This window comes from Chionomys nivalis, chromosome 3, assembly GCF_950005125.1.
Source record: "Chionomys nivalis chromosome 3, mChiNiv1.1, whole genome shotgun sequence".
Taxonomy (NCBI): Eukaryota; Metazoa; Chordata; class Mammalia; order Rodentia; family Cricetidae; genus Chionomys; species Chionomys nivalis.
In genome coordinates this window covers 6275279-6347367 of record NC_080088.1, presented here as the reverse complement: position 1 = coordinate 6347367, position 72089 = coordinate 6275279, and the positions used below count along the sequence as shown (strand labels likewise).

Genomic DNA, 72089 nt, shown 5'->3' with positions numbered 1-72089 from the left:
AGGAAAGAGAGACCAATCGAATTTTACTAACGAAGATGTTGTGGAGGGTAGAACAGATTGAGGCATCAACATATTGACCCAAGGAGGACAGACAGACAAGACAAACATCATCCTCCATTTGAATCTCTCTCTCTCTCACTTCAGTAAAATTTTTGGGCATAATAGCCTGTAAAATCAGATCTTTTAAACCAGACACTTGCTGTTTTCCAAAGTCTAAAACAGATTCCGAGGCTGCGAGAGGGCTCAGTGGTTAAAGTGCGTGCCATACAAGCTTGAGGCTCAGAGTTCTGAGTCTCAGAAACCACATGAATGCTGGGTGGACATGGAAATATGCCTGTAATTCTAGCCTCCAAAGTCAGAGACCAATAATCCCCAGAGCAGGCTGGTTAGCAACACTAGTCACATCTGTGAGCTCTGGGATTGGTTGAGAGACCCTGACTCAATAGGTAAGGTGGAAGAGCTACCAATGATTCCCAGCACTAACTACAGGCCTCCACATGCACCCCCCCACACACATGCTCATACACCCCACACACACAACACACACCCAAAAATGGAAAAATATAAGAATACTAAGACTCTTGTTAAAAACTTCCAAAGTTATCCTTTAACAATGCACCTTCCATGGCAAGTGGGTGACGACGTTTTCTAAGCACGTGATGACATGCCTTGGCTCCTTCGCCAAATGATGGTGACATCATGAACAGAACACCAGAGCATGAGAAGAGGTGGACATAGTGACATGGCCATCAGAGTCTCCAGCTGTTGCTGCAACATCTCACAATCTTAGTGTTTGAAAACAACCTGGAAGGGTTGACTCACAGTCCTGAGGTCAGAGACCAAAATCAGTTTCCCGTGGGTAAAATTCAGGTGGTGGTAAGTGCGGGGAGAAGGAGTTTGTGGGGGCGACGGCATCCCCAGGCTTGTGGCTTCTTCCTTTACGGCGCCTCGCTCCAACTTCTGCCGCCTTGATATTGTCCTCAGTTGTTCCTTGTGCTTCGTGGTTTTATTGGCTTCACCTGGGTTGGCCCAGAAATTCTCTCCCTCCCCACCTCCTTCACGCATCTACAAAGTTCTGCTTCTAAGACCACCTGTCCATGGGCTCTGGGGATTCAAGTGTAGACGTCTCAGAACATTACTCTGCCAGCTGTAGGGTCAGGGATCTGTCTTGGGTCCCTACGATGATGTACCTGATGGTGTCCCATGCTGTGTGTCCTTGTGGTCCACAGGAGCGCTGTGTCTGATGAGGGTGCGAGCACAGAGAGCCTTCCGTGCCACTGTGGGCAGATGGAATTCACATACCTGAGTCAGCTGTCAGTGTCCCCTCCCCCTGCCGTCACCCCCGTCGTTGAGCCTCTCCCCTGGAGAACTGTGTGCCATTATTACTAAATAAATAAAAAAGAAATCAATGTTCAGAAGTAATGCAGCGAGAACATGAAAAGCAAACTCAAAGGTTATTATTTTTTACAGAAACAGTGACTACAACTCCAAAGACTCAGCTTTCCTGAAGTAAGAAAGGAGAGACAGGTGATACGTGTGCTTGTCTTTGCTTGTTTTACCATCCTAGGCCCCTGAACCCAGCCAAAGCTCAGCCTGGAAACGATCTAGACGCTGTTCTCGAAGCACCAGTGGTTCTCTGCAGAGCAGCTGGGCCAGCGTCCCTGGACATAAAGCTGGAGGATAGCAAATATTGTTTTAAGCTCCTTCAAATTACTCTAATGTCTAGTCAGCATGAGAGCATGGGATCTTGCCAGTTGTATTCAGCCTCCCAAAGAATGAGCATCAGATTGGTGGCCCTGTCTCTAGGGCATCGGCTGTCAGGACTGCCCCAGAGAAGGTGCTCCAGTCAGCTCCTTCCCTAGCTATCTTCACCTAACGCCTTGAGGATACACTGATGCTTGGGTAATAGCTGGAGCAGATTTGGGCTTACAGCCATGATGGTCTGAGTTTCCTTAAGATCTGCAGTGAATAAGCTTCAGGTTCAGTTAATAAGTCTAGAGTCTCGTCTCCCAGGGACAGGCTGCCTGGCAGCCACCTCCCAGGTACTAGTGGTCCTCAGAACAGCCTGAGATGCCCCCTGAGAAGACCCTATGCAGGGAGACTCTTCACCTTCCCCAATCTAGTTCTCTTGGCCCTGTTTTCTGCATGGACCATTTCCACCCCGACCCGGGGGTGGCTCGCTTTGTGCTGACCCTAGATCCCATCTCTCAAGGCTGTTGACCTTGCCTTACCAAATGTCTCTTCAGGGTCATCTTCCTCAGTTTGGGTTCCATGACCAGCAGCAGGTAGTCCCTGCGCAGAGAGAGAGCCATGGCTTTCCTGAGCTTGGGCTCTGTGATCCTGTTCCCATATTTTGTTCTACCCTTCACGTTCTTCCTCCAGTGTAAGTTTTGCTTATGACCCTCATTTTTCTCAACTGCCTTGTCCAAGATTTTCGTGGGATCCAAATCTGGTCTTCATAAATGTGTGGTGAGATTTAAACAAATACTCGTAGTGGTATTACAATAATGTCCACCAGATACAGCTCCAAGGGACTGAGTGAAAACTCTAAGGGAATGAGAGTGTGGTTTCCAGCATAAGTCTTTTAAGTGCATAAGTGTCTTGGTGAGTGAGAAGAGAACCTCAACTGTTTATTTTACTTCTCTCTCAAGTCAGCTTGAAGACTTCTTGTCTATAAACCATGAAGATGCAAATTACTGTGGCCATTTTGTGGGCTTTTCTATTATAAAAACCACTTGTTTTCTTGGTGGTTCAACTTTGGGCTTGCTTTGAAACTTTAGGTGAAAAACTTGACGAATTCCCAGCATTCCTTTTCCTACCAGCTGGATTTTGTCAAGCTTGGGAATGATGATCCATCAGGACACTTGTGAAAACAGCAACGAATTGGTCTTGAACGCATGCTGTTGTCTGCTGTGGTGTGCTCTGTTGCCAGCAGCGAGAGACGCCAGGATAGAGATGGGGATGACATCCATGTTGCTGTGATAAACACCGTAGGCAAAAGCAACTCACGGATGTTTATTTTGATTTGAGTCCATAGCAGCAATGAACTCAAGGCAGAAGGCTGGAGGAGTAGGAAGCCGAGAGATCACATCTCAGCCACACACAGGAAGCAGACAGAGAAAGGAAGGAGGAAGTGAGATGAACCTCTCAATGCCCACTCCTTGGGATGTACTTCCTCCAGAGAAGCTCCACTCCCAAAGGTTAGGTTCTGTAACCCTAAACTGTACCTCTAACTGGGAACCAAGTGTCCAACTATCCAGACCTATAGGGGACACTTCTCATTCAAACCAAGTGGATCTTAGTTATGACAATGTTCTTTATATTCTCAATGCTGAAAGAGCACTGGCATCATCTGAGAATCTCAGGCCTTACCCAGATCAACCGAACGTGTGTGAGCAGATGAACCCAGATGAATATAACTCCCTTGTGACTCAGGAGCTCCATGAGGAGAGTCTTCAGCCTTTTCCTCCCTCTCTCCCTCTCTCCATGTCATGGTTGGTTTAATGGTCAATTTGGCACAGTCTGGAATCACCTGGACAACACTCTCAAGGAGGATTGTCTGGGTCAGGTTGGCCTATGGGCATGTTTGTGGGGGACTGTCTTGACTGTGTTCGTGGATGTGGGAAGACTCATCGTCAGTGGCATGAGGACTCACAGTGGTACCGCTCCCTGACTTTGGGATGGAATGTATCAGAGTGAGCTGAGAAGTATGTGTGATTGTATTAGTTCATTTTTATTTGCTCTTGAGTGTGGATGGGATGTGACAAACTGCTTCAAGTTCCTGCCACTTCACTGCCCAGCAGTAGGACTATCACCTAGAACTGCAAGGTAAGATAGAACCTCTCTCCCCTGAGTTGCTTGCTTTGCCACAACCAGAATGGAAAACAAAACACTCTATCTCATTATTGTCCAACAATGTCCCTTGTTCTTGAAATCTCAATCTAGAATTTCATCTCAAAGCTCATTACTAATGGTGCTCAGGGTTGGTGACAGAAGAAAGGCCTGAACACTGGTGTCCCCTTGGAATTTGTCAAAACACAACATCCTAAGCACTACCTGCTCCCCAAAGTATTCCAATGCATGCTATAGCTCGAAAACTATGGCTCTTGGCTAATGTACAAATTAGCTGTCCTGTTTACTATCTCTCAAATGCCAGCCTTCCTTATCCACCCCTCCATCTCCACATCTATGGTGCCTGTAGTGAACCCTCTTCCCTGATGTGCCCCCATCTCATGTGTCTGTGATGTAGAAGACTTGGCTGAGGCTTTTCAACCTACTGATCTCAGATCTCAGCCCCTTGTCAGTTATGCCATCTCTTTTCGGCATAGTTGGACATTACCAAAACCCTGCGTTGCCCGAGATCTATTCATAAGAGCATTGACTAAATACTTTGATTGCATACTCCTTTAACTATTTAAATGACTTGACATTTGGTTATTTCACAAATAATAGCTCCTCTTTCAGAAGGGAGACAAGACTTTCGCCTATTAGGTGGTTCAGAAAAGACAACAAAGCAGTTGTTTCCCATCTTACTAATCTTCTGGTTTGGGGTCTTTCTATATATGTGTTGCCTTTATTGGTTAATGAATAAAGATGCTGCTTTGACCTGTGGTAGGGCAGAATAGAGCTAGGCAGGAAAACTAAGCTGAATCCTATGGATTCCTTCCAGACCAATGTAGTTTGATAGACCAAGAGCCCCCAAAAGTTGCTGTGAACACCCCCAAAATTACTTTGCCCAACAAAAAGCAGGAAGCAGTTTGGAGAGGTCTAAAACCAAATTCCCAAATATTGTTTATAAATGTCTGTTTACATTTAAAGGGGAAGTGCTATAGAGATGGATACTTTGCATTGGTATGGATCTTGGTTTATTGATACAAATTTAAGGTTAACTTTGTTGTATATATTTCTGCTCTTGATTAAGGTATTGTGTTTGTGCGCTCATTTAAAATGTAATGTATAATTAAGAAATATAGGTTAATAGATAATCATCTATAGTAATCAGCTTGTAGTCATATTAGTTAGGTTTTTCTAGAAGTACAGAGGTATATTTCAGATGGATAGTTATTCTTAAGACTTTTCAAAGACAATGAAGGATGATGGGTATTGAAGAGGCTCCTTGTGGAGTTTGTTAGCCATTTGGGCAAGAAACTGCTCTTGCCTGAACTGTTTGACTGGACTTGCAGGACCCACAGAAAAATGACTGCTAAACTTGCCTAAAGGTGAGATGGTCCTTTGGGGTTCCTGCTTCATGAAAGAGTCTGCCAGACATTCTGCAGGAAACAAAGGAAAGCAACTGATGGGCTTTGCCATTACAAGGCAGAACAGATCTTCAAATTTCCTGCTTCATGGAAAAGCCTGCTGGATACAATGTGATGGAGGAAGGTCATTGGCTAATAAAGAAACTGCCTTGGCCCATTTGATTGGCCAGCCTTTAGGTGGGTGGAGTAAACAGAATAGAATGCTGGGAGGAAGAGGAAGTGAGCTCAGATGCAGGGCAGCTCCTCTGAGAGACAGACGCCATGCTCCCCTCTCCCGGCCAGACACGATGAAGCTCCGACCCAGGATGGACGTAGGCTAGAATCTTCCTGGTAAGCGCATCTCAAGGTGCTACACACATGAATAGAAATGGGCCAAGCAGTGTTTAAATGAATACAATCTGTGTGTTGTTATTTCTGGTGTAAAGCTAGCCGTGCAGGAGCCGGGCAGGACGAAAAGCAGGCCCGCAGCTCCTACTACAACAATGGGCCTGTAGGCAGAAGATGGATGCCCCAATGTTACAGAAGAACTTTGGGTGACTGTCCAGACAGTGAGATGTCTCTGTCAATTCTAGAGTATTGGAAGTTGCTTACAATGCACTTCCTGTTAACATAGTTAATATTATATCTTTCTGGGGTCTTTGATGGAGTTGAAGAATAGATAGTTATAGTTTTCCTTAGTTATGATAAAAAATAAAATAGAAATAAATATTGTAACTATAATTCTTTCTTTATAACTATATTGTTATATGTAGTTTTACTATGTTAAAGTTAAAACCTTCCTTTTTATTTAAACAGAAAAGGGGAAATGGTGTGGGAAGCCCTTCTGAATATGTGTTACCTTTATTGGTTAATGAACAATGCTGCTTTCAGCCAACAGCTTAACAAAATATAGCCAGGCTGGAAGAGATAGAGAGAGTAGGCAAAGTCAGAGAGAAACCATGTAGCCACCCACAGGAGACAGATGCACCAGAACCTTGTCAGTAAGCCACAGCCCCGTGTTGATACACAGATTAATAAAAATGGGTTTGTTTAGGATATAAGAGCTAGTTAGAAATGTGCTTAAGCTATTGGCCAAACAGTGTTTCAAATAATATAGTTTCTGAATGACTATTTGGGTCTAAGCAGCCAGGAACAAATGAGTTGCCTCTTGCTACAATCTTCTTAATTAACAGTATTACAGACAAATTGGACGAAGCTTTGGCAATTTGTCAGGGTGTCGCTTACTCACTAGCAATGAAACAGGGAACAGTTCACACCTGAATGAAGGTGTGAACCAGAGTTGGAGGACGTAAGGGACTTTGTTTCTCCTATTCCAGACCTTCAGGGGGACTCTTTGGGAGTCAGGCGAGGATGTGGTACTGTGTTATGGCTCCCTGGGTAGTTCTCAGGGGCGGTATTCCGGAAGGTTCATGACAGGCCTGAGTCATACACTAGTCAGGAGCTGTTGTTTTCTGAGCAGGCTTTGTGCCCTAAAGGCAGGTTGTTCTCAACTCCAGCTCTATCCTTGCCACTTGTTGCTCTCAGCTTCAGCATCTAGCAGTGGGTATGTACCATTGGCTCTGGGATTTATGGTTGCTGTCTCTTGTTAAATGCTTTGAGATTTGTTTATTTTTATTTTATGAGCATGAGTATTCTGCCTGCATGTGTATCTGTGTGCCATATGTGTGCGGTGCCTGTGGAGGTCAGAAGAGGGCATCGGATACCTTTGGGACTGGAGTTACAGATGGTGGTGAGCCACCATGTGGGTGCTTAGGCATAGGAGCCTCTGGAAGAGCAGACAGTACTCTTAACCCTTGAGCCATCTCTCCAGCCCCTTCTCATCTCTTTAAATATTACCTTCCCCATACTGTTTCTATCAACTGTTTGAAATTCTGCTCTGACGGTGTATTAGATCAGGGTTTCTGAAATTCCTTCTACACACATCTCCTCTTGGGCCCCTCCAAGGGGCAGACACTGTTCCTTGGATTTCTTTCCCTAGGGTGTTATCCTGGATTTGTTTGGGCTTGGAGGAGATGCGTCCTCTTCATCATCCTCTGCCCCGTCTGTCCCTGGTGCCTGCCTGGACCACCGAAACATGGCCACAAAGCTCACCATCTCCATCATATTCTCTGAATTAATGTTTTCTAAGTTTCTGATCTAAGGATTCCTTGGGGTTGCTTTCTTTTTTTCTTTTCCAAATTTATTTACTTCTTGTTTATGCTGCACATGCATGTTTACATAAGTGTATGGAGGTGCTCAAGGGTCCAGAGAGGCGTCAGATCCCCTGAAGCTGGAGTTACCGGCTGCTGAGAGCTTCCCCGCATGGGTTCCAGGAACTCAACTCACATTCCCGGGAAGAGTAGGCAGTTCTTGCAACTGTTGAGCCACCTCTCCCGGGGCCCCAGGGATTTTTTTTTCTTTTCATGATAGTTCAGCTGCACTTAAAGGGTTTTTGTTGTTGTTTGTTTTTTGATTAAATAACATTGCAATCATTTTTAGTGCTATTTGAGAGTGGTGTCATCATATCACAGGGGACACCAATAGGCTACTTCATTGTCTGAACAGAGAGGTCCGCAGAATTAAGATTCGATTCATTTTCTTTTAAATGAATGGATCCATGATTTTTCTGTTGTTCTCACGTTATGCCCCTGTTCAGTTTGAAGAACCAACTGACGGCATGTTCTGGGACTAGTCTAGGATAATAATACAGATCTATGCTTGGGGTCTCTTTAGAAAGTTACTGCACAGAACGATTCAAATGTCTGAGTCTCTTCCTGAGACCCAGGGGACCCTGTGCTCAGTCACTGCTACTGTCGAGGGAGCACAGGGTCTGAGTCCCAGAGTGCCTGGCCTTTCACCCGGCCGTGTGGTTGTGCCCGGCCTGTCACTCGGCTGTGCCTGTCCTGAGTAAACTTCTCTCCCTGATCGTAAAGTGAATCCTTTGACATTGTAAAGCAAATGCTTTTCAAATGTGTTAACACCAGTCATCAATGAAAGCCCCCAAGTTTTGCGACAGCTGAAAGGGTGGCTGGACTGTGGTGTGCTGCACCCAGGAACTGGTAAAGACTTTCTGTATTCTGGATCTGGGGAATTCTGGAAAAATCAAAAGTGTCCACCCAGGAGGATTTCACTTGTCCACTGTGTATTACTGCATACTAATGATGGGGTTGAGAAAATAAAGCTAGGCAGATGCTAAATTTAAAGAGGCTGAACAGTTGGGCAGTTTCTGTGGGACTAAATTCAACTTACCGTACACCTAGCAGCTGTGCTCCTAAACGCTTCCTGAACCGAGTAACAGGCTTTTGTCCACACAGAATCCCACAGAAAGAGGCTTTATTCGTAATTTCTAAATCTTAGAAGCAACCCAGTGGGCAAATGAATCCACAGCAGTCCTTCCAGACACTGGAGCGTCGTTCACAGGTGGAGGAATGTGCCATCGTGACAGGAAATGACACAGAGGCTTCCTCCCTAAGGGGTAGCAGCCAGTACGTAAAGGCGACAACTGTACCACTTGACCCGTGTGACTCTCCGGAAAAGACTGAAGTGTGGAAGGGGGAGAATGACCAGAGGAGTGACGGAGAAAGGATAAGGATGTGTGGAAGGCTATTAAGACATGCCGCCATGCTACAGATCATTGTAATGCTGGCTACAGGCACAAGGGCAGGAAGGAACCCCTGTGTACGCTGGACAGTGATGCTCTGTCAGTGTAAAGGTCACTGATTGGAGAAAACGAGCACTACCCTTTGGGATGTCAATGGGCTAAGAGTTTGCACACATCTGGGGGTAGAAAGCATATAGTCATTCTCTGTACTGTCTACCTAATTTTTCTGTGAATCTAAGGCTGGTATGTAAAAGTCTATTAACTTAAACACAATTCAAAGATTACTAAGTTTAAAATTTTGCAGCATGTAATGAGGTTGCATTGCCACCATTTCTTTGGAGTAGCTGTCATCCGCTGGTTGGGAAAATATTGCAGAGCCTCAAGAAAGGGCCGTCCCACTCATGTCTCTGACTGTCATGGGAGATCCTAGGGAAACAGAGACAACAACACTGCCATCTGGGGTCCTGAGAGTAGAGAATGAAGTAAAGACCTAGGACACTGTCACCCCTGAGGAGAGAAGAGAGGGAGACAAAAATTCAAGCGTCTAGACATCACTGGCCGGTGGTGGGCCGGTGGGAAGGCTGTGTTGGACAAACACCTGGACCTCGGGAACCTCTAAAAATACCGGAGAAGCCAGGCGTGGAGGTGCACACCTATACTGTTAGCATGTGGGAAGTTGAGGCAGCAGAATGATGACTTTGAGCCATCCTGGGCTACATGGTATTTGTCTTGAAGAAGAAGGGAGAGAAGGGAGAGAAAGAAGGACAGAGGGAGGAAGGGGAGGGAAGGAGGAAGGGTGAGAAAGCGGGAACACATGTACATGATCGCAGGAGTGCTTGCATGTGATAATGTGTGTGCTCACACACACACAGCAGGAGGAAGAGGAGGAGCACGGAGTGAGAAAGGCAGGGGAAGCAAGGGAAGGAGAAAGGGTGAGAGAGTGGGAACACATGTACATGATTGCAAGAGCACTCGCATGTGTTGTGTTGTGTGTGTGCGCGCGTGCATGTGTGCTCACACACAGAGAGAGCAGGAGGAAGAGGAGGAGCACAGAGTGAGGAAGGCAGGGGAAGCAAGGGAAAGAGTTATGAATGTAATTGAGAGAGCCTTCTTCTGGCACCTTCTGATTCTCTGAAGAGCAGGCTTTACTTACAGACACACACTAGCACATGCTTGTGCAGATGCACAAATATAGAGAGATCGGCTGGTGTACAGTGATGCGCTTGTAGCCAGAACACACGGGACAATTGTGTGTGAGAGTGTGTGTGAGTGTGTGTAAGTTGGTGTTATTTCTGTCTGTTCTAGATGCACACAGATGATCAGGGCAGCTTGCCATGATAGAAGTAGGAACAGTGGCTACTAATGAACATTCTTTCTCTCTCCCTTTCTCTCTTCTCTCCTCCCCTCCTCCTCCTCCTTCTTCTTTCTCTCTCTCTCCCTCCCTCCCATCCTCTCTCCCCCCACCCCCAGCCTGGGGAGTTCAGTTCTCAAACTCAAGCCCCCTGGGAACAGAACAGCTTTCCAGCCCCATCAGCCCCCTCCTCCATCCCTCAGCTGCGCCTGGAGGAGTCCAACCACCATGTGAACTCCCAGTATGGTTTCTGGCAAATCCCCGTGAGTGTTCATCTGAGCCTGCCTGCAGGTGGCTTTCCCACCCACAAATTGCCACTGCCTAAGGCAGCTTGTAATTTACAGCTGCTGGTCCTCGCCACTCACTTCCCTCACATGCCACTGGAGGCCTTTGGGGGTGACAATGTGCTTGCCAGTGGCTGCCTGACAGGGTCAAAACAGGAGCAATCGAATGGCGCTGGACCCTAAGAATACTGATGTCCCTTTGTCCCCACCGGCTCTGCCTCTCTGGCCTGGAACCTGTTTCCTGCTGTTGCATAAGCTGCTGAGGAAGGGGGGTGGGAAGGCCATTTCAGTCATTTGGGACACTTCTGCCTCAAGGCTGCGTGGAGGGGGGCTAAGTGGAAACAGGCCATTTGCACATTGGCAATTAAATTCAACTAGATGTGGGGGAAAAAAAAAACCTCAACACAGGACTCAAACCAAACCAAAAAATGAACCAGAACAACACCTTTTAAGTTGAATGGGGACTTAAAAGGCGACTTTGTAAAACTTCTGGTACTAATAGATGGTGTTTAAGACATTAATTTAGAAGCTCTTTTGTTGAGTTAAAAAGGAAGAAGTCTTTCAATGCCTCCACTCATTCCAAATTTTCTGCCTTTGAACATAATGAAATTAATTTCCTTGAAAATTGTTTTACTGAACTGTTTTTGCAGCTGGGGGTGGAGAACAAAGAGGCCCAAATTCCACTCCCAGAACCTGCAATGCTGTGACCTCACATGGCCGGAACCTGCAATGCTGTGTGACCTCACTTGGCCATGGCCGGAACCTGCAATGATGTGACCTCACATGGCCAGAACCTGTAACGGTATGACCTCACATGAACAGAACCTGCAACGATGTGACCTCACATGGCCAGAACCTGTAATGGTATGACCTCACATGGCCAGAACCTGTAATGGTGTGACCTCACATGAACAGAACCTGTAATGGTGTGACCTCACTTGGCTGGAACCTGCAATGCTGTGTGACCTCACTTGGCCATGGCCGGAACCTGCAACGGTGTGACCTCACTTGACTGGAACCTGCAATGATGTGGCCTCACATGGCCACAGGTGCCTTGCAGCGCCTGTCCTGTGGCAGATCTTCTGCTGAGTCAGGATCCTAGATCACCCAGGAAGGGCCACAGGACTCAGGAGAGCCCTCGGAATGGAAGAGGAGGTAGAGGCTGGAACAACACACTTTGAAGACAGGAAGTCTCACAAGCCAGGATGTCCTCTAGATGCTATAGGTAAAAAAACTACTTTCTTCTGAAGTCTCTAGAGGGAATACGGACTGCCGGGCACCCCGACTTTAGACTTTCTCACCCCACAACTATAGCATGAAGCATGTATGATGGCATGAAGCATGTATGATGACATGAAGTATTGTGAGGTCATGAAGCACGTATGATGGCATGAAGCACATATGATGGCATGAAGCATGTATGATGTCATGAAACATGCATGATGGCATGAAGTATTGTGAGGTCATGAAGCACGTATGATGGCATGAAGCTTGTATGATGGCATGAAACATGTACGATGGCATGAAGCATGTGTGATGGCATGAAGCATGTGTGATGGCGTGAAGCATGTGTGATGGCGTGAAACATGTATGATGGCGTGAAGCATGTGTGATGGCGTGAAGCATGTATGATGGCGTGAAGCATGTATGATGGCGTGAAGCATGTATGATGTCAGAAACATGTATGATGGCATGAAGCATGTGTGATGGCATGAAGCATGTATGATGTCATGAAACACGTATGATGGCATGAAGGATGTGTGATGGCATGCAACATGTGTGATGGCATGAAACATGTATGATGGCATGAAGCATGTATGATGGCATGAAGCATGTATGATGCCTGAAGCAGTTAAGTTTCTGGGAATTTGTTCCGGCAGCCATAGGAAATGGACGCAAGCTGGAGTCCTTGTTCCTGATGGCAGAGCAATTATAGGACGATCTTACAGGCTTGGGTGGTGGGAGAGAAAGGGAAAGATAAATATCAGTGAAATTGGATCTCTACCTCACCCTGCAGGCCCTGCACCTCACCTTTCGGCCTAAACAGAGACAATGTATTGTTGGGACAATGAAGACAGCAAGGATGGTTCCATGTTCTCACACAGCAGAGGGAGATAGCATTAAAAAGAGCTCTGAACTTTAGACAGTACCAGGAAGGACACACTCAAATGTTTTAAATTGCAACAGTCTTCACAAAAAAACATAAATCTTCTTTTGGTAAAAAACAAGATTAAAAAATAACAGCATGGGAGACATATTCAGTAGACAAGGAATTAGTGTTCTGACACATGAGAAAAATGACAGGAGAAAAAAAGAATTAAGGGTCAGAGGAGAAAATACGAATGACCAATAACAAACAAGAGATGCTTAGGTTCAAGACAGAGTGAGAGGGAGGGAAGGAGGGAGAGAGAGAGATTCCCACTTCCTGTGCTGTGTTGGTGACATTAGGCAGTCATGCCCAGACACAGAGGGATCCTGGGGACAACTTAATTGTTCTGTGGGGTGAATTTGCTTATGACATCTTGGAGAGAAACTTGGGGGAGTATCGGAACTTTAAAACCTCCTTTATTTGCTAGGGACTGAGCCTTAGATCCACATGGGCAGTCTCCTGCCTCAGAAGGGCTTCTACGTGTGTGTGTGGGGGGGGGGCAAAGCGTAGTGCTGGAACACTGGGAGAAAGACAGTGATGGGAGCAGCTCTTGGTTTAAAAATAGTTTCTATGAGGGCAAAATATAAAAGACAATTCAAATGTAAATAAACCTGACATCAGCACTGGTTTGTTTGTTTGTTGGTTTGTTTGTTTGTTTGTTTGTTTGTTTGTTTTGAGACAAGGCCTTTCCACGAAGCCCAGCATGGTCTGAAACTCAGCATATAGCCCAGGCTGGCCTCCAATCCATGACTTTCCTGCTTCAGTTCTCCTGGTACTGGGATTGCAGAGGGTGATACCAGGCTGGGCTGAGCAACAACGCATCTTAGACATGCAGGTCAGCAAGGTGGCTCAGCGTTAAAGGCGCCTGCCACCAAGCTGGACCACCTGAACTCAGTCTCCAGGACCTGTGATGGAAGGAGACTCCTGTAAGTTATCTTCTGGTCTCTATACATGTGCACACACAGGCATGGGCACACACGCACATGCACACACACAATCACACACACATACATACATACACATACACACACATGCACACACACAGACATGTATACATGCACACAGACATATGTACACATGCACACACACAGTAAATGTGAAAAACTATAAGCCAAAATATAAAAACAAGATGGAAATTGATGAGCTATGTATATAGACAGTGTACTTTGGAATTTTAGAAACAAAACTATACAATGTTAAAAATTAACTGATACATAAAGTGTAATATATATATATATATATATATATATATTAGTGGAATACAAATGTATTGTCTGATATGCACACACATATACACACATTTTATTTTTTAAAGATTTGTTTTTATTTTATGTGCTTCAGTGTTTTGCTTGTATGTGTGTCTGTGGCAGTGTCAGATTCCTGAGAATTGTGAGTGGCTATGTCAGTGCTGGGAACTGAACCCCGGATCCTCTGGAAGAGTAGCTAGTGCTCTTAACTGCGGAGCCATCTCTCCAGCCCCCACACATTGTAATTCTACTTAGATCCTTATTATATTCTTACATGTTTGTCGTTCCCTTTAAAAACTTTATTACATTTATTTTTGGTGTACATGTTTAATACATGCATGTACATGCCATAGCACATGTGTAGAGGTCAAAAGACAAGGTCCAGGGGTCAGTTCTCTCCCTCCACTTTAGGAGTCAGGAGATTGAACCCAGGTTGCCATGATAGCCACCGGCCAGCGCCCCTACTCGGCTGAGCCATCTTGTAGATCCCGTGTATCACTTCCTAACAGTGAGAATTGCTTCCTCCCAGCACTTTTAGATCCGTGTGCCCAGGAACCATCTCTACCACCGACTGCGTAACAGCCCCTCGGCTTCTTGCTCATGTCTAACTATGACTTGGGCCTCACTGGCCGTCTTCCTCCAGATCTTCCCCCGTGAATGATTTGGCTGACACATATGTCTGTAAGGAAGTATATATTTAAGGGATGAAAGGATCCATGAATATTTCAGTTTCTGAGGGTGGTAGAGAGGAGTAGGCAGAGAGATGGTAGTTTCCGAGACAGCATGAATGGCCTCAGCTAGCCTTTCTCCCTCCTCCTTCCCCCACCCCGTCTTTCTTTCCCCTCTTTCCCTCCCTCTAGTTCATTGTCTCCCTCCCTCCCTCTCCTCTCTTTTCTTCCTAAACCCATTATAACAAAAACTTAACGTTCTCACTCTAAACTGTGGGAATGGGAAAACACAAGTTATTACTTTACTATAACTTGGAATTTCTGAAAGCAGAAAAACAAATCACATTTATTTTAAAAAGTCATCTAGAATTCAATATAAAAACAAAGCCATAAACTGTAAAACTCTACTAAAGGAGATAACCAAAGAGACAAAGAAGAGCTTGTTTAGGGGTGCTGGGTCCCGCAGAGCGTTACTTCAGACACAGCCTGGGGCCCAGCTGTGCCGCTATGGGTAGGAGACACGGCACCAAAGGCCAGCTCTGGCCTCCCTTGTGAATGGCTTCCAGGCTCTTGAACTGTCTCCTGGGGTAAGACACAGGACGTTTTAGCTTCCTGTAAGTGGCTTTTTTTTGTCCTGAAGCAAGTGGTTCCATTTTGGGGCCACTCAATACTATTGCAGACAATTCTTATATTTGAGGAGAAAGCCATTCCTATAGACTCCACGCTTGAGGTCTATGCAGTTTCCTCCTGGAGGAGCTGAGATTAAATCCACTGTTCCCACACAGGCCAGCCCTTCAAACACACAGGTGGCTCACCTACATCTGTAGGTTTCTAATATCTAAAACTTTTTACAGAAAAGCAGTCGTGTGAGCGTCGTGTGGGGAGTCTCTAAGAAGTATTGAAGTGGCTATGAAAATGAACTCTGAGAGCTGCCTTTGAGAATCTAAGGAAACCATGGGGCAGCACAGAAAGCCAGGCCCACATCCTGCCATGAGCATCTCTCCGGGCTTGGAGGGAAGGACGTCTTCCTGAGAAGGCGTTCATAATTGATGTGCAACACTTATCAGACAGGAACACAGTCGTGCAGAAGGGAACTGGATGCCTGGCTAAACCTGATCCCTCAGAAGACAGGAGCGAGCTGAATGTCCCCCTAGGAATGACATTGCATATTTTATAAGGGAATAACAATGTCATGCTGATCAATGGCGGAGTTAGATGGCGGGGAGACCTGATGTCGTGGCTAAGCCTGATTTAAAGACGGTACTGAGAGCCTGCATCCCCCGCTGGATTGATGTTTGTTGGTTGGTTTCTTTTTTCACCTTCCTCATCCTCTATCTTCTGTGTTTGTCTCTTATTCCCTGCCCTCTGGCCCTCTGCGGCAAATAAATCTCCTTTGTGTTGAGAACTTGGTCTTGGGGTACTGAGTTGATGCCCATCTCTTACAGAGACTTCCTAATATGGTTCCCGCTGTGTGTGAAGCCTTCCTTGCCCCTCTTCACCTACACCCATCCCTTTTCCCAGATAGAAATGCATCTCCTAAGCCTGGCATCTCCCAAGACAGAAGATGCATCTTCAGACAGCCCTTCCCACACAGCATCACTAGACTTGAAGGTTGCTACCCACAAATGGTGGAGAACAATTATATCACAACCTTCTCTCCACCATGCCCCTGACCCCCAAGGGCCGTGTGTTTGTCCAGTTTCTTTTTTTTTGCTTTAATGAATTAAATCAGTTCTGTCTTCAGGATTCCACAGCCCTCCCCTTGACATTTGGGGGGTGGGTTCTGGTGGAGAAAGATTGGAGGCAGAGTAAAACCCGAGGGCCCAGAGGGGTACCCACGTCTGTGAGGCATTTCCTATCGGTTATACAAAGCCCACCCCATGGATTACAGACAGGAGCCTCTGATGCAAGGAAGCATTTCTGCTGTTTGCTGAAGACTGGGAGAGCGTGATTTGAAAAGCCAGAAAAAGAATTTCTGAACTCAGCATTGGGAAAGCGTATTTCTAACTCTTGTCACTGGTCCTGTCTCCACAGAACAGAACACCCCAAGGAAGTCATGACAACGTGATGGGTTAACTCACGTCTTGATGCTGTCTGATGATTTAACCTTATAGCTGCAGAAACTAACTCCTGGCCACTATGTGCTCTTTGCCCTGGATGGCCCTATCTTGAATGTGTCTTGCTCTAACTAGGGGAAGGAGGATGGTAAGCGGGAAAACTCAGGAGGGGATTGATAAGGACATAACCTCACTCATCATTCTCAACTCTGTCCTTAACATTTCAGATATACAAGGACTCTTTCCAGAACTTCCCAGCCTAATGCCCGCTTGAGAAATTTGTTCTCCGGAACCCAAACCTCAATAATTATTAAAAATGCATTGGAAGAGTTTTCAATATTTTTGAAGCTGAAAATATGCCCATATATTTTAAACAATCCCAGAGAGTTTGAGAATGAGGAATGGCCAGGCTGGGGAAGAGGCAGCCCAGAGTGGAAGGCCCAGCAAGGGGAGAGTGTGCCAATGTCAAATTACTGGATGGGATTTCTGAGCAAGAATCAAATATTTTAGGCCTCCAGCGTTTGGGGAAATTGTTTTAGCAGGGAGTGCTGTGGCATAAGATGGTCATTTGTTTTCTCGAAACCCAAATTAAGAAATTCTGTGGCTTGATGTTTATTCTCCAATTAAGAATTTAGCATTTTTCTTAAAAACAATTTATATTGGTTGTGGGGGTCCATGAGGCAGCGACCTCTATGTTGAAGGTCTAGAGAATCAAGGACCCAAGGAAAGGCAGGTCATCGATCGGTGGTCCCCAGCCTCAGATGACCCCCACATCTACAAATCGTAAGCCGGAAGGAGACACTAAGGGGAAGAAAGCGGGGCTCGCTTAGACAGTTCCGCAGTAATTATAAGTTATGGGAACAGAGAAGAGACTATGATGAGATGATGAGAACCATCGGGGCGAGCTGGAGCTGATTTTTGTTGTACAATAGAGAATTTGTTTTGAATTTGCTTCCAACAGATGCATAGCATGGTGAGTGAGGGACTGGATGTTATTCCAGGTTCGAATTTAAGCTTGGAAATGAAATTTGGGAAAGTATGCCTCATTTCACAGAAACTGAACAAGTTCCCTAGTGTTCTTATGCCCGGCATCTCACAGACTTTTGATGATCCTGTTTTGAGTTGTTATGTGTACCGAAAACTGTCTTGTTCATTTATAGATACTGTTTATATTCTTTCCCATCAATCAGTCATGTCTTGTAGAGTCTGGCTTCTACTGTTCATCTTTAAAAAACAAACAAAGCAAGTGTTTTCAAGAAAACCCATGCTTGTTATATGTCTATAGAATAAAGCATGCATAACTGTTGCTTTTCTTCCAAGTCTATCCAAATTAGACCAGCTATAAAGGTCACGTGAATAACCAATCATTTCCTTTACATCAAGAGTCCCTTGGCATCCCCAGTTTTCTACCATGTTCTTAAATCGTGATGTGTCTCCTTGTGATGCTGATGTGTTTCTCAGTGGCTCAAGACCATACTGTCTCAGAGCAAGACAGATTCATCCTTTGGCTAGCCAGGAATGGAGGCGTGTACTGCGTGTGCAGATGGGCGTGGCCTCTGCACTCATCGGTGGCTATTTCCCCTGACTCCCATAAGGATCTGTCTCCACCTGGGTTCTACCACTCAAAACTGCATAACTTAACTGTATTAATCAGGGTTCTCCAGAGTAACAGAGCACACAGAATGAATCTCTCTCTTTCTCTCTCCTATAGATATATGCATGAGAGAGCTATCTATATCTCTGAATCTCTCTCATATACATATATCCCATAAATGTGTGTATGTGTATATACACATACATACATATGATCCATATGATCTATTAGAATGACTTACAGGCTGTGGTCCAACTTATCCAACAATGGTTGTCTACCAACCAAAGGTCTGAGAACCTAGTAGCTGTTCAGTTCCAGAGACTGGATGCTTCATTTGGTCTTCAGTGTGCACTAGAATCCCAAAGACGTAGGCTTTAATGCCAGTGAAGGAGTGGACTAGCTAGGGAGGGCAACAGCAAGCAGGCAACGAGCAAAAGCTTTCTCCTTCCATGTCTTTATACAGCCTACCTGCAAAAGATGTGGCCCAGATTAAAGGTGGATCGTGCCACCTCAAAAGGTCCAGATGAGAGGCGTGTCTTCCCACCTCAAAGATTCAGAGTAGAAGTGGCTATCCCCACTTCAAATTAACCAAAACCCCTCACAGGTGTACCCCTCCTTGTTGGGTTTTAGTTAATCCCAGATGTAGTCGAATTGAAAGCCAAGGCCAGCCTTCACACTTACCCACTGACCTTCCTCTGCCCTAAGCCTTGGTGTGTTGTTTTATTTTTGTGTCTGGTCCTGGGGATGAGACACAATCTTGCCACACACTAGACAAAACTAACCAGTAAGAAAACCCCGGGCTATGTGCAGATGAAGCCCCCACTGCTCTAGAGCCTCAGAAAGGCATGTTCCAAAACTTTGGCAAGGCAGACAGTCAACTCCAGAGAGCTTCCAGCCCACTGCTCCTGGCCGTCGCTCTCTCCCTCAGACAGCCCCCACCACCAGTGGCGAATCTTGCTTGTCAACCTGACAGGACTTGGAACCATATAGAAGACACAACTCTAAGCATGTCTGTGAGAGTGTTTCCAGAGAGGAGTAACCGAGGGAGGAAGGCCTGGCCAGAGAGGCACAGTACGTTCCAACAGGTGGCCAGAAATGAAGACGAGAGCCAGAAACACTGCTGCCTACTCACCCGCTTCACTTCTTGAGCAAGCACACCTGTTACTTCCAGTGCCATCCTCCATTAGCATCAGACCCCAGCTTCCTAGCCTTCTGAAGCTCTTCTCCTCTGCAGTGTGCTGATGACCATTGCTAGATTAAGGAGTCCCTGTTGTGTAAACCAGTCTCTTCAATGCCTTTTCATAATACATGCATACTGTTTTGTTCTGTTCCACCAGAGGACCCTGTCTGATATGCCCCTGCCTACCCTGAGCTATTGATGGTCTCCCTGTCTCCCACCCCAGTGTCAGCAGTTGCCTGGATCCCCCAGACTGGGCCACAAAGAAGGTGACACCAAGAAGGATCATCGTGAGCTTGGTGCTGTCCTTCATGTCCCATGCATAATCTGGCTGACTGTGCTCTTCCAGCTGGGCTCACCCTCCTGTGCTCTCCTTTGTTCCTCCCTTCAGAAGGAAAGCATGGCCTCTACCCACCCTGCAATTCTTCTCTCCTCGGAAACTCTGTTCTCTTCCTACCCAGAGCCATCAGGATCTTCCTTGGCCTCCCACATTGTCTTTCTCAGAGTGGTACCCTATGTCTCCTCCCACTTTCTGTGCCCAAGTTAAAAACTCATCTTTATCAAGAGACAACGCTGCTGCCTGAAGAAGGGATAAGCGCACTGGGCTGCAGAAATGAGGGGAAACTCCAGGGGGGAGGCATGGTTGATAAAGACTCATGAGTTCTTACTGTAGAGGGCTTGGGGCTAGTTGCCAACGAAAGAGGGAGACAGAGGGTGAAGGGGAAGAAGAGGATGGTTTCAGAGAACTCTTGGAGTTCTGCAGGCTTCTAAAAACTAGATGGTCTGGTGGTGCCAGACATAGCCCTGATCAATGCCCCAAGGGGGGATTGTGGTGGCTCAGGCTGTAAAAGCATTTGTCACACAAGTGTGAGGACCTAAGTTTGGGTCCCTGGTGACCATGAACAAGACATTAGGTATGGCAGCACCAACCCATAATTTTAGTGCTAGGTAGGGGAACTTGGTAGCCAGCCAGACACATGGACCCCACTTGATGGAACCTTTACAAGGTGATTCTGCCACCTATCATCAAGAGACAGACTTACTCCCCTGCAGCTGAATCTGAACTTGCCTTGAGATTTGTCTACAACCCCACAGAAGACAGTCGATGAAACGGCTTGTGGCTTAGAGCTAGGATGGGTGTGGTAGCTTGAATGTAACTGGTCCCCATAGTCACATAAGAGAGTGGCATTATTGGAGGGTGTGGCTTTATTGGAGTGGGTATGGCCTTGTTGGAGTAGGTGTGTCACTGTGGGGGCAGGCTTTGAGGTTTCCTATGCTTAGAATACCACCCAGTGTCTCAGTCAACTTCCTGTTTCCGGCAAGTGTAGGATGCCCAGCTACTCCTCCAACACCATGCCTGCCTGCATGCCACCATGCTCCCTGTCATGATGATAATGGACTGGATCTCTGAAACTGTATGTGAGCCACCCAGATTAAATGTTTACTTTATAGGAGTTGCCATTGTCATAGTGTCTCTTCTCAGCAATAGAAAAGCCATGGGCAAGGCCATGGAATACCACTGGTTCTCGGGGAGTACTTATTTCTGGACTGTCTTATGAAAGTTCCTCTTGAAACTCAACCACCATACTGAGAGGAAGCCTATGTTTAAAAGACAGGCCTTGAGTAGCTGTTCTGTTGAGAGTTGAGGCAGCAATATTGAGTCAGTCTAATACAGGTTTGAAGATATCCCCTGAGAAGTCCAGACCCCACTGAAAATCAAGACCACTGAGGATCAGGGATAAACCACGGCTGCCGAGCCTGTCTTATTTTGAGCCACAGAATTCAGAGCTCAGTGAAATTGTTGCTGCTGGTCACTGTGTTTAGGAGATTTTTTTACTTATCTAAGGAGAACGGGAACATTGTGGCTTCAGAACATTTAGTACGGATCATCGGCAGAGTGGTTATTCGTTATTTTTAATTGCTTGGATCTTGGAGGGTAGGAAGCACTTTGAGGCTTTGCTGCCTTTATTTTTCCACAGCAGTCCTGTTTTAGCATCCTGGGATGCAAAGGGCTGTTTGTCCGCAAGAGACGTGAGGCATGTCCAGGGCCAGCATGTAGGAACAGCACCCCTTCCATTCTTTAAATCATTCTTTGGAACTCCGTTTACAAAGGCATTGCCTGCGACCTTCCTTGTGCCAGGCAGCCACTCTGGCCCCTCTTGAACAGCCGGTTGTTTTTTTTCTGCTGAACTTGATGGATGCTCACTGCAGCTCTGGTAGCAAGGGGAAGATTGACCCGCCAATGACTCTTTCTCCTCTTTCCTCCAATCAAGGGAAACCTCCTTCAGCATTGTTCACCTTTCCCTACCTACAGCCTGCCAACCATCTGGACAAAAAAGAAAAACACAGATCTAAACGTTCCCCAAACATCATTAAAATCATGCTCCCAAAGATTCCGAGCCAGGCAGATAAAAGACCCTTTGCTGGTGAAGTGTTTACGAAGTTATTTCTAGAGATTAATTGGCTTCAGAATGTGAGGAGGGATTGTGTACCCAATACTCTGTCAAAATCTATATTTAAAATCCCAGTTACACACAGTTCATGTTCATTATAGAAAACACAAGAAGCACAAAGGAGAAAATGAAAATGGCCTTTAACCTTCGTTTTTAGTGAATAGCATTGTTAAAATTTCGGACACATCCTTCTTTAATTTTCGTTGTATAAATGAAACAGTGAGAGTCTAGAGATCAGACCTTATCATTACCCCCTGCTGTTCATCATCCTGTTCTGCATATTTCCCATGTTATTAAATATTCACCTATTTTAATTTCATGTAATTGCATGCACTGTGCTCTTTTGTGTGGGTGTTTCATAATTTATGGAATCATAGCCTACAGTTTGAGCCAGAAGTTGTTTCCTCCCTGGGTCTTGCTGTCCATGTCACGGCGGTGAGCATCCATCCACGATGGTCTCTAAGGTGAATGTAGAGACACAGGGTTGTTGGGTGTGGCATGTGCCAGGCTCTTGATGCTTACTGCAAAACTGTGCCCTCCCCAGTCACATTCCTACCAGTGATCGCTCCTTTCACCAGACCCACAGCAACTAGAGAAGACCCCGGAGGTCTGAGGGTTAGGGGCTCTGGCATCTTCAGGTTACTAGAAGACAACTCCAAAGCACTGAAGATGATGCAGAATGCCTCACTGACCAACTGGGTGACTCAGAGAAGCAGCCCATTTGCCCGGTTGTTTCGCAGCTAATGCCTTCTGAGACGGTGTTGGCCTGGGCAACCCAGGGACCAGCTATGGCCACAGTATATGGCCACAGTATCCGATCAGCTCACGAGGCACTGCCTCAGTGTCCCTGACCTCACCTTGCCCCTCCCATTTTCAAGCATGCATTTGGGCAGTCTCCCAAACTGGTCCTGATGCAGCATGACTTGAAGGGCTGTAGGATTCTAGAACTCAGAGATGTTTTCTTTGTGTTTGCTTTAAACATCTGTCCTGAGTCTGGTTAAACCTGTTGAGAAGGGATCCTTGTTGGCTTAGCAAGGGTCTGTGATCCAAGTGCCCGTGTGGCAGCCTTCTAGAGGAGAGGCTTACATACCCTGCGTCTCCTCAAGTTCACAGTACAGAACATGCCCAAGTGGTAGGTGGTTGTATCAAAGTAGCCTTGGCTGTTCAAGTGTGTAGTCTGTGTCTCTTGTCCCTGGCTCTTTAGAAGTTCAGTGTCCTCTCCCAGGGTCTCTTTCCTCCCCTGAGTTCCCTCTCTCTCTCTCTCTCTCTCTCTCTCTCTCTCTCTCTCATTTTTCTCCAACATTACTATGTCTAAAGTACTGTGTCTTTACTTTTTCCTTTTAATCTTAGACATGTGATCCAAATCTCAGAATATAAATTCAGAAATGCTCCAATTTTAATTGTTAAAAACTTAATTGTGTTGACAGATCTTGCACTCTATTCGAGCTCTTCGTTTTCCAGATGGTAGAAACTAACATGTCTGTAAATTCTGGGTCAAGCCGATCTTCCCCCTGCCCTGTTCACTGCTTCAGAGGTGGGAGGGACTGACTCAGGGTCATTCACACACATTTTCAGATTTCCTATCTTGAAGCCATTGTGATTCCCATCACATCCCTGTCCACAGCATCCTCCTAGGCAACTGGTTAGAGAGGGATCCCAAGACAGTCCAGAGCAACAGTTGCATTGAAGTTCAGTTAGAGGACCACTGCGTTACTAACCAATGGGTTTCTAACAAGAATCTGGGCAAGGGGGCTACTTCCACCGAGCAAGGATGACTCAGTATCAGGACCACTGAAACTCCACACACACATAACACAGTGATGACCCCTGAGAGCTGAAGCCCAGAAGCTGTCTGCAGAGCTTTAAGGAAGCTCAGAACAATCAAGCATCTCTCTGCTGTTCAGCCTCTGCCTCCGATTTTCCCATCGGTTTCCTTCCCCAGAGTAACTTTGGAGCCAGAGCCCTCATGACTCTTGTAAGTTTCCCAAACATGTGAAGTTTGTTTGCTTGCTTGCTTAGTCTTACATGCCGACTACTTCCACCTGGAGAGAGAGTTTCAATTAAGAGAAAACGTTTACGCAATGTGTGAGGCCAGGGAGGTCGTGACGCCTGCCTGAACCAGCTACTTGGCTCCCTCCAGCACTCAGCACTGGCATGCAAGCACCTTGCAAGCTTATCAGTGTTTAAGAATCCTGTGAGTGTGGTTGGCTCACTGTATCTGCAGCTTATGCATCGAAAATATTTGGTAAAAATTGCATCCATGTTGAACATATATAAACTTTGTTACGATATTATTATAATTGTTATATTATTATATATGCTATTATATTATGTTAATGTATTATAAGCAGTTAATATGATTATCATTGTCAGGAGTATATACTTAAGTCATTGCAAATGCTGTGCTATTTCATAGAAGGTATCTCAGCATCCATGAACTCTCTGGTGTCCATGGGGACCTGGGAACTAATTCCTTCATATACTGAAGGAGAATCGGTTCTTCCTAAAGAGCAAGACCCCATTTACAGATTCCTCCTGTCCCTGGGGCATTTCTGACAATCCTATTTACACTCCACATCTTCCCTCAGCTACATTTGATTTAAAAAATTCGAATTTTGGAATGCCCCAAACTATGGCAAAGGAGTAACCAAGGAACAAAAAGGACCATCTGGAGCAAAGAACACTAATTTTAAGACATTGTATTCCTAGTTCCTGTTTGAGAGCTGACCCTGAATCTGCTCTGATATTGTCTAACTCCTTTTAGGAATCTGTCCGCAGTGAACCCCAGCGTGCCGATTTCTGTGTCAAGATGCCTGAGCAAAGCCAAAAGAGAAGGAAAGGATCTATGTAGGCTCCCAGTTCAAAGGTTCAATCCATGGTGGGAAAGGTGGGGTAGCTGGTCCCACATCATCCAGTTAGGGAGCAAAAAGACTTGGATGTTGTACTCAGCTTCCTTTCCCCTTTTGCCCCAAGCAAGGGAAAGGGGCTGTCCACATTTGGGGTGGCTCTTCCTACCTCCATCAACTGTCCAAGGAGATTCTAGATCCCACCAACTTCACAACCAGTGTCGACCAGGAGTGTAACATTGTACACAAGGCTAAATCCAAGCAACCAAGCTCACACTAAGGACATCTTATGTGTCTAACACTCAGAGAAATAGAGCATGGAAAGAAAGCAAAGACCCTTTAATGCTAGGAGCTTGTTCCCTAAGACTCCACAACCTTATTCTGGAGTCAAGCATGTACATCTCAAAAGCAAGAGGGTAAGAACGAGATCCCACCCCCACAAAAGTGCCTGGCAGTCAACAGGCTGGGAGAAGAGCAATCCTTAGTAGGATCAGCGAAATCTTTCTAGACAGCAAGACTCTTGAGCTGAACCTCACGTCCAGGTGGCCCTGGCCTGTGGTAGTATGAGCGTACCTTAGGAACTTCTGAGAGCTATGTGCACTAACTTAATACACTGAGCGTTAGTGTCAGGTGCACATAGTATTCTCTTAAAAATTCAACTATCACTTACCCAACTAATACAATAAAACTTAAGAATTTATGAATTGAAGACCCCCTTGTATATAAGCATTGATTATAAACTTCTCAAAACTAATTTTCTTCCTCATTCAACTAAAATCAAGGTCTCCAAGACTGGATCCTTTCGCAGGCTCTAAGCCACCTGAGGGGTCTCGCAATGACACAGAGACTCCATTATAGGGACAACAGGAGCCAAGATTAACTGCTTGTCTCCTTGCTGTGACAAGAGACCGGGGCAAACAGCACTCACGGCAGGGGGGCTTTGGCTCGTGGTTTGAAGGTACAGTTCCTCACGAGGGGAGTTGTGCCATGGGGACAGGAACTTGAGGTTGCTGGTCATATTGTGTCCATAGTCAAGCAAGCCTGTGTTGCGAACATTGTCTTCCTTTTCTTCCACCCTGGCCTATCTTCCTATCTCAGGTAAGGGGCATCTTCCTACCTCTGTTAACTTAACCTCAGCCCTCCTCACGGGCTCCAGGGCACATCTGTCAGGGGAGTCTAGAGTCTGTCACATTGACTACTAACTGCCAACAGTAAAATGGTGGGATGGTGTGGCTTCCGCACCGTGGCCCTCCTTAGGACGACTTCTAATGACAGCTACACTCTGTGCCTTGTCCAGTGTTCTCTGCCCTGGAAATCTAAGAATTCTGCTCTGTAGGGTTCAGCATGGGAGGTACCTGCCTTAGTTCAGAAGCGGGCAAGGAAGGGTCTCTGAATCCACCACCTCTGTCATGGGGTCTTGGCTCCCATGACCCTTGCATTCTGTGTCTGAGGCCCTCTTGTCCTTCCCAGCCCTGTGGGTGGAGTGCTTACTGACTTCCTGTACCACTCCCCGTGGTTCTCAGGCACCCAAACCCCTCTTGTGGTGACTTTCTCCACAACTGCTCCCTCTACCTTCGCTTTCTTCTGAGATCTCGCCACAGCCAAGATTCTGACCCACATAAGGATGCCCTTGATGTTCTGGATTCTGAGGGTCAGGAGGGATAATTCAGAAGAAGCACGCTGGCTTTATAGCATTTCCTCTTGGGTGACTGTAACTAAGGTAGCTAACCTCAGGAACGGACCTGTTGCAGACACCCCACACCCGACAGTAACCTCAGGAATGGACCTGTTGTGAACACCCCACAACCGACAGTAACCTCAGGAATGGACCTGTTGCGGATACCCCACAACTAACAGTATCCTCAGGAATGGACCTGTTGCAGACACTCCACACCCCACAACTGACAGTAATCTCAGGAATGGGCCTGTTGCGGACACCCCACAACTGACAGTAACCTCAGTTGTTCCCCGGTACGATGTTTAATTTGGACAGTCAACTTTATAGTTGAAATCAACTAAGATGTAAGGCTTTGGGGAAGTCTGGGAGGGGAATTTCCAGGAAATATAAACCAAGGGTGGAAGACAAGAACAGTTGATATCCTATAGCTTGAGATGTTAGGGTTCAAGACACCCTCAAGGTGGGAGTCGCACCTCCAGGGTGGTCATGGACATCTATGGATAAAGTCTGTCTAACCTAATGTCACCAGAAGTCTAAAACCCAGGCAGCATCTGTTTCCTGATTCTTCAGTCCTTAGTCTCCCTTATCAAATCTGAACTAATACTGATATCATAACCTAACTTCTAACCACTTGGATGAGATGGTGCTTGCCAGGACAGTTTAGTGGACAAGCTGGAGAATTCAGTCAGTCCTGCGGGCTCCACAATTACCTGACGAGCCTGCCTTTCAGGGTGTCTCCTATGGCTCATTGAGATGAAGACAAATTTGTGTCTGCATGATTGTCCCACTTCTTTGGCCGTGTGACTTTCACCCCAATAGGAAAGTGATGTTCTAACATTCTGCTGTGGGAGCCTGTGCAATCAACAGACAAGGCATAGCAATCTGAACCATGGCGCCTTCAGGAGCACGGCAGAGCCATGTTGTTGTTCCTCCACATGGCTCTCTAACTTGCAAGGCCTGCCTCTAGTGTCCTACATTCATCAGCCACAGACTCCACCTCCCATAGTTCCAGGCCTTCCCCGAAAGCACCGGCATAGAGAAAGCATGCACAACACGGGCTTGTGACATCTCAGATCCAAACTGTAAGAGACAGGAACAGGTAGCTGCAGGTCCATGAATGTAAATAGGAGAGAGAACTTCCTTTAGGGCTAACAGATCCTGTGAACACACTCTCAAAGTTGGGTCACTTAGTGTCCTGGGAATAGAAATCCCCAAGGTTGCCCAAACACTTAAATTCTTCGGTACTGTGTCATTGGATTGATGGAATGCCACTTGGCAAAGACGCATAAGCAGCCTATAAATCAACTATCTCTAAGAGCTTTGACAGTGATTCTGATAGTCACAGTGGCTTAGCCAGCAGCATCTCTGTGGCTCTGGGTCCTGTGTCCCATGATTGGTACCCACGGCTCTTACAAGAGCCCTGGAGGGAGATATGCATGCTCCATGTTGAGGTGTTATTTCTGTCCCCAGTACTTCTACCCTAGTACTCCAGTCCTCAGTGTTCCTATGGCTCTGGTGAAGAACACCTGATGTTCTCCCAGAAGACCAGTTTGGCTCCCAACTCCCATGTTGGGTCCCTCATAGCATAGTCTAGCCCCAAGGGATCTGACGCCCTCTTTTGGTCTCCGTGGGTTCTGCACTCAAATGCACACGAACACACACTATTAAAAGTTATTATTGTTTAAAAGCACTTCTCTACATAAACAGGTCATGGAAACTGCAAGAGAAGTCGAGAGTCCCTGATCCTATGATGCTGTCACTCTGTCCCTGCTGCATCACCCCCTGGGTGGCTTCAACCAGAGTTGTGGTCTTACAGTCCCGAAGGCTGAAGGTTCAAAAGCAAAGAATGGCAGGCTGGCTTCTTCTGAGGTATTTCTCCTTGCTCTGTAGGTGGCAGCTTCTTGCTATTCCCATGTAGTTTCCTATCTCTGTTTCCATCCCTGGTGTCGCCCTAAGCAGCTATCGTGGTTCATCTTGGCTGTCAACATGACTGAATTAATGACCAAATATACATCTGGGCAGGGTCTGGGGGCATATTTCCCAGAAAGATAAACTGAAGTGGGGAAATCTCCTTCAGAGTGGACAGCAACTTTTGGAAGTGGCCCAGATATAGGGGTCTGAGGAGAAATCAGGGTTTCTTCGGTCTTCCAAGGAGGACCCAAGACCAACAATTCTTCAGGAACCATTTAAGTCTTTAGCAGAAGATGGGGGCTGTTGAGGGTACCAGCCTCTCCTGTACAGACAGCCACTGTTGGACTACCCAGGCTGCACTGCTTGAAGCGATCAGATACATCTCCGTGTGTTGCATATGCATTCTATTGGTTCCGTTTCTGTAGAGGACCCGACTGATTCAGCAGCCGGTGTCCCTCTTACAAGGCCCTAATCTCACTATATTGGAGCCTGCCTATCTCGTTGACTGCAACCAGGTCTTCAAGGGCCTTGTCTCCACTGCAGTCACATTCTAATGGGTTGCGTGTTAAAGCTTTGACATACAAAGGTGGGTGGTGCGGGAGAATTGTCTGTATTCTGTCAATCATGTTTTAAATAAACGCTGATTGGCCTGGCAGGAAGTATAGGCGGGTCGACCAGACAGGAAGTAGAGGCAGGGAGATGAGAACAGGAGTATTCTGGGAAGAAGGAAGCTCTCTGCGCAGTCCTGCCCAGATCACTGAAGAAGGAGGTTGTGACCTGCCCCACTGAAAAAGGTACTGAGCCACGTGGCTAACACAGATATGAATAATGGGTTGTTATAAGTTATAAGAGTTAGCAAGAAGCCTGAGCTAATGGGCCAATCACTTTATCATTAATATAGACTCTCTGTGTAATTTCTTTGGGGCTTACCAACTGTGGGAACTGGGCAGGACAGAAACCCCAACAAGCAGGCCCTCATGTTACAGGTGGGGAAATGGGGTTACATCCTAACAGCAAGTTGGAAAATGGGAGGAGGGAATGGGGCATTGAACCTAGTGAGGCTCCCTCACAGAAGCAGAAAAGGCACATTTTTGCAATCCAGGCCATGTGTGTGTGTGTGTGTGTGTGTGTGTGTAAAAGAGACAGACACACACACACACACACACAGAGAGAGAGAGAGAGAGAGAGAGAGAGAGAGAGAGAGAGAGACATAGGGATTAAAAGGCGAGGGCATCTCAAATGAGTTATGAGAAGAGAAAACCTACCTCTCTCTCCTGCTCTATATCCCCCGTCATCCACCCCACACTCTTGAATACTCATGAACTGGTCTCCTTTACTCTAAGATCTGAAACAGGAGCTCAGTGTGAGCCCAAGTCCCCATCCCGCCCATACCAGGGCCAAGGCAGAGCCGATGGGGAGCCAGTCCAAACACAATATCATTCCACAGTGCATAGTTGAGGTGGAGAGTGTGGGATGGTGCTAAGGTTACTTGAATTCTTTTTGAGGCTGAGATCTCTGAGATCCTAGGCCCCCAGAGTCCTCTCTTCTGCATTCAATTTGTAGCAAAATAAATCATTTGCAGCAAGTGGGCAGGGTACTCATTGTGGCCATGTTCTACCGATGTGGCTTCAAAGACATCTTTTGTTAAGTGATATTTGAAGTCTTCATTTGCTATAAAAAGTGACTTTAAAAAAAAATTCACTCCCAGACACTCAAAGACTCCTCACATGGAAAAAAAAAAACCCAAATCCACAAAACTAATGAATAACAAGGAGTGGCCTTTGTGGCCTAGACTTCCAGTCTGGTCCACAGGGTTTATGCAGCACCTTTTGGGTACCTAGTTCTATGTGAGGTTGGGAGAGAGTCACTGTAGATAGCAGTTCTGTGATGACAACTGGGGACATCAAAGGGGATCAGGGCTTGACTAGTGGCTCAAGTTCCTTGGGCAGGGTAGTCTATTTTCCTAGTGGCTTCCTGAAGAACATTGGAGAAGCTCCCACCTGTGAACTACCAAGCTAACAATGTATCTCTACAATGCTCCCAATGGCAACTTGAGAGTAACATTGAGTCTGGTATGTGGTCCCCAGAGCCCAGCAGGTCCCTGTTCTTGGGATCAAAGAGTTCTCAATGAGCTATGGTCCACGGGCTAGCCAAGACAGAAGGCACATCAGAATTGTCTTAGCTGTGTCTTACCCTGTACAAATGCAGAAGCTGAGACTGACACACGGAAGGCAAAGCCCGAAGCCCCAGGAAGAGGCAGAGCAGGGCCCACCTCCAAGTCCTTCCTCTAAAGCATTTCCGACACACCACTGATTCCTGCTTCCTTCTGCTAGCTAATTCTTCCATTTCTGTAGTAAGGACTGTGTGTGTGTTGGTGTAACATTTGGGTGCACGTGTATACATGGGTACCTGCATGTGTGTGAGTATGTGAGTCAGACAGACATCCTGGAGTGTGGCTCCACAGGAACTCAATCTATCTTATTTTGGGGACAAAGTGTCTCACTGGGATCTGGGGCGCAACCTTTAGGCTAGGCTGACTGACCCGAGAACCCTAGAGATCCACCGATCTCGCGATGATGAAAAGCATACACTCCCAGGTTCTGCTTCTTCTATGAGATCTGGGCAAGCACTTGACCAGCTGAGCCACCTCTGCAGCCATGAATAAAGGGAGTGGCGTCAGATCCTTTTCTGCAGCATATCTACAGGGGAGGATGAACCTGAGCAGCCCTTGCTGGTGTGGAGAAGAGAGAGAGTGGACCGATGGCAGGTAGGAGGCAGCAGAGCTGAGACGAACCATCAACCTATTTGCACACTACATACTAAAGCCTCCCTCTGGCCTGGCTTGGTTGGGCCTAATGACCTTGATTTATCCAGAGGACTTTTGTCCAAAGGCTCCTCCAGATGCTCAGAAGCTGCACGCCCAAGCACTGTCCTCGGCTCTCTGAGAGCCACCAGTAATTGATGGCACACACTACCTCTGCCTTCTCATGTCCCACTCGTTCCAGCTCCTGGACAGACAGACTCTTATTTGTGGATGTGTTCATTCCAGGCTCGGCAGAATCCTTAGACTCCACTAATTCAGCGTGATCACATTCATTCGTGGTCACCTGGTCCTCATTAGGGTCACTGGAGGAGGCCAGGGTCTGGCTTTTCAATGAGTGGTCCTGAGCCACATGAGCCTGAAGGCTCTGGGCATCACTTTATTGTTTGTGTGAAGGGTTTAGGGGATGCTGCCAGGCTCAGCTCAGCATTTTCCACATGACTGATGGTATTCAAAGGCTTGCCATCCCAATAGGCAGATTTCTCCGCTGGCTTTCTTTCCTGTTGGTTCAGGTGGGATAACAAGGCTGTTTTTGCCAGGGATGTCAATGTGTGGCTGGGAAGTTGGCATTTTCCCAAGAGGAGGGAAAGAAACAGTTAGGTATCAGGTGCCCATGTGCCTAGGTGCCTGGGTACCTGGCATCCTTGATTAGAAAGGACTAATTTTTTTAGTATGTCTCTTTCTCAGTGAGACAGACATGGTGTGCCTCATAACTGCAGTGCACCAACTCAGGAGCCTTTCTGGTGTGGGGGGCATGGATGCTACCTGTTTCCAAGCTGTTCCTGAGCCCTGCTTCCTGCATCCTCCCAGGGGCCCATGGGGGAGGGGGCCAGGGTAGAGAGTGTTCTGGGACTCATCTTTCATTGCCACAGCTGTGGGAAAGGCTTCGTTTCTGCCAAAGCTTTTTGTCCTGTTTTCCCTTTTGCTTCATTGGGACCAAATATATTCAACCAGTCCTCAGCACGGGGACGTAAGTGAATGTCCAAATGTTGCCCCTTTCGTTGTCTGATGACCAGGACAAAACACCAGTTTTGCAAACCCATGAGGCTCTGACCATTTCCTTCCTCCGTTCTTCCAATTATAACGAACCCGCGTCCATCCTCGCAGATGTGCTGAGGCCCGCGTGCCTTTGGAGGATTCCTAGACTCGATTCCCCTCCTTCTGTACCAGTCATTACACAAAGCTGGGTTCTCTTAGGATGCTTTGTTCTACTGTACTTTGACATGAATTCCAGCCTCTGTATCTTACCAAAGAGCATTGTAATCATTATTTTGAAATGAACACATTGCTGAGCTCTTGAAATTGAGCAGAAAGACAAACATGGGTACTCAGGGGCCTTGATATCCACACTTGGCCATTTGCCAATCCTCGTAGGCCTGTGAGGCTGGTGCCAGGCTACACAGAAAGCTGGCCCTCTCCTCCCCAATCCTTGGGGACAGTGTCCACAGGAAGCCTGTGTCTTCATGCCCTTTGACTCGGATCTTGGCCAATGTTGGCAAAATGACCCGAGTCTCCCCAAGAGTGCCTTGACATTTCCTCATTTGGATCTCTGGGGTTCTGGCCCAGTTCCACTGCCTATCTCAGGGGACCAGGGAGGACGGTGAACCATGCCCTTGTTTTTCAACCACTGAAGCTAAAAGAAGTTTTAGCAGGGGGAGACTCTCAGGCCGGGCTAGATTCTGAGCAGACAGGTGGAATGGGGCTCAAGGAGGTAGGTGCTGGAAGGACAGGGCAGGAGAGATGAGAGGACGGCAAGCCATAGGGGTTGGTTACCTTGTGCTAAAGATGCGTCCAGTGCCATCCAGTGTTCTGGAGGACCTGGTATGTGCTCCCAGAAGCACCCTTGGAGAGGCAAAGGCATCAGGTCCCAGCAACCCTGAACTCTGGAGACCTCACTATGTCCAGTGAGGTGGCCTGACAGTGTCCATGAAGTGTCGATAGTAATCCTAAGACGTCCCTTCCAGGTTCTGGCACTGTAGGCCAGTGTTCCAGCAGAGCAGCCCCCCCCCCATCTGCATGGAGTATTTAAAGTCTCCCTTAGCCATATGAGGAGGAGGAGGAGCTTCCTATGCACCACTACCCCTCATTTTGTTCTTTATTAAAGCAATCCCTAGCTCACCTCTGTGACACTGCTTCAGGGTGGCCTTTTGGGCCTGCTTTCCATTGTCTCTAGAAAGAAGCCCAGGAAGTAAGGCAATGTCCCGATACTGAAGCTAAGGACAGATACCCTTATCCCTCAGATAAGGACAGAGGCTCCACTTACAGTGTGGCAGGCAAGAGAGAGAGGGGCATGTGAGGAGAGTGGGTTCAGGCGCAGGAGGGGACTTGGGTTGGGTGGCAGAAGCCACATATCCAGTTGTGCTCCAGAAGGAACTCCGCTCAGCCACAGGGACATCATCCTGGGGTTGGCATGGAAGCCATCTTCCTTGGGGACTCCAGGTGGGATGATGTAGGCCACGTGTGCTCTTCCTCAAAGTCCTCACCAGCCAGCGAATCATCAGCCAGCGATGCCCAGAGGCCTGACAGAGGGGAGCAGCCTGCTTCCTTTCCAGCTATGTCTCAACACTGGGCACAGTCCAGACTCAAAGCAGAGCCAGGACCCCCCCCCCCCCAGGAGGGACATAGCCAAGGCTGAGAAGAGTTAGTTAGTCACTGGATTAACAGGATGCCATAGACAAGTAGGAATTCGTAGGGAGCACTGAAATTCTTCACTAATTTAAAAATAATGAGCAGCCATTTTCACATGGCTCTGTAGGCTATGAGAAGGAAGAGGCAAAGGTCTCCTTTCCCTTCAGACCCCTTCACTCTCTCGAATCCGGTAAACACCGTTTTTAACATCAGAACTTAGAGATCTCAAGCTAAACCTCTGTGCATGGCTTTTTACAAAAGGAGTCCTGGGGTATGGGAGCTGTGATTCAGTGGATTGAGTGTTGGGCATGAAGAAATTCCGTGGTTTGACACCCAACATGGCCTATAAAACAGGCATGGTAGCACTCCCCTGGGACCATGCCCCGTGGTCCCAGAACAGGGAAGGGAGGGTGGTTAGAAGTTAACTCACAGGCTCAAGTCTTATGTTAGCGATTTTATCCTTCATCTGTTTCTCTCTGTGTGCCTCTCTGTCTCTGTCTCTGACTGCCTGCCTTCCATTTTAACACCTGTCTCTCACTCTTCCCTCTTAGTTTTCATCTTTCAATGCTTTTATACTGGACATATTTCCGTCACTCAACTTCCTAAAACTCTAATCCATTGTTCAACAGTGGCTACCATCTTAGATCTTACGTTTTCCACATAAAAATTGTATTTCTTCTCACTCCAGTGAAGCCTTTCCTCAGACTCTTGTCGCCTGCGTTTTCCAGCCACTTCTGTCTCTTCTGCTCTAACGGGGCTGTCCTGCACAGACTGAGCCTCGCGCTCTGCCCTCAATACAGAGATTCAGATGTGTTTCGGATTCTGCATTCGACTGGCCTCTGTGCTTTAAGCTCTGCACGGGATCAAGGTTTAGATTATGAGGAAAATGAAGAAATGGGAATTCTGAAAAAGAGGGGAGAGTAAGTTTTTAAGTGGCCCCTCTACTTTGAAGGGACCACAAGGCAAAGCCTCCTTGCTGCAGCTTAACAGGACGGCATGGATCACTGGGTGAGAGACGCCAAGAGAGGTGAACGTCAGCAGCATACTGTCTTCTACTGCCCAGGGCTGGCAGGGAGGATCTAGAAATGGAGATCTGTACATTTGTTACATTGTGAGTCTTATGTTGTAGATGCTCATGATCAGTGATACCGATGGGCTCTAGGTGACTTCCTCCTCCATTTTGTGAGGGTATAATAGAATAATTTATGATAGATAGTAATTCATGGGCTCACAGTTCCAAAAGGCTGACAAGTCCAAGATTGAGGGAACAAAAAAGTGAGGGCCCTCTCCCTGTGCCTTAATTGTAAGGGATGCCAAGAGAAATGGACTTGGAAGCCCTAGACCTTTGGTTATTCACATGAACCCATTTAGGAGCATGGAATCGCCATGGCCTGATAACCCCCATGAGGTTCATCCCCCACCACCATCACGCTGGGACTGTTTCCAGCACATGCTTCCGAAAGGAACAGAGTCGAACCATGGCAGGTGATCCTTCAATGCTCCTTCTATTTAAAAGCCACTCAGGTATCACTTTACCTTCTCAAGGCCTTCGTCCTTCAAGGTCAACTCAAGGCACTGGTGGATGAGCTCCACCTGTCCTCACCATGTAGAGATGAAAGACATCAGTGTGGAGTTCCCATGCTCATTTCCAAAGACAGGCTTAGTTGCCACTTCCTGAATTCTCTTTCCCCTGAGCCACCAGCATTTTATCCATCTGCTTGCTTCCCTTTGGAATTCTGGGAGGATGGTGCTGTTTCTTGACACAGGGAAGTAGCTCATCCAAGCAGACTGGCTGGTGCAGACCAGCTCAGCAGGAAGACCTTGATTTTTGGTGTTCCTTGGATCCCTTGACTTTATCTATGGAGAGAATGAGACTCAAGAGAGGGGTCAAAGGTTGAACTTAACTCCTGTGCATTCTCCATGAGAAAGGTTCAGCGGAAGTCACAGCCAGACCTATACCAAAAAGTCAGGGCAATGGGAGATGGTAGACTCTAACAGCCAGGAGAAACTTAACCACAAAGCCACAACCTCTGGTGACTGTCCTTATGGCAAGGTTTAGCCAGCAGATGGGGTCATGGCCCAAGAGCCCAGAGGAAGCAGAAGTCACCACAAATTACCATGCCAAGGATGCTAAGATGTTCCCTGTGCCTTGTGGTTGCAAAGGCACAGCCATGGCCACAGCACACTCCCGGTGAAGAATGGAAAAGGCCGGGGAAAGCTCAGGGATACTCAGACTTGGGGTTTGTTTGAGGGTTTTCTTAGAAAGACTAAGCATGACTGAGAGTGATGTTAGGTTTTGGGGTCAGTGTCAGAAAGCATATCAGACTAAAATTAATCTTTGCTTCCCTAACCAACAGTCATGACCCAGGCGGAAGGACAATTATTTATTTCATGCATATAATAATTTTACTGGACTCTAAATCTGCCACCCTGCCCTCCCCCGCAGTACTTCAGTGTCCTTTGACTCATCCCTGCCCCCACTGTCTAGAAAATGACCCAAATTCCACAGGGGAAACAACACAAAGATGAAGGGTTTCACCTTAAAAACCAGTGAAAGACTTGAGCTGATATTCCCTCAAAGAGCTTGAAAGGACCAGAAAGCTCAGGCCATCCTCAAAGCCATTGTAGTTGGCAAAATGCAGATCAGAGTCACAGTGATGGGCCAGTGAGATGGTGTGGGGTGTTTGCCACCAAGCCTGGGGACCTGAATTCAGATCTCAAGACCCACAAGGCAGAGGTGAGAATCAGTTTGGGCAAATTGTGCTCTGACCCCCAGACACAAACACACAAAGTAAGCAAATAAATACATACATGTAATAATAATAAAAACACTACTTTACATCCATTAAAATGGTCATGATTAAAAAGATGGAGGAATGAACATGTTCATATAGATGATTTGGAAAAATTAAGCCCTCACATATGACTGGTAGGATATAAAATGGTAAATCTATTGTAGAAAACCATGTCATTTTCTAAATACATTTAGCATAGAGTTACCATGTAGTCTTATGGTTCCAGTTCTAGATGGGAGGAACTCCGATCAAGAACATGCCCCCACCCCCGTCCTTCTCATTAGTTCCCTATAAACTTAATCTGCAGGGAAGTAGTGGAGTCACAGACATGGGGCGGGGAGCCACCCTGAAACTACCCACGGAAGGGTTGCTGTCTGCCAGAATTCACTGTGGGCTGGAGTCTGGCTCTGCTTTTGCAGTGGAGCTGGGCAAAATTGACCCAAACCAAGCCTGTGCAGCTCAGGGTTTCTGTCAACCTGCACACGCTAGGACTTTCTGGAGAGAAGGATGCTCGCTACGAAAATGCCTCCATCAGCTTGGCCTGTGGTATGTCTGTGAGGATGTTCTTAACTAATGATTGGTGTGGGAGGGCCTAGCCTACTGGGCAGGCGGTCTTTAGCGTATAAAAATGGTGGTGCGCAAGCCACGGGGGAGCAAGCCTGTAAGCAGTGTTCCTCCATAATCTCTGCTTCAGTCCCTGCCCCAGGTTCCTCCCTTGAATTCCTGCCGCAGCTTCCCAGTGTGATGGACTCTAGACTGAAAAATAAAACAAATCCTGTCCTCTCCGTGTTGATTTTGATTATGGGCCTTATCACAGCGATAGAAAGCAGATGAGGACACAGCCAAAAACACAGCTCACACCTCCCATGAGAGAACGGGCTTTAGGCTTCAAATACAGATGGGATAAGCAGAAAAAGTGTGTTTCTGTCCTTGGCTACCCCAGCCCTAGCCACCTTGGCTAGGCCTCTCCTGCAGTGGTCCCTCCCCAAAGCTCATCCTCAGAGGACAGAGTTTTGGAAAGGTACGGTGGCCACTCTGGCCGTGATTGGCCTCAGCACCGCGGCCCTAAAGTGATCTCGTTTCCTTTTTCTTTGTTAATCACTCCCGGATGACATTTTGGCATCCTCTGAATTACTAACCTGAAGTGACAACTCCTTCTTAGCTCTCGTATCAACTCCTGTCTACTTGTTATGGAGTTCTCTGTGGAGGATTCCTGACCTCAGTAGAAAAGATAACACACTGTTGATCAGCAACGGCTGGAACAGGCCCGACTGGGGAATACATGACATGTGGGCAGCAGACACTGTTGAGACGGTGGCTCACTAGGTGAGACTGAGCATCCCGGGTACCACGGGTGTGCAAGGATGCTGACACGGGCATGTCTGGTCTGTGGAATCTGGGTCGGCAATGATCACTCTTCCAAACAAATGTTCCAAAGGAAACATCTGAGCAAGAACCCTTTCTTCTCCTTATCTGCATTCCCAGAAAGGACAACAGGCCCAGGCTACCGCTCCCCCCTTTCCCTCAAACAGGACCCCACTACTGCTCCCTCTTTTCCCAAGGAATAAGCTGTCCACGGGCCAAAGGAGCCTCGACCTTCCAGGCTGTTCTAGGTCTCTCATTCGCCCAGGACAGCTGCCGCCCACAGCTTGTTTCTGGACGTGGAAGGCTGAAGCTTCTCCGAGCCCAAACTAAATATGAGCTGTGGGGCATCCAAGGATTTTTTTGGTTTTTTTTTTTTTCATGAGCCCCTGGTGGATTGGAAGCCAGAAACCAGTGACCCACCTGCCAATTATTACAGTTAATTATATGCAGGCCTGACTCGCCCCCAGACAGAAGGTTCTGTCTTCTTCTGGGGCACATGGGGTAGGCGGGTGGGTGGAAGGGGCTGTGGCCACGGGACTGAAAAACTCTGTGTGCCTGGGCTGATCCTGGCAGTCATAGTGGCCTCGTCTAGCTGTGACTTCCATGGGGCCTGTTTGTCCTCGGGGCTGCGTCTGAGATCACGGGCTTTGAGTGTCAAGAGCTTTCCCCTCCTCTCCTCCATGGTTTAGTTTGTTTCTCCAGAGGAAAAAGAAGACAGCACCCAGCTGTAAAGAGTTGTGTTTTATCTGTGTCTTTTCCTCCTCTTAAGGTCCCAAGAGCAGTTAGAGATCATCACTAGTGGTCACCTGGGAGCTCCAGGTGTGGTGGGTCCTGATGGAGTTCAAGCTTGGTGTCCTCCCAAGGTGACATGTATTCCAACAGTCCTGTATTCTGCCAAGCCCCCTCTGGTGTCTTCATGAATTCACTCATTAGTACGAGACAGTCGTTGCCAGACACTGGGGAGATGGTGGGAGCACGTGGGTTTCTTGCCCCCTGTGAGTCAGGCAGGAGAGCGGATGTCAGAGCAGTCAAACGCTGCACGAGCTGCAGAGGTGACCCAGGGTACACACTACCTGAACTCAAAGCCTGGAGTTGCCTTCCACAGGGCATATGAGTATCCACCAGGCATCAGGGTGATTTTGCACCTACCCACGTGTAAGAAGCTCAGTGTGTCCAGACAGGAGGAGCTGCTGCGTGGGTAACTGTTCTCAAGGATGTGGCATCCAAGTGGAACCCTGACTGGGGAGTGGGTCCAGGCAAAGTGTAGACACAGAGGGGCAGGTTGCAGGTTCGAGAAGACAAGGTGTGCCTTGGTCCCCAGGGAACAGAACTCTCACAGCTGAGAGAGCCAGGTGTGCAGAGAGCTGCAAATCCTGCCCAAGCGGGTCAGGAGATTTCAAGCCTGACCTTAGTACATGAGGATGCTGGTTTCCTCAGGGATGCAAAGAGCTAGGGGCATGATTTGGGCCGTGCTACGGTTTGGATGTGGTGTGGGTCCCACAGGGTTCATGTGGAAAAGTCTTTCTCCTCAGCCTGGTGGTGTAGAGGTGGTGAGGCTTCTAAGAAGTGGGACCCAATTGAAGGTCATTGCTGGCCCCTTTTCATGTCTCTCTGGATTTCTGTCTGGTGACACAGTCTTTTCATGACTGAGTCCACCCCCGCCCCCGTGACAGCCTCCGTACAGCTGAGATGGGTTGGCTCCGTGCCCATAAAGTTTGAGCTGTATAAACCTATTTGCTTCTTAAAGTTCCAGCCTTATAAATTTCATTACAGTGATAGAAAAGTAGATAATACAGGTGTCCCCAACAGGAGACACAGAATCTCTGCTCCTACCCTTGTCATTTGAGGCCATTTTTTTCCCCTTTAACTACTTGGCTTCCTGTATTGGGCACTAAGCCTGGGTTAAAGCTTGTGCAGAGATGAAACACAGCTCTGATTTCAAAGTCACGGGTGACCCTGGGTGGGGGGAACAGATCTAGAGACAGGTGGTGACTGTGCCCAGAGGAAGGGCTGACTCCTCTCAGATGGGCACAACTGGAGATTTCTTGGAGAGGGTAGGGATTTAATATGTCTTGAGAGACATCCCTTAGGAGGGTCATCCACTCGTGAGGAGGGTAGGCATTTAATCCGTGTCTTGAGAGACATCCCTTAGGAGGGTCATCCATTCATGAGGCTGGGGAAAGAAGGGATGTGAAGAAAGTGGTGAGCTTGGCACCAAGGCTTGGGGGGATGTTTGCTTGGTTGACACATCTCCTGATTCTAGAACATTCAAACCTCCTTGTTGACCAGGCAATGGAGGGCTGATGAGAACCATGTGTTCTCCAGGTGGAGCCATGGGGAGAAGCCGCATCTTGAACACTGACTGGCTGCGAGTCTTCCATGCATCCTGCTGGGAGGGGACAGCACTGTGACCTGCAGGCCACGTTCCTCTTGGATGAAGAACTGACTCTACCCTTTGCGAGTGACAATAATGAGAAGATGCCAGGGTGGGGCTTCTTTCAACCCCCCCCCCACACACACACATCTTAGACATGCCTGCCTCATGACAGACCTCAACCAGAAGCCTGGCCTGAAAACACAACCTGCCTGCCCAAGAACCCCAGGGAATCTGTCCCCTGCTGTCCCCTCTGACCTCAGCTGCAGCAAATGTCTCCTCATGGGAGACCCAACTCCCAGTAGCCACCTTAGTCATGCGGCGCTGGGGTCTATTTCTGTTACATAAACAGTGTTGTCTGCAACTGGATTCCAGGGCTGGCTGCAGGAATCTGTAAACAGTGCGGTGTCCGTGTTTCACGGAGAGTTGCCAGCGCGGGCTCCTTCCTTTCCCACCGCCCACTGTCCAGTTTTCCCTTTTATAGCGAGTCTGGCTAGGAGAGAGAGAGAGACAGAACTTATTTGGGAAAGGAGTGCAGTCCCTCAGACAAATTCTTTCCCCCACCCCAGCCACCACAACTTCATCTTCTTCAAGTCTGAGGGTCTGGGGCAAACATTAGACTATTTCTGAATGAAGGCTTCTTGTAAACAGAAATAGAAACCCCGAGGAAAACAACTTAGGGGCAGATTTGATTCCCAGAAGAGTAGCAAGAAAGTTTGGAGGTTGAGGCAGCTTCCAAAAACTGTTGGACACTGATCTCCCTATCGGAGCCAAGACTGGGTGACATTGTGACATCTCATAGTGGCCTCTTTCCTACTCCCTCTATGGAGCTTTCTTGACCTTTAAGGCCAGGTCCTGCAAGCTCTTGCATAATAATATTGGTGGCCTTGCAGGGCAGGAAGAAGGGAATTTGTTTAATCGCCATAAAGACACATCTCTTCAGATTAGATGCTCTCTCCTCCTCTGTGGACCTTGGAAACCACGAGACACAATGTGCTGGTGTCAGGATGCTATAGTGAGATGTGGCCGTGTTTGGAGCCCCTTGGATGGGTTTTGGATGTAGATGGAGTAGTTTTACTATGGCTTGCTGAAGAGTGAGTGGCAAGGCTGAGGTGGAGACCCATCTCAACTTGAAGCCTGCTGCGGTGTTGAATCTTAACCTCTTAACCTTCAGTCAACACCGGTATTTTGCTCAGACTTAAAGCTGGGACCAAGGGGCTCATCAGGACCCTGTATGCAAAAGTCCCCAGGCAAACAGCATATATTGATCACACCTCTGAAATCCAAAGAACAAAGACTATGGTCAAAAGTTCCTATATAGCAAACTTCCAAATCAGGAATAATAATCATGAGACGTTGCCCCCCAGGAACCCACAAATCATTGTTTTCTCCTCTTGTGTCATGGTCCTGGAGAAGGAAGAGTAGAGAATCTCTATCCACACTGAAGGAACCCGGAAGTCGGTAAGCTGTGAGGAATTGTATACGGATGCTCAGAGAAAAGCGCCGCAGCTGTTCAAAGATCGTCAAGCAAACCGACATCAGATAAAGCTGCTGCATGCCTTGACTTCATCTGCTCGGAGAACCGAATGGCTTTTAGATCAGTCAAAATGAGTGGGGCTTTGAGACACAGTCTGTGTCTCAGGATTCAACAGAGCAGCTCAAGAAGATGCTGTGCCGTCCCTGAATCTTGCCTTTATTTCTCAGTGTAAAGTGTGTCCCTCTCAGAGAGATTTCAGGTGGCACTGGGGATCCTTAGTGAAGCAGGGACTTCCATTATTTTGATAAAGAGCTCTCTGTGCCAGAAATGCTAGAATTTAACTCAGAACTTGGACACAGAGAGCACAAGCAGCAAGGAGCTTGAACGTCAGTGACTAAATCACTTCTCTGGCACCCCCTGGTGGCAAATCCTCAAATTTCAGGTACAAACCCAGAGGGAATCAGGTGGCACTCTGAAATTCAGAAATAAAACCGTGGCTATCTGAATCACAAAAGCAGCATGTCACAGACGCTGTGCTCTGGGGAGCTGTATGAAGGAATGACCTAGACCAGATTACCCCCAAGACCCTGAGTTGGAGATTCTGATTCATCCATCAGATGGGATTCTCTAACCCTAAGTGCAGAGACGACACCAAGCAGAGCCTTCTCAAGTCCCTGGCACTCTGTAGACAGTGAATTTGAACCTTGGGCTCTTACTATTTCGCAAGAGCAGGTAATGTAGCTGGCTTTGAGGGTCAGAGCCTGCTGGAATCTTATGTGATGCGGCCTGGCTCCCGTAAGGGCTTAGGAAGCACAAGGCCGAGTTTCCTGGGCCGAGACTTTTTTCTGAGGCTTTGAAAGGCACGGAGGTCCGTCCACCCTTCGAGAAGACTCCAGAGAGTGTTCGGTTCTGCCTGCCTTTGGGCAGAGAGGAAAGGGAGCAAAATAGTAGAAGATTGAGCATGATGGACAGGCCCCTTCTTGGCATCGTGGTGGCTTCCTCTACAGTCACAGGGCTGGACTGGCTGATCTTGCTGTGGGCCGCTAGCAATTAGACCAGACAATACGAAGCGAGCCCAGTCCACCCAGGGGCGTAAGGAGGCTGCTTCTGTTCGCTATAGAGACAGAAACCTGGTTCCTATTGTTCTTACACACAGCACATTTGGCAGTCCTGTGGGGACACAGTGTGGCCATTTAGGATACCACAGCCCCTGAGCTTAGAGTTCCCTTTTCCAGACTTCGCACAAGGGAACCTGCTCCAAACAGCCTGGTTAGCCAGGCTGGAGAGACAATAAACTTGGATATGATAGCAGGAAACTTTCGGGATTCGGACAGCGGTCTCCTGTGGGCGGCTTGCTTTCTGGATGATCAGTGGGACACCTGATGTCTCCTCCTCATAGGAGGCAAAGTCTTAAAGCCATTCCAGAATCCAGGGGCCTGGGGGAGTTTTAATGTCTTTTTTTTTTTTTTTTTTTTAATTCAAGACAGGCTTTCTCTGTGTAGCCCTGGCTGTCCTGGAACTTAACTCTCTGTAGACCAGGCTGGCCTCAAACAGAGACCCTCCTGCCTCTGCCTCTTTGCTGGGATTAAAGGTGTACAACACCATGCCCGGCGTTTTAATGTCTTTTAACATTTAAAAAACATTTCCTTCATTTAAAAAATATTCTGCATGTGTGCAGATATAAACAAGGGGGTGAGATTTCCAAATGTGTGTGTGTACACATGTGATGTTTAGATTTTTTTTGAGAAAGAGATACACTACATAACTCAGACTGACTTTGAACTCTACCTCTGCCTCTTAATTCTGGGATTGCAGACATACGTCATTGTTTCTATCTAAGCTGCATACTTAAAGATCACGACATGACCATTGGACATACAAGTAACACACAGGTATGTAGTGCAGTGGCTACTACTCCATGGAAGTTCATAATCCATTTCATACATTCATTAGCACGTTTACATGTCTGCTGATGTCTCCATTTCCAGGCTTGGAGAGGAGTTCCCTTTAAGAAAAATCAGGAACAATGAGCTTGCTCTAAAGTGTCAAGGGCATGGGATCCTTTCAGAGGATTTCTCAGGGCAGCACTGGTCAGCAGTGGAGCTCTTGCAGCGGTAGATCTGGGTGCGGTAACAAGACAGCTCCCAGGGAGAGCTGGGAAATTGCTCCTGCCCTGAACCCAGCCCACCCTGGGCCTTTGTCTGCATCCGAGACAGCAGCTTCAAACCACTAGAACTTCTGCCCAAAGGAAAGGTTGAGGATGAGGACCGAAGTCGAGAATGGCATCTGTCCCCAAATGGTCAATCATTCAGGGAGTGCAAGATGAAAACCAATAAATATGTTTACTTCAAAACAAATCATATATTTTAGTCTTATATGGAATCGTAGTAATTCTCTCTTTATTATTCATGAATACTTTAATTTTTCAAAAGTATTTTAATTGTCTAAAAAATATAGATATGCTGGAATTTTTAACTAAATTTTTTAGTTGACATACGAAATGATGGGTTTTGTTAGGCAGCCCAGTGGCAGGGCATTTGCAAGATTCCGGGAACCCTCCCCCCAACACGCACATGCATATATTTGTAGTTGATATTTTTTGTCTTTGGGGACCACCACCCAGATCCCAAATAAATACACAGAGGCTTCCTTTTACATATGAATGCCTGGTCTTAGCTTGGCTTGTTTCTATCCTGTTTTTCTAACTTAAATTATCCCGTTTCCCTTTGGCTATGTCTTACCTCTGGGCTTTTTACCTTTCTTTATTCTATATGCTCTGTGGTTGACCATGTGACTGCGTGGCTGGCTACTGTGTGTCCTCCTCCCCTCTTTTCCTCACTTCTCCCATTCTTCCTCTCTAGCCTAGATTTCTCCTGTTTATTCTCTCTGCATGCCAGCCCCGCCTATTTCTCTCTCCTGCTTAACTATTGGCTGTCCAGTTCTTTTTTTTTTTTTTTTTTGGATTTTTTCAAGACAGGGTTTCTCCGTAGTTTTTGGTTCCTGTCCTGGAACTAGCTCTTGTAGACCAGGCTGGCCTCGAACTCACAGAGATCCGCCTGCCTCTGCCTCCCGAGTGTTGGGATTAAAGGCGTGTGCCACCACCGCCCGGCTTGTCCAGTTCTTTATTAAACCAATCAGGTGTTTTAGGCAGGCAAAGTAGCACAGCTTTATAGAATTAAACAAATGCAACATAAAAGAATGCAGCATATTTTTGCATCATTAAACAAATATTCCACAGCGTAAATAAATGTAACACATCTTAAACTAATATTCCACAACATATATCATATTGAATTGTGTTAATTGTCACATTCCTGCTACCCCAATCACTCTTCCTTCTAATAATCAGTTTCCTCTCCCTAAAGTGGTCCCCTTCTTTACTCACACACACATGAATGCACACATCACGCACAAATATATAGATAAATAAATGATAAAAATAGTACTGTCAGGGAAACACTTCCAGTGACCAAGTGGGAGTCAACAGTACAAATGGGCGGACAAGCAAAGGCCTGAAGGACAGCAGTGCAAGTAGCAATCGTTGCAAAGATGCTGACTTACACTGCGTAGAAGCCCCTCAAAGGACCTGCACCCTAACCCCAAACCTGTGACCATGATGGCTTACGTGGGAAATTGACCTTATAGGTGTGACAGCTGGGGATCTTGAGGCAGGATGATTTTTATGCATTATTCAGGTGAGCTGAATATATCCGTAAGGACTTTATATGTGTAGGCGGAGGCTACATTTTGTTTTCCAGCCACCCAGACCTAAAAATCACACAGAAACTATATTAATTACAACACTGCTTGGCCAGTTAGCTCAGACTGCTTATTAAGTAACTCTTACATCTTGAATTAACCCATTTCTATTCGTCTGTGCATTTCCATGAGACTGTGGCTAAGTTCTGTTCTGGTGTCTTTTTCCTTTGGCGGTTACATGGCATCTCTCTAACTCTGCTCTCTCTCTCTCTCTCTCTCTCTCTCTCTCTCTCTCTCTCTCTCTCTCTCTCTCTCTCTCCCAGTCTGGCTATATTCTGCCTTACTATAGGCCAAAGCAATTTCTTTGTTAACTAATGGTAATAAAACATGTTCATAGCATACAGAGGGGAATCCCACCTCATATATGAGTGAGATAGGAGGATCAGAGTCAAGGGAAGACATGAATGCAAGCTGGAGAGAAGGTGAATCAATGCCAGGAAGAGACCATGAACCAAGATATGTCGGTGACCCCAGAAGTTGGAAAAGATAAGGAAATGGATTGTGGAAGCCTTGGTGACATCTTGGTTTTACTCCATTGAGACTGGATGGATTTTTGACCCTCAGAGCATTAGGATAAGAAGTTTGTGTAAGTAACTGATTTTGTGATAATTTGCTGGCATAGCAATGAGAAACAAATGCAGACACCATAGCAGAAAGAGGTTCAAGAAGCAGGATTACTTTGTGTCTTTGAAGGATGCATGAAGGACTTATATTTGATTCTGAACTGATTGAAACTAATCGTGGGTTTTAAGACAGAGAATAACAATGTTCAGCAGATCAAGCTGGTTCCTCTGAGAGACACAGAAGCAAGGGCAAACGCAGAGAAAACCTTCACAGGTATCCAGGAGCAAGCTCGTGGTTGATCAAAAAGGAAGGCAAGCCCAAGGGGGTTCCCGAAATAGAAGGAGATTTAGGGCCAAAAGGAGAAAGTATAGCAGAACAGCCGCACCTGAGGGAAGGCACATTCTCTGCTGACAGCTGTTTTTTATAACTGGCTATCAGACTGGTTCATAGCTCCAAAACCCAGACAGTCTTAAGACGTGCTGGCCTGCATCACCAAGGTCCTGCTGAGATCCTGCTGTGTTCAGTGTCGCCCAAAGGGCACGTTTACACTCTGTGCTCCGGACACACAAGCTTCCATGATGGGAGGCATGGTCAGCGGTATTTGTGAGAGGAATCAAAAGGCTTGTGAGGGGCAGGGAAAGAACTAGCCAGAGTATAACCAGTGTTTGAAGAATGTGATTAAGAGGTTTCCAGAATTACTTTAAAGAGATATTTTTAAACTTCAGGTAGAATTATTGTAAAATATGTCTATTTCAGTATACAATAGTAACAAGCTGAAAATGAATAACAAGAAGAAAGACTTTAAAGCAGTCAGAAGGAACAAAGGTGTGTATGTGTGTGTGTCCGTGCATGTGTGCACGTGTGTGTGCATATGCATGCACGTGTGTGCATTTGTGCACATCTGTATATATGCATGTGCTTGTGTGTGTCTGTCCTTGAGTTCCAGGTCAACCTGAGACTCTGTCTTAAAAAAATAACAATTTTAAAAACACTGTCACTGTTTTTGTGTGAGTAAAATATCCCTTTAAAGTTGGGGTGCAATTAACAAAAGTAATGTTTGTTCCAGAATCAAATACGTCAAATATGTCTTTGGGATCTGTGCAACAGTATGATGAATATAGATAATAGTTGGGTACTGTGAATTTTGATTTTGCTAAGAGGGTAAACTTCAAGCATTCTCATCCCAAAACATGTCAAGTATTAGAGGACAGGCTAATTTGCCTAATTAAAAGTTTCATGCTATATGAAAATCATAATTCTATTTGATACTGCATAAATCTACACAACAATATATCAATATATAATTTTTAAAGATAAGACCAATGTAGGACATCTCTTACCAGGGTTGGTATGAATTAAGGAGGCACTGGCTGATTTGAGGAGTCCCCAGTGTGCCTTTCTGTATCCCCTGTTGCCTGACTTTGGCCATAATATCCAGTGAGAGCGACTTGTTTGTTCCTTGGTATACATGGAGGAGGCCTGAGAACAGCCCTGGTAACAAAACAGCCAGACTTGGTTAGAATTAAGGCCCCTCCATGGTTCTCTGTTGAAAAAGTTTTGTTTTAAGTACAAATGCAATGGACTGGGTTTCAAGAACATGCACCACACATAGGGAGAGGCTGGGAATCCATAGCAGGTTTGGCTTGGAAGAGAATGCTTTGTTCATGTGTCCTGCGTCTGGCTGGTGAGTCTGTGGAGGGCCTGTTGCAGTGATGAAGGCCACGGCCTGCCTGGATACATCACGTAATTCTTGCCTCTCCTTTTTCTCCGGCCTCTGATACCAGGGCCATGTCTACACTCCAGTTCTGTGTCGTTCCTTAGTACCTCAGGCCATGCCATGCTCTAAATCTGTTTTATAAATTGTGTAGTGGGGTGTGGGTAAGGGGGATCCTAAGATAAACTACTGAAGAGACCTGGTTCTAGATCATTCTTTTCAGGATGGTGACTTTTCACTGGCACACCTTTTGTTTCCTTCTCATAATGATAAAGTTAGTGTGTCTACAGAACTTGCTGTCTTACTATGTGCCAAGCTGTGTGGTAGGCGCGGTATCTCCAGTGTCTCATTTAATGACAGCCCAACTAGGGACCCTTCCCATCCCCATCTCACAGCCGACGAAGACAAATGTCGAGGTCCAGGGTAATTTACTCACCTGAGTTGTCAGTCTCCATGACAGACCTCTTTCCAGAACTGACTGTGATTACCATATGTGTACCGTTCTGGGTCCTCTCACGGTAACAATGGAACTTAGACCTTTGAGGTTGAGTTAGGAGGAATTTCAATGCCTGTTACTCATTCCACCAAGGAGGCACAACCACCCAGTGATCCTTCATTGGAACATCCAAATTCCATTACTGTGGAGGTGCCCATAAGTCAACTGGTCTACCACCAGACTGGTTATCGGTTGGGTTTGCCTTGTCTTTGTAGTAAAGGGAATTAGGGCTATCCTGGGAATGAGGGCTATTCTGGGAATGAGGTACAGAATTACAGATACACCTTACACCTAGTACACACGGAACATTACCATCCTCTAACACTCAGTAGGCTTCAAACCGTGTCCTTTGGAGAACCATCTAATTGGAAAACTCATCTAGAAAGCAAAGTTAGCCTTAATTTTATTTTATTTTACCTAGCCACTCTTGTGTCACACGGTCACAAACGGCTTGTGTCACATGATCATTGATCACAAATGGCTATATAGCCCATAAATGATGCTGGTTGATCCTTTTCAAATTAGATTCAAATCTGGGCACACATTTGACCTACCTAGCTCTCTCCATCTCTCTGTGCCTGGATTTCTGAGCTGTCACTCATAGTAGATTGGATACTGTGTTGTGACCATGATGATATGAAGTCACTATAATAAACCCTTGGAGAAGCCCCTGGCACGTGGTGATGCTCACATATGCTAGCTCTCAGACTTGGGGACCACCACCACCCTCGCCTGCCCTGGTCTACTTGGATTGTCAACTTGGCACAACCTAGAATTATCCGGGGAAAGAGTCTTGCTTAAGGAATTGCCAAGACCTAGTTGGCCCATGAGTCTGTCTGTGAGGGACGGTCTTTACTGTTCACTGACGAGGAGATCGTCATGGGCCCCTGCTGTGGAATTCCCCAAGCACAACAGCTCCTACCATCTTAGTCAGGATATATGTGATTACCTCAACAAGAGCCATCATCACCCCCAGACTTTCCCTTCTAGGAGTTGCGGGGAGGTCTATAGACCTCACCTGAGATTCTAGTCCCTGAACTCTGTCCTGTGCAACTCAGATCTCAGGAAGCACTATGTGTATAGAGTGTGCAGCTTCCAGGGACAGCGGGGTGGTACCAACCCTCCTGTAAGCACCCTCTCGTCCATGGTCCTGTAAGTAACTCTGTAAACTCATTGGTTCAGCGTGATGTATTTGGAGGGAATCATTACTCTTGTCTGTCATCGTTGCCTTCTCTGGGGTGAGCAGGTGCCCACATCTCCCCAGGAGAAGCTCACATAGCCATCTCAAAGAGGGAACTTGAGCTATTTCACCCGCAGCCAGGCTCCATACGGGCAACTCCATGCCCCACCCCTAGCAAAGCATCAAGGTTAATTCCCAGCTGCCAGCCAGTATTTAACTTTCCACTTAAGATTAAACATTGGATTTGTAAAAGCCCAGGGCTGTAGACTCCAGTCAGTGAGGGTTTACTGGATCTCAAGCTGAAAGTGCCCAGCCTGCTGAGATTTGTGTAGTCCTGAGAGCTCACGCCAGTGAGACGGGCAGAGCCTGGTTTTCAGAAGGCCTCCTGCATTACTCACTCACTGTGTAGGTAAGTTTCATTATACAGCTTTTAAAAAAAGAATTGTGCAACTCTCTTCCTTTTCCTTATTTCAGAAAACTGAATGCACACACAGATACGCATGCACACATGCACACACACACACACATATTCTGGGCATGCTTGCCTTCCTTCCCTCTAGCCCACCTCCCTCCCTTCCGAACCTTTCCTTGTTCATCTCTTCAGAACTGCCTTCAGGTGAAAATGTTGAAGGTGCTTTTCTAAATGAAGGATTCATAGGAAATATAGGTAACTGTCTTTTTCCATAAAAACACATGACTTGGCTGTCTGTTGTTGGCGCGTATAAGGGTAGTCATCTACCATATTTCAAGCAAAGAAAGCTTTGGTCATTAGGGTCAAACGTGTGACTTTCCCTGTCACTTCTAGATTGTCCTTGGCGGTCACCTTATAGAGCTGTGGTAGGAGGACCTGGAACTACGGGATCATTCAGTGATCCAGAGCCGGCACAGCCAATGGAAGCATGCAAGCTCAGGCCCTGCTCTCAATCTTTGTCCTTTATGCTGCTGAGCCAGCCAGCCACAGGAGGCGAAAACATGGTTACCACATTGTGTGGCCTCCGCTAGGACAGGCTGAGTACTGTACACTGGTCTTGGTCAGTTCTAGCCCAGGCACAACAGCCATTTGAGAGCCCTGATCTTAGACAGACCTAAGTGCTAGGCTGTGGTTGTAACCCACCAAAGAGCAAGTGGGTCTCTGTTTTCTGGGCGCCCAGCCTGTTCAGTAAAAACCTTTTAGTGGGGATACACTTCCCACTCGGTGGAACCATGTGATGCTGACCATTTAGACCTGCATAGACCTAAGGCGATCTCATACAGTTCAAATGACTGCACACAACTCTTCTCTGGGTAATACTAAAGTAAAATGCCTCCCTTGGGACTTGTATGTGTGCCAAATATGGTGGCTGTCTATCAAGTCAGTGGTTATTCCAGGAATCAAAATTTAAATTAACCCCGTTACCATTTTTAATGTTAGCTTGCTATTATCCTTTATAATCTGCAGATTTTTAAATTTTTTGTTTTTAATTTGTGAGTTCGTTTGTGTGTGCATATGTGTGGGTGTGTGCATGTGTGTGTGTGATTGCAGACAGACGTACCACAGAGCACAGGTGCAATCGGAGGACAGCCTCAGTGTGCAGTTCGTCCTCACCTACTTCATTTGGAACACAGTCTCCTGTTTGCTGCTGTGTTCTCCAGGCAAAGCGGCCTGCTAGCTTCCCAGGATCCTCTGGTATCCCCCTCCCATCTCACCCCAGGAGTGCAGGGACTACATATGCACGCACGCACTACCATGTGCAGCTTTACATAAACTCTACATATGCACGCAAGGGCTACTATGTGCAGCTTTACATGAACTCTACATATGCACGCAAGGGCTACCGTGTGCAGCTTTACATGAACTCTACATATGCATGCAAGCGCTACCGTGTGCAGCTTTACATGAACTCGGGGATCCAGATGCCGGTCCTCAGGCTCGCCAGTCAGCACTTTACCGGCTGAGCCTCTCCCAGCTCCTGCTTTCCTATTGAAGATCCGTGTACAGAGTGTGATGCACCGTACTTAGCTTTGGTTAGTTCTCTCATACAGCTCCTCTCCCCGTCTCGCTGACCCCTCTTGTGCTGTGCCCTTCTCCCCCCAATGTTCCCTTTTCCACATCCATAGCTCATTCTGCTTAGCCTTTGAATATGTTTTAACAAACCCCTATCAGTGAGATTGCTTTCGCACCATGCTTTGAATCTTTCCATGATCGGGAAACACCAGACTTTCCGGCCAAGCCGCATCTCATGCCTCGGTATTGAAAACGTGAACCCTCCTCTCAGAGTCTGCTCCACCTGGACAGAGGTCAGCACCCAGGCATTTATTTAATCCTCATAGGCCCTTTCAAGCCTGTGATTAAGCCTGAACAAAAAGCACCCGTGACCTGCTTAGAGCAAAGAGCCGAGCCAATAGTGGGTGGTGCAGGCCCCATCAGCTCTCAAGGGCTGGCAACTGTGCCCACACCAGGAAGCAGGCCCGAGTGGCACCAGTGGAATGTCCTGCTAAAATCTCTCACCTCAGGATACCTGCGGAAGAGATTGTTAGACCGTGGGGAGCCTAGGAGTCCCCTGAAACTGACTTAGCTCTCCCTGCCTGCAGACATAAACATTATGGAGAAAAATGATCTGGCTCTGCTCTGCCTCAGCAAACACCGTTTAAGGCAGTAGCAGCGCATCTCTGCATTTTCCAGTACACCTGGGAGCAATCCCATCTGTTTGCTAACTTTCTTTTTTTAACCTACTAGGCTTTGAGTGCTGGGGAGAAGGAGAGAGAGATCTTAAAGACCTTTGAAGAACAGAAGTTAAAATGTCAAGTGAGGGACCAGAGCTATGGCTTAGCAGTTAGGAGGACTTGCTCTTGGAGAAAACTGGAATTCAGTTCCCAGCACACACGTGGTGGCTCACAAACACGTGGTGGCTCACAAGTGTCTGCAACCCTAGTTCCAAGGAAACCCAGCACCTTCTTCTGGCCTTCTTAGGCACCAAGCATGAACATGGTGCATATTCATACATGTAGGCAAAACACCCACACACATAAAATAAATATATCTTTTTTTTTTTTTTTTTGTCAGATGAAAAACGAGTATTGGGAACAGGATTCTCAGCTAGGGCAATCTGGGAGAATGAGTTGCGTGGAAGAATGCCTGGAAGTCCGCGGGTGGTCGTCTCCAGACAAGGGTGCCTGGCACTGCCTGTTCCTGATGGAGAGGCTGGACTGAAATGTCCTCAGGCAAGAACTGGCTCGGAGGAAAGAAAGCAAGTGTGATTGCTGGCTGCACGGAGTCTTCTGTTGTAAGGGATAAGTGCAGAGTTGGGTCAGGCGAGAACTCAGGCCAGGCCAGGTAATCTTGTTAAGGAATTAGGAAGTTATTTTTAGGCCATCAGGAAGGTCCACATCCTGTGATGTAAGGTGATGGCATCGTCCTACTTCCCTTCTGCTAAAGAGAGCATCCTTGTGCAAAGAGAAGGACAGACACGACCTGAAGAGATGCTTCGCAGAGGAGCAAGCGGTGTTTAGAGAGATGGCGGTGGCTGGGCAGAGGCAGTGGGGATGAAGAGGAAAGATGGATCTGAGGACTTAGGAATGCTCAGTTTATGTTTTGGCATCAGCATCTAAAACACTCTTTTCCACTGTGTGTGTGTGTATGTGTGTGTGTGAGTGTGTATGTCTGTGTAAAATCTGTCTAGTAGTCACAACCAACCTTTGACACTGACAAATATCACCAACTAAGTTCACACACCAGAACTGTGAAATCAAGTAGTTACAAAGAAAAAGTCCCATAAATTGCAACACACACACACACACACACACACTTCATAATGTCATATGTTTTAAGTAGCTTTATGCTTTGAGGCTGCATGCACAGCTGTCCTGTGTTGCTTGCAGCCAATGGGCCACAGGTTGGACATGCCTGATAAACCTAGGACGTAGGATATATTTTTTAAAAATCTATCTTTGCAAACTTTCACCTCAATGCTGTGTCTAAATCCCCACAATTTATAAAAGCAGAGTGCCCACTGTTTTGTTCAAGTTCAACAGCAAACATGCTGGATGCATCTCTCTCTCTCTCTCTCTCTCACACACACACACACACACACACACACGGATGCTTTCTGTTAGTGGCTGAGAGGTCACTGGTTTTTTTTTCAGCAAAAAGAAATGCAAGATGATTGATGAGAATTCAACATTCAAGAAAAACACCAAAATATATGGCACAAAAAATATATGGCTACACATATGTATATATAATATATCTAAGTAGATAAAATGTATACATTTTGATCTACTTCCTTTTAGTCTTTCCCCTTTTTAATGTGTGCATATATAATTATGCATAAATGTCCTTATACAGCTTTATGTCTTCTATTACATTTTATTGTAATAGTACAGGCAAACAATGAATAGAAATGGGCGTGTTTAAAGACTACCCGATTTTGAGTTCAATCCATCACTAGACAGGTTAAGAAATTGCCTTCTCAGGGCTGGAGAGATGACTCAGAGGTTAAGAGCACTGGCTGCTCTTCCAGAGGTCCTGAATTCAATTCCCAGCAATTGCAGGCAGAATACATATTAAATAGATCTCAAAAAAAGGAAGGAAGAGAAATAAAAAGGAAAAGAAATGAAATTATTACATTCTCTCCACTTGCATCTGCCTCCCGACCTCCCTGAAGGCAGCCAAATGAAAGTAGGGCCTTAGCCTTACTAATCTGTATTATCCTTTAATTACAGCAAGGGAGACATGACCACATTAGCCAATTTTACACAAACACTGGAGGATGTCTTCAGAAAGGTTTTCATTACTTATATGGATAACTGGAGGAAGAACACGACGGCCGAAGAGCAGGCGCTTCAGGCCAGAGTCGATGCTGAGAACTTCTACTACGTCATCCTGTACCTCATGGTGATGATTGGCATGTTCTCCTTCATCGTGGTGGCCATCCTGGTGAGCACGGTGAAGTCGAAGCGGCGGGAGCACTCCCAGGACCCCTACCACCAGTACATCGTGGAGGACTGGCAAGAGAAGTACAAAAGTCAGATCTTGCATCTGGAAGAACCCAAGGCCACCATTCATGAGAACACAGGGGCAACAGGGTTCTCAGGGTCGCCCTGACGAATCGCGAGGGCGCATCTGGTTATGAGGGGGTGCTTCTGCCACTTAGCAAGTCCGACTTGTCCTTGCTCAGAAGAAAACTAGCTCCTCTCTGTGATGGCATCCTCACACTGATGGCCTAGCTGGCCAGTTGGCACAGGTGACATTTCTATCTCAGTGGTTTACATGAGCCCATTGGGATGATACTCTGTGTTGAAGATCTTTTTTAGTTGCTACGCAATATAAATGTCATGTAAATCAATTTCAGTCTCGAGACTAGAGCCAAACATGAAGCAGAGGGCCTGGGCAGGGGCAATGGGAATCGAAAGCAGAGATTTACAAATCCTTCAACCTTCTTTCTCGTATGAAATATTAGTTTGAATGTAGCAAACTCAATTTATGAATAAGTCAAATGTGTTATTCAGAAGCCAAGGTTTAAATCTATCATGAGTTACTGAACTCACGGGTGAGCACTTACTTACAGATTCATGCACCGACATGGTGGCTCACAACTGTCTGTAACTCCAGTTCCAGGGGACCCAACACCCTCATCCAGACATACATGAAAGCAAAACACTAATGAACATTAAATAAAAATAATTAAATAAAAAAGAAATTGGATTCCAAGTCGGAAAAATAATTTTTAAAAATATGGCATTTCTTCTAAACATCACACTTTTTACTTATTTTCAGTCCTTGTTTTTATATATAGCAGCTTATCTTCACGCGTGTTTGACAAGATCAAAGCTCTGAGAACTAGACAGTGGCTACTTCATCCTTTGCACCACAGTGTGTGTGCGTGGGGGGGCATGGAGAGATGTTGGTCAAAGGTTACATATTTTAAAGGGGCATGGTGGTGCACACCATAACCCCAACCCTCAGGAGGCTGAGGTGGAAGGAGCTAACTGAGGTTCAAAGCCATTCAAGACCCATTGTACCGTACAGTCAATAACAATGCTTTCTTAAAAGCTGATCAGTGGCCGGGCATGGCATGGTGGTACACACCTTTAATCCCAGCACTTAGAAGGCTGAGCAGGCATATCTCTGTGAGTTCGAGACCAGCCTGGTCTGCAGAGCATTCCAGGACATTCAGGGCTACACAGAGAAACCTGTCTCAAAGCAAACAACAAACAAACCGATAGGTGAGTGGATGTCCGCGTCCTTACCTACATGAGATGCTATGATGTTAGCCACTCCACAATGTGTGTATGCTCAGAACATTGCATTATATGTGCACATACAATGTAACCTATCATTGGATTTCTGCATTTCTCAATACCCCAGGTGACTTGCCCGACTCCCACAGTGCCTGCGTTTGCCTTAAACCCTGCACGGCAACCAGCAGCGCTAAGAACAGCCTAGACCCAATACGCTTGCGCCTCAAGCGGTGACCTTCACGCCGGTGCTTGCGTGCGGAGCGGTGCATTTCGGGATGTGTAGTTTCCCCGACAGGATTGTGGGAGTCGTGGCTTGTCAGCATCCGGCCGGGAGGCCCCACCGCCTTGAGTTGTAAGTGTGTAATTGACAATTTGGGGCGCTGGGGGATCCCTCGGACACTCGGTGTTTGTGCTTCTCCCCGATGACACTGGCCGCGGCCACACAGCGCTTGGAAATTCTAATATTCCGGTCGCCTTGCTCTGGGCACGAATGGAGGGAGAGGCGATAACCCCAGGCCCTCTATTTCGCCCTTTAGTGGAGCGAGGGTTGCACCTCGCATGTGTTGGGGTTGGGAGTCCGACTGGAGGCCCCGTTACCCAGGAATAGCAAAGCCCTATTTGATTCTGTGGTGCCTAGGATCCAGTTTGCATAGGAGCACAACCTTGAAGTTGTCCAAATGAGGTGTGTAGTTCCCGCGAGTAGAGAGGTCCATCGTGGCTCTGGTTTCTCAGAGGATCCCCAAAATACTGAGATTTATAGGTTGGGTCGCCCGGCTTGGGTGGATCTGGATTTCCTGAAAACCAAGACCTATGCAGAGCGGGCTAAGTGAGGCCCAAGGATCACCGGCAACCTGAACCTACCGTGGTTGAAATGAGGAACTGAAGTGAAAGGGATAGAGACGGGAGTGAAAACAGCTTCGGAGTTCCCACAGCTGCTTGCTCGGTGGCTGGAGTGGGTGGTGCACCTTGACTCCTTAGGCCTGCCAAGAAGCAAGGGAGCTTGTGAAGCAGCATATTGCCCATGTTGTTTTAATTGGCCTAACCAAATGAGTGCACATCTTTCTAGAAAAAAAAAACCTATCAAGTGGGGTGCTACTTTGCAATAAAGATCAGAACTAGCAGCTTTGTCTAGACCGTTTTGTTACTGTTGCGGGTTAAGCTAAGCCTGTCTGGGCCCCCGTGGTTCGTTTATTTTAATGCCTTCCAGCTGTCCTCACCTTGGCGGGTTCATCCCTGCAACGCCAGCTGCCTCTCGTTTCTGAGCAGGCTCCAGAGTACCTGGTACCGGAGCAGACAGCTCACTCTTCCCTTTACCCTTCTTGGTTGTCTCATTTGCAGAAGGCTCGCAAGCTGCCATGGAAATGTCTGCTTTGGACTGTGATTGATTGATTGATTGATGGTTGATTTTTCGAGACAAGGTTTTTCTGTAGCTTTGGAGCCTGTCCTGGAACTAGCTCTTGTAGACCAACCTGGTCTCAAACTCGCAGAAATCCGCCTGCCTCTGCCTCCCGAGTGCTGGGATTAAAGGCGTGGGCCGCCACGGCCTGGCTTGGACTGTGTAATTTAAAGCAGTGGAGTGAGAACCAGCAGCTCTGCTCTGGGTCCTTTGGCCTCTTCTGTTTGCACAACCCGCTCTATCACTATGACAGATTTGCTTTTTCTTTAACTCTTCATTTCTCTCCTCTTCTCTTTGGGAGAACTCTCTCTCTCTCTCTCTCTCTCTCTCTCTCTCTCTCTCTCTCTCTCTCTCTCTCTCTCTCCTTGGATGACCTTGAATTCTGATCTCCCACCTCCACCTCCCAAATGCTAGGACTAGAGGCATGCGCTGTGCCTCACTTAAGAGTTCCTTGGGGTTGAACCTGGAGCTGTGTGTGCTCACTCACACTCTAGGGCTGAGCCACACCAGTCCTCTGTTCCTTCTCGGAGCCCTTACCTTTTAACCCTCTAGTTGCCAGCCTGTCTACTATCAGGTTCTGTTGGCATCCGTTCCAGATTCACTTTTTGGAGCCTGATATTAAAAGTAAGAGGCTCAGGAGGTTAATGTCTTTCCCGGTCATATACCCAGCCATCAGTGCCCCCTGGAGTAGAGTCCCGACGTCCTTCTCCTTGCCCTATTCTTTATCCCATGCGTAGCTGTCCTGTCCTGACTACATCCTGCCCTGATGCTATTTGTTATCTGGCAGAACCATGAGCAAAGGCGAGAGATTATCCAAACAGTCATACTTGGCACTGATTAATGTTTTCTGTGTGCTGCTCATGGTTCTTAGTGATTATGGGTCAACTTCTGAAGGAGACTGTACTGATAAAGGAGGCTACAGAGGCCAAGTACCCAACCAAGGTCACATTGCCACTAAACACAGTGTGTTTGCCAGACTTCCCGACCCCAGGGATTGGTTTTCATGTATTTACTTTGGTGAGCCTCCTGGGCCTTGACTTTGGGAGTCAATAGCCTGTGTATGTCAATTCACATAGGTGGTTTGTGGGAGACAGTTAAATCACCGACTATGCATGTACACAACTCTCAATTAAGAAGGAATTATAAAAATAAAATGAAAAGGAACTTAAATATTTTGTTTTAATATACAGCACAGCTAATCCCTGAAATTACTAGTGACTCAAGGTATAAACTCTGGCAGCAGGTTGTAACATGCAAAGAGCGCGTTCTTTCACCGCAGGGCAGACTCTGCTGCTGCCTGAAGGGAGTGGGCGCCTTCAGCCACTGATAGCACATTTAAACAGAGCTTTGAATTCAGCTCTTACTGGTTTATCTGACTTTGCACAAGCCAAGGGGAAAACTTGGTTAGCTGGTTTTCAGGTTCTATAACCTTGAGTAGATCGAGGTCTGACTTCTATATATTTGATACTTTTGTAATTGAATTATTTCTTCTAAACCATCTCCTGTGAGGTTCACCTCAGGAAGCCTGTTCAAAAGGCCTGTGGAGTTTCCTGCTGCTTTTCTGATTCTGATCCTAATAAGTCCTGTGGATAGAAGCAACCCTGCCTCATGATTCTGATGCTCTCCACCTGTGGCCAGGTGGCTTTCTGGGGCTAAAGTGCCGGATCTGACTGACTGATGTGTGGTGGGCAAGGGAAGGGAAACCCGGAGTGAGTCTGCTTGGCTTGGGCCACACACACACACACACTGATTTCCCAGCAAGACTAGCTGGGGTCTCCCCGTCCCTGCCCCATGGAGCCGCATGCACACCTCTCTTTGTTTTTTAATTAAAAACTTTATTTCATGAATGCATTTACAAGATTTCCAGTCCCCCTGCTCCATCCACCCTGGTTCCTCTTGAATTCATAACCTTTTGTTATTTTACACACACACACACACACTCACACACACACACACACAGCTGAGTCTATTTAGTATTGTATATATGTACATGTGTTTAGGGCTGACCACCTGTGATGTCTTCATAAGCAGTCCTGGCCTTGACCCTGATTCCTCTCCAGTCACTGCCTATTTCCTTCCTCCCTTTACAAAGATGCTGTCCTCCTTCCCGTATATTTCAGGTGGTGTTGCAGAGCCTTGTGCCTGCCAGTCAAGTGATCTACCATTGTTCTGCAAACCCAATGCAGTGGGAGTTTGCCCTTGTGACTCCCATGGACTCCCATGACTCCATCAGTCGCTCTTGTCAGCCACTGGATGCTGTTCCTGTGGCTCAGCCCAGTGGTACACAGCCTTCCTCTTTTCTGACCTGCTCTTCCTCACTGAACCTTCTCTTCTCTGGAGCCTGTGTTTGGGTGCACTTCTTCCTTCCTTCCTTCCTTCCTTCCTTCCTTCCTTCCTTCCTTCCTTCCTTCCTTCCTTCCTTCCTTAATTGTTTTTATTATGCTATATATTTTCTCCACTCCCCTTCCTTCCTCTTCCCTCCCCTTCTACCCTCTCCCATGGTCCCCATGCTCCCAATTACTCAGGAGATTTTGTCTTTTTCTACTTCCCATGCACATTAGATCCACGTATATCTCTCTTAGGGTCCTCATTGTTGTCTAGGTTCTCTGGGGTTGTGAATTATAGGCTGTTTTTTTCTTTATGTCTAAAAGTCACTTATGAGTGAGTACATGTGATATTTGTCTTTCTGGGTCTGGGTTACCTCACTAATACGATGTTTTCTAGATCCATCCATTTGCCCGCAAATTTCAAGATATCATTATTTTTTCTCCATTGTGTAAATGTATCACATTTTCCTTATCCATTCTTTGGTTGTGGGGTTCTTTAAGTTGTTTCCAGGTTCTGACTATGACAAACAATGCTGCTATGAACATAGTTGAGCACATGACCTCATGGTACAATTGAACATCCTTTGGGTTCATACCTAAAAGTGGTATTGCTGAGTCTTGAGGTAGGTTGTTTCTAATTTTCTGAGAAATCGCCACACTGACACCCAAAGGGGCTGTACCAGTTTGCACTCCCACCAGCAATGCAGGAGTGTTCCCTTTACCCCACAGTCTCTCCAGCATAAGTTGTCAGCAGTGTTGTTGATTTTGGCCATTCTTACAGGTGTAAGATGGAATCTCACAGTTGTTTTGATTTGCATTTCTCTGATGACTAAAGATGTTGAGCATTTCCTTAAGTGTCTTTCAGCCATTTTAGATTCCTCTGTTGAGAGTTCTCTGTTTAGGTCTATACTCCATTTTTTATTGGATTATTTGTTCTTTTGATGACCAATTTCTTGAGTTTTTTATATATTTTGGAGCTCAGACCTCTGTCTGATGTGGGCTTGGTGGAGATCTTTTCCCATTCTGTAGGCTGCCATTTTTTTCTTGTTGACCATGTCCTTTGCTTACTGAAGCTTCTCAGTTTCAGGAGGTCCCATTTATTAATTGTTACTTTCAGTGTCTGTGCTACTGGGGTTATATTTAGGAAGTGATCTCCTGTACCAATGCATTCAAGTATACTTCCCACTTTTTCTTCTATGAGGTTCAGTGTGGTTGGCTTTATGTTGAGAGGTCTTTGATCCATTTGGACTTAGGTTTTGTGCATGGTGATAGATATATACCTCTTTTCATTCTTCTACATGTTGATATTCAATTATGCCTGCACCATTTGTTGAATATGCTTTCTTTTTTCCATTCCATTCCATTCTTTTTATTTTTTCCTTCTTTGTCAAAAATCAGGTGTTTGTAGGTGTGTAGGTTGATATCTGGGTCTCCAGTTCAGTTCCATTGGTCCTCCTGTCTGTTTTTATGTCAATACCAGGATGTTTTCAGTACTGTAGCTCTGTAGTAGAGTTTGAAGTCAGGGATTGTGATGTCTCCAGAAGTTCCCTTATTGTACAGGATTGTTTTGGCTATCCTGGGTTTTTTGCTTTTCCATATGAAGTTGAGTATCATTCTTTCGAGGTCTGTGAAGAATTTTGCTGGGAGTTTGATAGGCATTGCATTGAATCTGTAGATTGCTTTTGGTAAGATTGCCATTTTTGCTATATTAATTATGCCTACCCAAGAGCATGGGAGATTTTTCCATTTCCTGGTGTTTTCTTCAATTTCTTCAAAGATTTAAAAGTTCTTGTCATATAGGTCTTCCACTTGTTTGGTTAGAGTTACTCTGAGATAGTTTATGCTATTAATGTGGCTATTGTGAAGGTTGATGTTTCTTAGATTTTTTTCTCAGCCCATTTATCATCTGTGTAAAGGAGGGCTACTGATTTTTTTTTTTTAGTTATATCCTGCTACATTACTAAAGGTGTTTATGAGTTGTAGAAGTTCCTCGGTAGAATTTTTGGGATCACTTATGTAAACTACCATATCATCAGCAAATAGTGAGAGTTTGACTTCTTCTTTTCTGATTTGTATCCCCTTGACCTCCTTTTGTTGTCTTATTGCTCCAGCTAGGATATCTAGAACTATATTGAGTAGATATGGAGAGAGTGGACAACCTTGTCTTGTTCTGATTTCAGTGGGATCGCTGTTTCTCTCCATTTAGTTTGATGTTGGCTGTTGACTTGCTGTATGTTGCCTTTATTATGTTCAGATATGTTCCTTGTATCCCTGCTCTCTCCAAGACCTTTATCATGAAGGGATGTTGTATTTTGTCGAAGGCTTTTTCAGTATCCAATGAGATGATCTTGTGATCCTTTAGCAGTTATAGGTCTATTTAATTTGCTTATCTGATCTTGATTTAATTTTGGTAAGTGATATTTTATTCAGAAAGTTTTCCATTTCCTTTAAGTTTTCCAATTTTGTGGAGTACAGGTTGTTGAAATAGGACCTAATGATTCTCTGAATTTCCTATGTCTGTTGTCATGTCCCCCTTTTCATTTCTGATTTTGTTAATTTGCATGTTCTCTCTGCCTTTTGGTAGTTTGGATAAAGGTTTGTCTATTTTATTGATTTTTCTTGAAGAACGGACTCTTTGTTTCTTTATATTGTTTTCTTTGTTTCTATTTTGTTGATTTGAGCTCTCAATTTGATTATTTCCTGCTATCTAGTCCTCCTGGGTGGGATTGCTTCTTTCTGTTCTAGAGTTTCCAGGTGTTCCGTTAGCTCACTAGTGTGGGATTTTTCCAGCTTCTTTATATAGGCATTTAGTGCTATGAACTTTCCTCTTAATACTGCTTTCATTGTGTCCCATAAATTTGGGTATGTGGTCATTTTCGTTGACTTTTAGGACGTTTTTAATTTCTTCCTTTCGCATTGCACACCTCCTTTTAAGAAGAGGCTCAATGACACGCAAACTGCAGCTCCCTAGCAACCCTCAGTAACTCCTGTCTGGTGTCTGGTAACCAAGCATATCCTGAAACCAGGGGACATGGCCAGATCCAACATGTACTGGTTTGGGGTGCATGCACAGTAAGGCAAACTATGACCTCAAAATGAACATTTAGGCGGAAATCTCTATTTGCCCTCCTTTGGCTGTGCCTTATTGGAATTGGGCACATACAGAATTAACATCAAATACATCATACGAAAGGGTGTGAACTAAAGCTTACATAACTCAGGCTCATCAGTTAGAACCAAAAGAACACCTATACCTCAGCCCTAGCCACCAGCCCCCACCCTGTCCTGTACGCACAGAAGGAAGCCATGAGCAGTAACCAGCTGCCCTTGTCCACTCCAGCTCAGGTAGCCCATTGCCTTCTTGTAGAACATCTGGATTGTACTATGCTTCTGGATAAAATTCCTCCTCTTCCACTTTTCATGCTGTGTACTTTGAATGAGATGCCAAGAACCCCAGGACATCCACTTAAGACAGAGACCTCCCGTACCAGATGGGTTCAGATTCCAGTGACACCTTTTTTCTTCCCACTTTAAAGTAAAGGTCATAGAATATAGACTAGTTAGCTTGATTAGCACAGCCGGGCACAGTAGAGCCAGCTGTCAATGCCGTACTGTGAAGTCAAGTTCAGAAATAGTAGGAACCATCTGGTTGACACAGTGTGCAGGCTGTCTCAGATCTCAAGTGTTTTGGCTGTGGGGCATGTATCACTCCTAAGGGAACAAGCCACAGGCCCCGGAGAACATGTATTCTCTAGCTAGCTCTACGCTCTCACTTGCTCTAGGTCTTTTTTACTCTTTGGAAGGATTTTTGTAGCAGCAAGGCTGCTTGTTAGTTCCTGGCTGCTCAACCCCAAAATAATCACACAGAAACTGTATTTATTAAATCACTGTTTGGCTCATTAGCTCTAGATTCTTATTGGCTAACTCTTACATATTAATTTAACCCATTTCTATTAATCTGTGTATCGCCACGAGGCTGTGGCTTACCAGAGATTCTAACTAGTGTCCATCTCAGGCAGAGGATCCATGGCTTCTCTCTGACTCTGCCCTTCTTCCTCCCAGCATTCACTTTAGTTTTCCCTGCCTACCTAAGTTCTGCCCTGCTATAGGTCCAAAGCAGTTTCTTTATTCATTAATTGTAATCTCAGCACACAGAGGGGACTCCCACATTACTTCCCCTTTTCTGTTTAAATAAAAAGGAAGGTTTTAACTTTAACATAGTAAAATTACATATAACAAAACAGGAATCAAACAAGAATTACAGTTATAATATTTATATCTACTTTATCTTTTATCATAACTAAGGAAAACTATAGCTATAAATTCTTCAACTCCATCAAAGACTCCAGAAGGATATAATATTACCGAAGTAAACAGAAAGTACCTTGTAAGCAACTTCCAAAACTCTAGAATTGACAGAGACATTTCACTGCTGCCGTGTAGCCCTCCTGGAGACAGACACCAGAACTTTAGTGGGTAAGCCACAGCCATGTGGCCATACACAGATTAATAGAAATGGTTTAAATTAATTTGTAAGAGTTAGCCAATAAGAAGCTAGAGGTAATGGACCAAGTGGTGATTTAATTAATACAGTTTCTGTGTGATTATTTTGGTTCTGGGCAGCCAGGACAAACAAGCGGCTCCTTGCAACAGAGTTTTTTTCTAGACAAATTAGCTGTTAGCACAGTGTTTTTGCCTCTCATTTATCCTTTCCCTCCAGATATTTTTAAAGCCAGGATAAACACAGGCAACACTCACAGGGACCTTCATCCCTAAACTTGCTTGTCTTTGAGTCAAGAGATAGGAGAGGGGACATTTGTGAATGTGGGCTTTGGGTACACAGAGGACTCGGATGGGGACAGATGTCTCAGGAGCAGCACTGTGCAGGGGGCTGTGGAGAGCCACCGGGACGAGCTCTGGGTCACCTTGTGCAGAACTCTTGACACAGCTCTGCAGCGCTTGCTCTCTGCTCAGGTGCCCGTCTCTGCCAAAGACATGGCTTCCTAATGTGTCTGCTTCTTTCCCCAGCTCAGAACTCCCAGCTCCTTGGACCCGACCCCCAGCCGCCTCTCATGCTTGTGTCTACGGGTTGCATTGGTCGGAAGTGAACTCACAGGCGGGCCGCCATGAACTGGAAGGTAAGACTGGTTTTGAAATGTGTAGTTTTGTTTTGCTTTTGTCTTTCCGCATATATCAGTCACACTAGGAGGACACCTGAGTTGATTAGCTGGCTTATTTATAGCTCGTAGGGTCTGGACATTTCATTCTGGCTGTGGACCACGGGTGGGGGTGACAGACTGCGTGGACAGAGAATAGAAGTAGGTAAGACTTCTCACTCCCACCGCAGACCTGCAGACGTGCTCCAGTGGCCTGGGGACCTCCCCTGAGGCCTCTCCCTGAAGGTTCGCTGTGCTTTGCCGTAGCACCACCCCAGGGAACAGCCTTTATTTAACACGTGATACAAACCATAGCGTTTGGCTGGGTGGTGGTGGCGCACGCCTTTAATCCCAGCACTCCAGAGACAGAGGCAGCAGATCTCTGTGAGTTCAAGACCAGCCTGGTCTACAGAGTGAGTTCTAGGGCAGCTAGGACTACACAAAGAAACTCTATCTCAAAAAACCAAAACCAAACAAACAAGCAAACAAAAAAACCCATAGCATTCATGAGTGTAAAAAAAAAATAAAACCCACAGTAACAGTGCTGTTTCAGATTTAATATTAATTAAATCTGTTCTTCGACAATTTTGTGTATATTTATAATGCAACCATTGCCGGTTTCTCTCATCTCGTTCCTATCTAGTCAGCTCCCCTTCCTCCAGGTTCCTCTGTCACACTGTGTCTTTTTCTTTTGTTCTGTGGCTGAGTTTTACTAGGGTTGTCTGTGTCACCATGGGTTTGGAGCTTGTGGGAGTGAAGCATTTTTATACATATAAAGTAGACAAAATATAATCCCATTAATGTCTGAGTTAAAACTTGTGAGTCCGCATTAGCTTTCCAGACTGCTGGAGGGAGGCTAGGCCCTTCTTGGATGCTCTTCCTCTAACTTGAGAGCTCACTTTTCTCTGAGAAACCTGGGCTTCAAAGCTTCGCTCAGCATTTCACACTTCTGTTTCTTTAAGGTAGATGTAATGGGTGAATGTTCCTGCCTCTAAATACATATATTGCACTTCTGAGGCCGGCATGGTGGTGTTTAGAGGCGGAGCCTGCGGGAGGTGGTTATGTTATATGTGGAGGCCTCATGAATGGGACTAGCGCCTGTGGTGGCTGAACTGGGAGACAGGCCTGTGGGGATTGGATCATCTTGAGGAGGTCAGTTGTGGTGGAAAGACCCGCCCACTGCGGGTGGCACTGTTTCCTGGGTCCTGGGTGTTGTTTTCTGCCTCCTGACTATGGCTACAGTGTGACCAGGCACCTCAGGCTCCTGCTGTCACGACTCCCCTACCATGATGGACTGCACCCTGGATCTGTGAGCCACAATAAGCCCTTCCTTCCTTAGTTGGCTCATTAGGATGGTCATCACAGCAACATATGGGGAGCTAAGGCAGTGTGTGCTCTTATAAAATAGATCTGGGAGCTTCCTCAGCCTTTCCACCATGTGAGGATACTAGGAGCCTGGGGCACATCCCCAAAGAGGCCCCCATGAGCATGTGAGCACTTTGCGCTTACTGTCAGACTGCAGCCTCCAGATGTATGACTTTGATACACGAGCCTGAGTTGATGAAGACAGTGGATTAAGAGCTTACAAAACAATCTGTACAAAACTTTGAATTTTCGCTGAGTGGTGGTGGCGCATGCCTTTAGTCCCAGTACTCAGGAGACAGAGGCAGTCAGATCTCTGTTAGTTCAAGGTCAGCCTGTTCTACAAAGGAAGTTCCAGGACAGCCAGGGCTATACAGAGAAACCGTCTCAGAAAACGAAATAAAACAATAAACAAAACTTCCAATTGTCCTGGTCCTCTGCCATAATCTCTTACAGTTGTTTTGCCAAGATTGCTTTTCCTAGCCACATATGAGTCTCAAAGATTTCAACTCAGTTTTCATAGAAACCACCTTTAAAACAAGTCGTAAATTACCCATTGGAGCACCAGGGACACGGTGAACTGATTGGAAATAAATGCAATATTATTTCCAATAAATAAATGTTAGATTCAGCTGTCGGGGCAGAGAGTAGGAGAGCAAAGCCTGCTGGCTGGCTGCGTTTGGCTGTCTGTGGACAGCAGCGTCCTCAGAGAGAAATGCCTGAAACCCTCGAGGTAAGGTGGAAGGAAGTTACCTACACAAACAGCTGCTTAGCCAGGCTGCTGCTCGCTCCTATCCCAGTTGGCTGGAGGTAGACACGGACGGGGAGGGAGTTCAGGGCCAGCCTTGACTACACAGGGAGGGCGCAGATAGGCAGATCCTAGGGGCATTGCTGGCCAGCCAGGCTAGCCAAACCTGAGCTAGCTCCATGTTCAGTGAAGAGTAAAAGAAAGACAATCCTCAGGCACACATGCACACACAAGCACATGAAACACATGCATGTACATACACACACAGAGTTGATCTCACCCACTTCAGCACACAGACACACACACATAGATACATATACACAGACACACACAAACACAACATAGACACACACACATAGATACACAGACACACACAAACACAATACAGACACACACAAACACAACACAGACACACACACATAGGTGCACATATACAGACACATACAAATACAACACAGACACACACACAATTGATCTCACCCACTCCAGCACACACACACACAGAGACATAGACACACACAGAGATACACACATAGAGACACAGAGAGAGACACACACAGATACACACACACATAGTTGATCTTCCCCCACCGCAGCACACAGACACATACACACACTGACGCACACAGACACACTGACACACACACACACACACACTGACGCACACACATATAGACACATGCACACAGAGTTGATCTCACCCATCCCAGTACACAGACATACACACACACACTGACGCACACACACAGAGAGTTGCTCTCCCCCGCCCAGCAGTAGTCAGCCTTCTCCTACAGCTCTGCATATTTTGAAAGATGATAAAAGAAAATCATAGGGAACCTGAGGCCAGCTGAAGCCACTACCCTGGAAGGAGCAGGAAACTGGGCATGATCCTTAGCCCTTTAGTGCCCTTGCCCCCTGTTGGCATTGCCCTCCCTGTCAGCTGGGAAATTCTTGCCTCTCTAGTCCCTATAAAAAGAAAAGAAATAATGAGACCCTTAACCGTGTGTGTTAGCTTTACTTCCTTTTCAGTTTGCCTTCTACTAGCTTCCTGTAGAGATAACATGTTCCTGCCCTTGTTTGTGTCCCATAGAACCAAGGGCTGTGACATGGGCTCTGTTTTACTAGGACCACAGGCTATACACAGAGATGAATAATCTTGTTCAGACTGAGCCAGTTCCAGCCAGCCTAGGTGATCTAAAGGCAGCTATGTGACAAGGCAGTGCATTCGCTGACAGGAGTCGAGCCTGGCCTTGGAGTGTGAACCTTCAGGAAAGAAGCACAGAAGCCTGAGAGGTTTATGGGAAGCAAGGGAAGTCAGCCAGGAGGGCTCATGAAGAACCACACGACAGACGCATCAGCAGCCTACGCCCTTTGTGTTACCAGGGTGAATGTCCATCACTGTCCTCTGCCCTGTCTGTCATATTCCTGATCATCCATTGCACCTAAGCTGTTTGACTTACTCTTAGGTGACGTCGTGGTTGTTTAGGTGACAAGTGGACATGGTTACTGCCTTAGGTAAATTGAGCAATCTCATCATTCATCTTCCCCTGTCCGTGGTATTCATATAGTGTTCTATCGCAGGGCATCCTTAGATAGTCACACCTGATGGTTGGGTAGTTTCTAAGGTATTACATCCGGTTGAGTTTTTGCTGGCATGTCTGACTTAATTATAAAACTAATTCAGGTAGGAGGGTGTGGTTGTGTTACCAGGGAATGCAGCGGTGGAGAATCAGGCCTCAGAACGGTGGGAGTGGGGTCCTACTCTTCCCCACCCATCAGTGACCCCATAGTTAATTTCTCATCTCTTCAGTCAGAGCTGTCCGACCCCTCATGGCTCTGGAGGGTGGACAAAAGGAGACAACACAGAAGGCTCTTAGGGTACAGGGACTTTCCAGAATACAGCAACCGATGCTCCACCTGCCAAATGTGAAATCCACAATCAGGGGTGAATCCCAGCGGGTCTGGATGAGGGACACAGATGTGTATAGCTTGGAATCAGGAGCAGGAGACCATTTCAGTCTAACCCTGGCCATCTCGTCTGGATGAGGGACACAGATGTGTATAGCTTGGAATCAGGAGCAGGAGACCGTTTCAGTCTAACCCTGGCCATCTCTCCAGCCCCTTAGACTGCTTTCTTCTACAGCCCAGGCCTGCCTACCAAGTGCTGTGAGCTGAGCTCCTCTGCATCAGTCAGTAATCAAGACAGTTCCCCACCGACATGGCCACCGGCCAGTCCGGTCAAGGCGACTCCTCCAGCCTGGGCTTTCCTCTCAGGTGGTTGTGTCAGGTGGTTGATTACTACCTAGGATGCCAGTGTGGCCCACGCACCTAGCCTCACTCTGAAACATTGTAGGGCCCAGTAGCATTTGCAGAATGAAAGCGGCTGGTGGAGTCTCACGTGACTGTGAGAGCAATCACATGTGTCTTTCTCCCTTGAGGTCCTTGAACACGTGCCCCTGCTGCTGTATATCCTGGCAGCAAAAACCCTGATCCTCTGCCTGGCCTTTGCGGGCGTGAAAATGTACCAGAGGAAAAGCCTGGAAGCGAAGCTGCAAGCAGAGAGGAAGCAGCGGTCAGAGAAGAAGGAGAACTGAAGAGACCTCAGAGGTACTGGGCTTTGTAAGCGAAACCTGTCCAGAGGGCTGCAGTGCCCTGAGATCTCTGCATCCTCAGGATGAAGGCCGTGAGAGGACACAGGGGCCCCATAGACAGGTTCAGCATCCAACCCTCTGCCCCCACTCGGAGTTTCTGTCCTCTGCTCGGCTGCCCATTCACAGAACATGTGTGCGTACACATGCATACATGTGTATATGTGAGTGAGTGTGTGTGCATGCGTGTGTGCTCCCACTGCTGACCATTCACAGAACATCAGTCCTCTGCTCCAAGCTTGTTGTGATTCTTAATGGCAGGTGTGTGTGTGTGTGCATGTGTGTGTGTGTGCATGTGTGTGTGCATCTGTGTGTGTGTGCTCCCACTGCTGATTATTCACAGAGTATCAATCCTCTGCTCCAAGTTTCTTGTGTGAATTAATGGCAGGTGTGTGTGTGTGTGTGTGTGTGTGAGAGAGAGAGAGAGAGAGAGAGAGAGAGAGAGAGAGAGAGAGAGAGAAAGACTTACCAGCTGCAGACTTGTGCTCGTGAGAAGCACAGGTACTAAAAACTGCAAAACAGTATTTCATGAATCTGCTAACATGCCTGGCAGAGGAGGAGATGGAGACTCACAGGTTCTAGGAACCCTGTTACCCTCAGGATGAGGTCTGACTCCCTGGTGGCAAATAATCCCTTCCCAGTCCACCCACAATCTGGCCAAACCTCATTTTCCCTCTCTCCAGTTCACTTCCACAGTGGTGACCATGCCCCAGCATCCCTGGCAGCTCCTCCCCACCATGGGGCTTGTGTTACATTGCTGGATGTAGCTGGTGCCTCCCGGTGTGCTCTGTGCTTGGGATGGGGTGGGGAGGGCTCTGGAGCGTGCTGAGGGAGGGGACTCAAGGCTCCTGGAGGCTATTCTTAAGACCTTGTCAGAGGTGTAACATAATCGCTGGCTCGTTTATGGATCTGTTTCTTCACTTATCAAGCCTGACTCTGGACCTCTCGATTCACATATGCTGAGCAGGGATTCTAGATTGTAGATTATGGTTCTAGAATCCAGCTGCAGAGCAGGATTTCCTACACAGTTGAGCATTTCCTACATGGCTGCATGGATGCTGTGTTGAGAAGCCAGCCTCCCAGGCTCCTGCTTCAGGAAAGGGCACGATGTCCCCAGCTCAGTCTGGGCAATTGTTCTTTGAAACCCTACCTCTACCAGGGGGTTCTTAGTCTGCTCAGCTCCAAGTTCGTGTGGCAACCGCTGAACTACTTCAGAGCACTGCCCTCCTGACGCCATGCTTCTGAAAGTAGGCGGTCCCTCGGGCTGTTGGGAGAGAAGCAAACAGGTTTCTTAGCAATAGCCAACCTGGAACACTGAGGGTGATTTTGAGCCGTACATTTCGTGCATGACTGCATCCCTCAGCCCCTGACAGCTCTCTGGGGCGACATCAGGCTGAACGAATAGTGGGGAGCAGAGCTGGGAACTGAACTGCCCTACCCGTCCCTGAGCGGTGCCTCCTCCCAGCTGTACGAAAGTGAGGCCAGAGACACACTGTGGCCCTGCCACTGGACTGCAGAGCCTGCTGCCACTCACTGGTCCTCAGGGACTGCAGACTTTGGCAGGCAGAAGAGTCTACTGCCGTGGAATCTTGCCTTTCAAAAATATTGACTGAAGTGAAAAACTAACCAGGAAGTTCATGGTCTCAGTGCTAGCTGGAGGAGAGGGAGCGATTAGCAGTTGAAATGCTGAGGGCAGATCGTGAGTCGGAATGTTGGTTGGATTTGTGCTAATTCCTGTTAGCTGAGAGGACGGAAATATCAGGTGTAACATAATTGCGCATTGTGTCCAACACTGAGCCGGTGCCAAAGCATGGTGTGCTCACCTCCATGTAAACTGGCGGGAGATGTCCTCGCTCAGGCTGGCAGCCTGTCCAGAGCCTGCTTTAGAGAAAAGAATCTTCAGGAGGAAAGCAAGCCATGCGTCCAAATGCACAAACAGGCCAGGCTTTCCAGCCTCCACTGCAGTCGGAATGTCGTGCGTTGATGCTGAGCGTGCAAAGCAATGCTGTTGTATCCAGCGCCTCCTTCATTGCTGTGGTCTCCCTTCCTTTCTAGATTTTTCTATTTAAATGTCAGCTTGGGTGGACTCCAGCAGAGAAGAGAGAAGAAAGACCTAGAGATTACCGGATGTCAGTGGAGGCACCGCCAGCCGAGACCTTTAACTTAAATGATGAACAGCGTGAATTTTTTTATGTTTTTAGAAGAACCAGTATTTTGTTACTGAAATAAAATGCATTTCTAAAAAAGGCTGTTCTCTTTCTTCCTCCTTCCCCCCTTCCCCCTACCTCCTCCTCCCCCTCCTGTTCTCTTCCTCTCCCCCCTCACACTTATGAGAGGGCTCAACTCCTCTTTTCCCTGGCACACGCTGGTTGTGGAGTTGTGATGGCTAACCTGGGGTATACACACACACAGGCCCAGACTGAGGGTGGCATCGCTAAGGGGACCGTCCTCAGCAATGGCAGCATCAGTAGATGCCTCAGCCAGCTTGTTTCCATGGTGACTGTGTGTCATCAGAGAAGCCGTGTGCTTGTCTGTGATGGAACCGTGAAAGCTGGACCCTGCTGGTCCGAGAGGGTTTTTATGGTGAGGGAAAGCAGGGGGAGAAGCCATGTAGTAGCATAGTAGCTCAGTCTAGAAAGAGCTACTTCCCAGAGGCTTGGTGGCTCGCACGGGTTCCTGTTGTTTTCCTTTACCCGCCCCGCCTGTGCACTCTCCTGCCACTAGGGGGCGATCACTCACCCATTGCCTGTGATGATCTTACTGCCTTTGTAAATAAAGCCTGGGCTTCTGTACCTGTGTTTTAAATA

At 46.7% G+C, this 72089-nt stretch overlaps 2 protein-coding genes across 2 annotated transcripts; both read left to right on the top strand.

Moving 5' to 3' along the window:
- The first annotated feature begins 54135 nt into the window (after nucleotides 1-54135).
- Kcne2 (potassium voltage-gated channel subfamily E regulatory subunit 2) lies at nucleotides 54136-54509 on the top strand. Its single transcript, XM_057765993.1, has one exon. The coding sequence runs from the start codon at nucleotides 54138-54140 to the stop codon at nucleotides 54507-54509; it is 372 nt and encodes a 123-aa protein (XP_057621976.1). The 5' UTR covers nucleotides 54136-54137.
- Nucleotides 54510-55930: 1421 nt separating this feature from the next.
- On the top strand, nucleotides 55931-71522 carry Smim11 (small integral membrane protein 11). Its single transcript, XM_057765249.1, has 4 exons — nucleotides 55931-55997; nucleotides 64397-64506; nucleotides 69073-69241; nucleotides 71338-71522. Exons 2-3 carry the CDS (start codon nucleotides 64495-64497, stop codon nucleotides 69226-69228), a joined length of 168 nt encoding a protein of 55 aa, XP_057621232.1. The 5' UTR covers nucleotides 55931-55997; nucleotides 64397-64494; the 3' UTR covers nucleotides 69229-69241; nucleotides 71338-71522.
- Nucleotides 71523-72089: the final 567 nt, after the last annotated feature.

What these genes read in the sequence shown, in the direction of transcription:
- Kcne2 (XM_057765993.1), top strand. Translation starts at nt 54,138, where the DNA reads ATGACCACATTAGCCAATTTTACACAAACACTGGAGGATGTCTTCAGA.